Source organism: Bombina bombina, chromosome 2 (assembly GCF_027579735.1).
Source record: "Bombina bombina isolate aBomBom1 chromosome 2, aBomBom1.pri, whole genome shotgun sequence".
NCBI classification, from domain to species: Eukaryota; Metazoa; Chordata; class Amphibia; order Anura; family Bombinatoridae; genus Bombina; species Bombina bombina.
This window is the reverse complement of record NC_069500.1, coordinates 1,312,045,976-1,312,118,064: the sequence shown is the minus strand read 5'-3', so window position 1 is coordinate 1,312,118,064 and position 72,089 is coordinate 1,312,045,976. Positions and strand designations below refer to the sequence as shown.

Below are 72,089 nucleotides of genomic sequence, written 5' to 3'. Positions count from 1 at the left end.
TAGCTTTAAATAGGAATAATTTATTTAATAAGAGATAATTAATTTCGTTAGATGTAAATTATATTTAAGTTAGGGGGGTGTTAGTGTTAGGGTTAGACTTAGCTTTAGGGGTTAATCCATTTATTATAGTAGCGGTGAGCTCCGGTCGGCAGATTAGGGGTTAATAATTGAAGTTAGGTGTCGGCGATGTTAGGGAGGGCAGATTAGGGGTTAATACTATTTATTATAGGGTTAGTGAGGCGCATTAGGGGTTAATAACTTTATTATAGTAGCGCTCACGTCCGCTCGGCAGATTAGGGGTTAATAAGTGTAGGCAGGTGTCGGCGACGTTGAGGGGGGCAGATTAGGGGTTAATAAATATAATATAGGGGTCGGCGGTGTTAGGGGCAGCAGATTGGGGTACATAGGGATAATGTAAGTTGCGGCGGTTTACGGAGCGGCAGATTAGGGGTTAATAATATAATGCAGGGGTCAGCGATAGCGGGGGCGGCAGATTAGGGGTTAATAAGTGTAAGGTTAGGGGTGTTTAGACTCGGGGTACATGTTAGGGTGTTAGGTGCAGACGTAGGAAGTGTGCCCCCATAGGAAACAATGGGGCTGCGTTAGGAGCTGAACGCTGCTTTTTTGCAGGTGTTAGGTTTTTTTTCAGCTCAAACAGCCCCATTGTTTCCTATGGGGGAATCGTGCACAAGCACGTTTTTGAGGCTGGCCGCGTCCGTAAGCAACTCTGGTATCGAGAGTTGCATTTGCGGTAAAAATGCTCTACGCTCCTTTTTTGGAGCCTAACGCAGCATTTTTTTGAACTCTCAATACCAGAGTTATTTTTATAGTGCGGCCAGAAAAAAGCCCGCGTAGCTAACGTACCCCCTTGGCCGCCAAACTCCAAATCTAGCTGATAGTGAAGACAATGCAAGATGCAAGGAGACAAAATGATTTATAGAAGACTAAGCACTAGGGGCGCAATCCTATAAAGGGAGTGCAGAATTATTAGGCAAGTTGTATTTTTGAGGGTTAATTTTATTATTGAACAACAACCATGTTCTCAATGAACCCAAAAAACTCATTAATATCAAAGCTGAATATTTTTGGAAGTAGTTTTTAGTTTGTTTTTAGTTTTAGCTATTTTAGGGGGATATCTGTGTGTGCAGGTGACTATTACTGTGCATAATTATTAGGCAACTTAACAAAAAGCAAATATATACCCATTTCAATTATTTATTTTTACCAGTGAAACCAATATAACATCTCAACATTCACAAATATACATTTCTGACATTCAAAAACAAAACAAAAACAAATCAGTGACCAATATAGCCACCTTTCTATGCAAGGACACTCAAAAGCCTGCCATCCATGGATTCTGTCAGTGTTTTGATCTGTTCACCATCAACATTGCGTGCAGCAGCAACCACAGCCTCCCAGACACTGTTCAGAGAGGTGTACTGTTTTCCCTCCTTGTAAATCTCACATTTGATGATGGACCACAGGTTCTCAATGGGGTTCAGATCAGATGAACAAGGAGGCCATGTCATTAGATTTTCTTCTTTTATACCCTTTCTTGCCAGCCACACTGTGGAGTACTTGGACGCGTGTGATGGAGCATTGTCCTGCATGAAAATCATGTTTTTCTTGAAGGATGCAGACTTCTTCCTGTACCACTGCTTGAAGAAGGTGTCTTCCAGAAACTGGCAGTAGGACTGGGAGTTGAGCTTGACTCCATCCTCAACCCGAAAAGGCCCCACAAGCTCATCTTTGATGATACCAGCCCAAACCAGTACTCCACCTCCACCTTGCTGGCGTCTGAGTCGGACTGGAGCTCTCTGCCCTTTACCAATCCAGCCACGGGCCCATCCATCTGGCCCATCAAGACTCACTCTCATTTCATCAGTCCATAAAACCTTAGAAAAATCAGTCTTGAGCTATTTCTTGGCCCAGTCTTGACGTTTCAGCTTGTGTGTCTTGTTCAGTGGTGGTCATCTTTCAGCCTTTCTTACCTTGGCCATGTCTCTGAGTATTGCACACCTTGTGCTTTTGGGCACTCCAGTGATGTTGCAGCTCTGAAATATGGCCAAACTGGTGGCAAGTGGCATCTTGGCAGCTGCACGCTTGACTTTTCTCAGTTCATGGGCAGTTATTTTGCGCCTTGGTTTTTCCACAAGCTTCTTGCGACCCTGTTGACTATTTTGAATGAAACGCTTGATTGTTCTATGATCACGCTTCAGAAGCTTTGCAATTTTAAGAGTGCTGCATCCCTCTGCAAGATATCTAACTATTTTTGACTTTTCTGAGCCTGTCAAGTCCTTCTTTTGACCCATTTTGCCAAAGGAAAGGAAGTTGCCTAATAATTATGCACACCTGATATAGGGTGTTGATGTCATTAGACCACACCCCTTCTCATTACAGAGATGCACATCACCTAATATGCTTAATTGGTAGTAGGCTTTCGAGCCTATACAGCTTGGAGTAAGACAACATGCATAAAGAGGATGATGTGGTCAAAATACTAATTTGCCTAATAATTCTGCACTCCCTGTATATACGGCACATCGGGGTATCCAATATACCCCGCCGGCAGTTGCTAAAGTGCCGTAAGTCGGGAAAACTTGCGATGTCCAGAAATAAGCGTAAGTACAAATTTCTGGAGTCGCCAGTGACTTACGGCACTTTAGAAACTGCCGTCGCCTACAAAAACTAACTAAAGTATTAAAGTCGCCTACAAAAACTAACTAAAGTATTAAATCTCCCGTAACTGTCTAACACGCCTCCCAAACATCATCCCGACACGTATACCCCTATATCCGCAATCCCCCCCTCTCACTCCTAATAATAAATGTATTAACCCCTAAACCGCCGCTCTTGGACCCTGCCGCCACCTACATTATATGTATTAACCCCTAAACTGCCGCTCCCTGACCCTGCCGCCACCTACATTAAATGTATTACCCCCTAATCTGACCCCCCTACACCACCGCCACCTACATTAAATGTATTACCCCCTAATCTGACCCCCCTACACCGCCGCCACCTACATTAAATGTATTACCCTCAAATCTGACCCCCCTACACCGCCGCCACCTACATTAAATATATTAACCCCTAATCTGATCCCCCTACACCTCTGCCACCTACATTAAATATATTAACCCCTAATCTGATCCCCCTACACCGCCACCACCTACATTAAATATATTAACCCCTAATCTGATCCCCCTACACCGCCGCCACCTACATTAAATATATTACCCCCTAAACCTAAGTCTAACCCTAACACCCCCTAAGTGTAATTTACATAGACCGTAGGTTATTCAGCTTTACAATTTACTTCCTTCATCAACTTTGCTTTGTTTACTTGAAGAGTTTATTTGTTCTTAGCATTCTATGGCAGCAAACATTTTTGCAAACAGTGCTGCCCTAGAGGGGTTAACACACGTGCACACTCCCGAGCCTATGCAGGTTTACTCTTTAACAAAGGATACCAAGAGGAAGATGCACATTTGATAACAGAACTAAAAGAGTTGTTTAAAAATGTAGGCGCTATCTCAAACATGAACATTTCCTTTTTTACTCTACTGTCCCTTTAAGAAAAAATGTGTGTAATGTGTGTAAAATGTTTTTGGTTTAATTTTAAATGGTGTGTAACCAGAGATTTTATATCCAGTTTTAAGGAATTTAAATAGATGTTAAACTCAGCATTATATTCCCAATAAAAGATATAGGGCTAGATTACAAGTGGTGCGCTAATTAATGCTCACACTTGAGCATTAATTGCACTAGAAGTAAGATTTTCACGCTCGTCGGGTTGAGCTAATATTACAAGCTGAAAGTAAACTGTAAAGGAAAATTCCAAAGTTAGAATATTGCATGCACGTTCGCGTATTCCCCCATAGAAGTCAGATGAGAAAACAAAGAGGAAAAAAAACTAACACCCCACTCTCGCGCAAACCAAATCACAGATTCTCATTTGCACTAAAACAACATGAAAATATGAATATTTCATATTCCAATGTTCTGCACATAGCAGAATATGTTCTATGTATTCATAAATACATATTTAAATATATATATATATGATAGTTTCTTGTTACAATATATATATATACCTATATCTCTATCTATCTATCTATCTATCTATCTATATACATTATTATATATGGGTATAGATATATACAGACATATGTAGAAATATTTATTTATAAATATAGAGAACATATTCTGATATGTGCAGAACATTGGAATGACAAATATTTACTTTAAATACACAGTTAAAACCTTTATTAAAAATGAATATTGCAGAAATATGCTTTTACATGTTTTCATCTACTTAACTTCAAAGGGCTCCAATGCATATATATATATATATATATATATATATAGTATATATATATATATATATATATATATATATATATATAGAGAGAGAGAGAGAGAGAGAGAGAGAGAGAGAGAGAGAGAGAGAGAGACAAAAAATAGCAAGTGTCCCAGTACTCCAACCTTGGTTATGTGTCAAACACCTGGGTGCAATCCTTAGGATTGATATTCAATTTGTAGTAGAAAGTGAAGGGCACTCTTAGGATTTGTGTCAAAACAAAAGGTTTTATTAAGAATCACATCAAAGACAGAGTCAACGTTTCGGCCCTATTAAGAGCCTTCTTCAAGACATTGGAAATCTCATATCTGCACTTAGCCATGCTCCACAAACAGGATAATGTGTTAAATATATATATATATATATATATATATATATATATATATATACACAGTACTGTGCAAAAGTCTTAGGCCACCATTTGATCTGTTGTTTTAGCAATGGTTTAATGACCATATATAATTATTTCTCAGTCTCGTCTCCTTATTAGAATACAACTATAAAATACATAATATTTGTATGCAGTATTAAAAACAGAAAAAAAACAGAAAAACAGCTTCTATAGGCTAAAGTGGCAAGTGTGTAGTGTGACCTCCCCTTACACTTGAGCAATAGCAGGAACCTTAATGGAATGGAACTCTAATTAATATATGTATTTGTCCTACTATTTCATGTCAAAATGACTGCTGTGAAAAAGGTATATTACACTAGGTTTGTGCAAGACATGCTTGAGCATTACATACACGTGTGGTATGAGTTTAATTAGTTGTAATCTTGCTATTTTGGTAATAAGAAAATAAATGCCAAAGATCATAATATTTGACAGACATCAAATCATACTTTTGCATCAGCAAGGTAACTCTCAAAGGGAAATCAGCAAACAAACTGGATACTCAAGATGTGGTATTCAAGCTGTTATAAAGAAATTTGAAGAATCAGAAGAGGTCAAGGACAAAAAAGAAGGACTGGAAGCCAAGAGAACTTTCAAAATCTGATGAGAAGTTTCTCAAATTTCTTCTTTGAGAGAACGGAAGACGTCCAGCAAGGACATGGCTCAGCATCTGGCAGATTCCTCGGGAAGCCAAATTGACCCTTCTACAGTCCAAAGAAGCTTGATCAGGAATGGTCTTCGTGGAAGGGTAGCAGCCAAGAAATCTCTTTTTCAGAAGAAGAACAGGGTGAAAAGGCTAAAATATGCTAAAGCTCATGAAAGATTGGAATAAAGATCAGTGGGAATGAGAATTATGGAGTGACAAATCTAAATTTGAAAATTTTGGGTCCAATCGCCGACAATATGTGAGAAGAAGAGTTGAAGAGAGATGGAATAATGAGTGCTTGTGGCCTTCAGTGAAACATGGTGGAGGGTCTGTCCTGGTTTTGGGCTGCATTTCTGCCAGTGGTATTGGTGATATTGTCCGAATTGATGGGATCATGAATGCTGAAAAGTACAGGACAGGTTTTAATTCATCATGCCATACTATACGGAAAGTGCCTTATTGGGAATAGCTTTACTTTTCAACATGATAGCGATCCCAAGCACATTGCTAATGCAGTGAAATCATATTTGGAGATAAAAACAGCTGATAAAACACTGACAGTCATGGACTGGCCTCCACAGAATCCAGACCTGAAAATTATAGAGGCAGTATGGGATCACCTGGACAGAGAAAAAAAATAAAAGACAAAGTACATCTAAAGAAGAACTCTGGGAAGTGCTGAAAGAAGTCTGGTATAAAATTTCAGAAGATTACGTCAGAAAACTTCAGGACAGTCACCCCTAAAGAGTTCATGATGTGCTTAGTGCCAAGGGAGGTCACACTAAATACTGACTTTTGCCTTTGTTCTGAATTTTTTTTTCATACTTTATTTACATACTTCCTATATTTTCTGTTTGTATCTTAATAAAGAGGCTGAAAAATAAATATGGATGGTCATTAAAACTGTACTAAAACAACAAATCTAATGGTGGCCTAAGACTTGTGCACAGTACTGTATGTCTATATATGTATTTATATTTATGTATGTGTTTATCAGTGGAGGCTCCTCCATTGGGGTAGCGTGGGCAGTGCCCCCCCATTTAAAAAAAACAAAAAAAAACATATATATATATATATATTACATTGCAAAATTGGTGGCTGGTGGCATAGTTGAGTAACAACATTTTTTTTTGGGGGGTGGTTAAAAAAATATCCCCATTTTAAGATAATAATACAAAATAAGAGGCTTATAGTATTAATAACTAAAGGTGGGGCGATTTTGAAATGTGCCCTGTTTTATAGCACTTTTACACATGTGCAGTGTACCCCCTTGATATGTAAATTAGTTAATCAATTTTATTTCTATACGGACGTTTAAACATAGATGTCCATTTAAAAAAAAAAAAAAAAAAGGAATCATAAACTCCCATTGGCTAATACTGCATGGGGGGCGGGTTTACACCAGAGGACGTCACTCATGTTTAAAAGGCAAAGAGAAGCACGGGATTGTGAAGTGAGGAAGAAGAGACTGCAGATTCCTGCTATCAAGTGGGCAAGGACAGCACAGTGGAGATCGGTAAGTACGGGACTCCTCATTCAGTGCTGGATCCCTGTTATGCTCAGTTCTATGTTATATATTTTTTTATGTCCCAGGCAGAGACCCCTGCACATTCCAGAGCACTTCTAGCTCTCAGTTCTCCTGCACACAACTAGTTAGCAATGACTTCAAGTTCACAGTCTGGACTGCAGTTGAAAAAGCTCTAGCACCAGCCCTAGGCCCTGCAAATAATTGCCTAGATTTAGAGTTCTGCGTTAGCCGTCAAAAGCAGCGTTAAGGGGTCCTAACGCTGCTTTTGGCCGCCCGCTGGTATTTAGAGTCGACCAGGTAAAGGTGTACCGCTCACTTTCAAGCCGTGACTTTTCCATACCGCAGATCCCCTTACGCCAATTGCGTATCCTATCTTTTCAATGGGATCTTCCTAACGCCGGTATTTAGAGTCTTGGCTGAAGTGAGCGTTACACCTCTACCGACAAGACTCCTAACGCCCATGGAAAGGCTGTAGTTAAGAGCTTTATGGGCTAACGCCGGTATATAATGCTCTTAACTACAGTGCTCTAAAGTACACTAACACCCATAAATTACCTATGTACCCCTAAACCGAGGTTCCCCCACATTGCCGCCACTATAATAAATATTTTTAACCCCTAATCTGCCGACCGCACATCGCCGCCACCTACATTATCCCTATGAACCCCTAATCTGCTGCCCCTAACATCGCCGACACCTACATAATATTTATTAACCCCTAATCTGCCCCCCCCCAACGTCGCCGCCACCTAACTTCAAGTATTAACCCCTAATCTGCCGACCGGACCTCGCCGCTACTATAATAAATGTATTAACCCCTAAAGATAAGTCTAACCCTAACACCCCCCTAAATTAAATATAATTTTAATCTAACAAAATAAATTAACTCTTATTAACTAAAGTATTCCTATTTAAAACTAAATACTTACCTGTAAAATAAACCCTAATATAGCTACAATATAACGAATAATTATATTGTAGCTATTTTAGGATTTATATTTATTTTACAGGCAACTTTGTATTTATTTTAACTAGGTACAATAGCTATTAAATAGTTATTAACTATTTAATAGCTACCTAGTTAAAATAATTACAAAATTACCTGTAAAATAAATCCTAACCTAAGTTGCAATTAAACCTAACACTACATTATCATTAAATAAATTAAATAAATTAGCTACCAATACCTACAATTAAATACAATTAAATAAACTAAACTAAATTACAAAAAAAAAACCCACTAAATTACAGAAAATAAAAAAATATTGCAAGAATTTTAAACTAATTACACCTAATCTAAGCCCCCTAATAAAAAAAACCCAAAATAATAAAAGTCCCTACCCTATTCTACATTACAAAGTAATCAGCTCTTTTACCAGCCCTTAAAAGGGCTTTTTGCGGGGCATGCCCCAAAGTAATCAGCTCTTTTGCCTGTAAAAAAAAATACAACCCCCCCAACAGTAAAACCCACCACCCACATACCCCTACTCTAACCCACCCAAACCCCCCTTAAATAAACCTAACACTACCCCCCTGAAGATCTCCATACCTTGAGTTGTCTTCAACCAGCCGGGCCGAAGTCTTCATCCGATGGGGCAGAAAAGGACATCCAGACCGGCAGAAGTCTTCATCCTATCCGGGCAGAAGAGGACATCTAGACCGGCAGACATCTTCATCCAAGCGGCATCTTCTATCTTCATCCATGCGGAGCAGAGCCATCTTCTTCCCAGCCGATGAGGATCCATCCTCTTCAACCGACGCCTACTCGCCGAATGAAGGTTCCTTTAAATGACGTCATTCAAGATGGCGTCCCTTGAATTCCGATTGGCTGATAGGATTCTATCAGCCAATCGGAATTAAGGTAGGAAAAATCTGATTGGCTGATTCAATCAGCCAATCAGATTCAAGTTCAATCCGATTGGCTGATCCAATCAGCCAATCAGATTGAGCTTGCATTCTATTGGCTGATCGGAACAGCCAATAGAATGCCCGGATAGGATGAAGACTTCTGCCGGTCTGGATGTCCTCTTCTGCCCCATCGGATGAAGACTTCGGCCCGGCTGGGTGAAGATGACTCAAGGTAAGGAGATCTTCAGGGGGGTAGTGTTAGGTTTATTTAAGGGGGGTTTGGGTGTGTTAGAGTAGGGGTATGTGGGTGGTGGGTTTTAATGTTGGGGGGGTTGAATTTTTTTTTACAGGCAAAAGAGCTGAATACTTTGGGGCATGCCCTGCAAAAAGCCCTTTTAAGGGCTGGTAAAAGAGCTGATTACTTTGTAATGTAGAATAGGGTAGGGACTTTTATTATTTTTTATTTTTATTTTTTTTATTAGGGGGCTTTAGATTAGGTGTAATTAGTTTAAAATTCTTGTAATATTTTTTTATTTTCTGTAATTTAGTGTTTGTTTGTTTTTGTAATTTAGTTTAGTTTATTTAATTGTATTTAATTGTAGGTATTGGTAGCTAATTTATTTAATTTATTTAATGATAGTGTAGTATTAGGTTTAATTGCAACTTAGGTTAGGATTTATTTTACAGGTAATTTTGTAATTATTTTAACTAGGTAGCTATTAAATAGTTAATAACTATTTAATAGCTATTGTACCTGGTTAAAATAAATACAAAGTTGCCTGTAAAATAAATATAAATCCTAAAATAGCTACAATATAATTATTTGTTATATTGTAGCTATATTAGGGTTTATTTTACAGGTAAGTATTTAGTTTTAAATAGGAATACTTTAGTTAATAAGAGTTAATTTATTTAGTTAGATTAAAATTATATTTAATTTAGGGTGGTGTTAGGGTTAGGGTTAGACTTAGCTTTAGGGGTTAATACATTTATTATAGTAGCGGCGAGGTCCGGTCGGCAGATTAGGGGTTAATACTTGAAGTTAGGTGGCGGCGACGTTGGGGGGGCAGATTAGGGGTTAATAAATATTATGTAGGTGTCGGCGATGTTGGGGGCAGCAGATTAGGGGTTCATAGGGATAATGTAGGTGGCGGCGGTGTCCGGAGCGGCAGATTAGGGGCTAATTGTGTAATGCAGGTGTCAGCGATAGCGGGGTCGGCAGATTAGGGGTTAATAAGTTTAAGATTAGGGGTGTTTAGACTCGGGGTTCATGTTAGGGTGTTAGGTGCAGACTTAGAAAGTGTTTCCCCATAGGAAACAATGGGGCTGCGTTAGGAGCTGAACGCTGCTTTTTTGCAGGTGTTAGTTTTTTTTTCAGCCCAAATTGCACCATTGTTTCCTATGGGGGAATCATGCACGAGCACGTTTTGCCAGCTTACCGCTACCGTAAGCAACGCTGGTATTGAGGGTTGAAGTGGTGGTAAATTCGGCTCAACGCTCCCTTTTTGGAGCCTAACGCAGCCCTTCAGACAACTCTAAATACCATGGTTGTTTGGAAGCAGCGGTAGGAAAAAAAGCTGCGTTAGCTACGCGAGTCTTTACCGACAAAACTCTAAATCTAGCCGATTGTGTGCACTGCACACACATTAGTTTGTCTAATTGCAGACACTCACTTGCCTTAGACAGACTACCAATGGTGTGTGGACTGTGTGTGCAGTGCGCATATTATCTTCAGGGCCTAGGGCTGGTGCTAGTGGCACAAGCAGTGCCTGTACTCAGTCTGTCTCCCCTAACCCCCTCTGTCTAACCCGCTGCTTCCCACCACCATCACAGGCTATCCACTGTGTTTTAACACCAGCGCCTCATTATTATTATCAGGTATTTGTAGAGTGCCAAAACAGATTCCGCAGCGCTGACCAGACTGTAACTCTTGTAATGATGACATGCAGAGGGGTCACGGTAGATCTGCAGAGATCTCTCTTTTTTAACCTCAAATGGCGATTTTATTTATTTAATTTTTGCAATGGTGCTGCACTGCCTGGTGGTCTAGAGGAGAGAGTGCTAACTAGCACGCACTAGTTATATTTGGAGTGGGAGTAAGGAAGGCATGTCAGGCTACTTTTGCACAGGTGCCACTGCCTCAGTTGATAACAATTAGTGAGTCATGGATGCGGTCTACCGTCTGAGACCTCACTGCACAGTGCAATGGCAACCACAATTGGGTGTATTTCAAGTTCCTGTTCTTTGATGTATAACCTTAATCTATGTGCTGGGCTGACGCTGCTAAATGCTGCATAGTCAATTTTAAAAAAGCATTACATTACATAATGCAAATCATAAGAGTCTTGAGCACCCTCTTGATTGGCAGATGTCCGTGTTTAGCAAGGTCCCTGTAGTACATTACTGCGTTATTAGAGCTCACTTTATTACAGGGTTAAAACAGTTATTTGTTTTGTAAACTATATGTCATACTAAAAACTCTCCCCCTTCTTCATAGCCTGCAGAGTAACGGTGTGGGAGAGAGCTGCAGCAGGAGCCATTACGGCTGGGTTATCAGGACCTTTCCCAGGGGTTAAAATTTGCAAATGCTCATTATGACAGGCAGTGTTTAGCATACTCAGAACAGTGGACGGAGCTTCTGTTGTTGTTGGGAATACCAATCCAACTTTTACTGGTATTCCTGGTATGCAAGCAAGCAAAATAAACGCTCTGTTCACTGTGAGATTGCTGAATAATACTGCCTGTCATAATGATCTGCAGCATTTAGCACAACCGACTGTGGCTGCAGTCAGACTATAATGCAGGAGGTATCTGCAGATAAACTGTAAGTAGCATTTGTAATCAGGAGTCAGGACTATGCTAGTAATCATGTATGAGAGGCTCCTGTTGTGTTTGTTTTTTTTTATACACAAAAATGTGTATAAAGATTAGTGGATTGGGAGTTGATTTTGTGTTCAAGATCACTATGTGCAAAGATAGTGTTTGCACATGATAATAATATATATATATATATATATATACATATATATATCTTTGTATGTATGCGTGTATATATATAACAAATATAGCAGACAGTCCAGCACTTTTTCCTTTTTCTCTCTCAAGGAGTATCACTTTTTGCAATTTTGCCTTTAAAGTGCACGTTTGCCTTGGAGGCCGGCCATCCTCCCATATATAATTCCAAAAAATAAATAATGGCAACAATATAGGCAGAGCCATCTGGTGGGTGTAGCTTTATTTAAAGGGGTGGGGTCTAGTGCCCCACCATCTTCAAAATTCACCAGCCGCCACTGGTGTTTATATGCGTATATATGACTGTAAATACATATATACACACATATAAAAACATAAATACATATGTACACACACACACACACATATATATATATATATATATATATATATATATATACGTATATATATATGTACAGTATGTATGTCTATGTTAAATCCCTTTGCCTGAGACCTCATATGTTTAAGCCCTTCTTAAATTTTGTGCAATATTTTTTTAGAATTTTTATTAGATGGTGTTACTATAAGTTTATTTGTAATTTGTAATGTAATTTTGATGTGTTTTGTACAACTTTTTAGTTTCACAAAGCAGTTAACCAGAGCTCTGAGGTCGCGGTAATAATTCTAGTATAAATCACAATTTCGCTCACGCAATCACATTTACTTTTTTTTTTATAAGTCTTTTATTGATGTTGTAATAGGATATAACATCAAAAACATAGGTTACAGAAATAGTTTAGTTTATAACATATTAGCCATTATATTATACCGACACTAAAGTATGTGAATATATTCATATCTAAATAGTGTCTGCATACAGTTATATTTCCACTTGACTTAACCTTGGAAGTTGGAACCTCTTTTTAACTTTAAGTATTCCTCTTACTCGTGAGAGGGCCACTCTTGTACCCAGGAAAAACTGAGAACATGCAAAGAGGAAGTCCAATGATACAGACGGTATTACAAATTAGTGAATAAAATAGTATCATGTGAATACATCCGTTTGCGAAATTTAATATCTCACGTCAAAAACTTTACATTAGCGGGTTAATGGATTTGATATAGGTGGTGTGAACCAAGCAAATAAGTCCTGCATGGGTATATCTAATAGCCCTTGAAAAAAGAGAGTATGATGGCACCACTTAATATAAATAATGAGAGTCTCTTCACCATCCAAAACTAAGTCAAGTTGGCCTTAAGGTACAACATATAATTGTGGTGTGGTGCTAAGTATCATAAGCTACATTTAACTTATATTCAATAAAGGACATTGAACAAAAAGGATACTAAAAAAGCACTCATAAAGACTCTGGAGTAAATTTATGTTGAGGAACTAAAGAACAAACAAGTTAAAACTATATCTTTATTAGAACGTATTTTTAAAAAATGGGTGTGATTAAAACTAAAATGTCAGCAGGTAATTGATACAGTTGGATAACTGATTTAATATGGGTGGGTGCTCCTAGTCTGGCTAATAGGTTCCCAATAGTGGACACTATTATTGTCTTAATTCCAAATGGTATTAATATAGATATTACTATGTCAACAACATTAATGTGTTCACCTGTTTATAAACTATTGCATATTATTTAAAGTTCAAAATAAATATTTGCACAGTGAGTATTAGTGCTTATTAGGTTATAAGATTATTCTAGAACTGTAGTACCATCAGTTCCCATACTTATAAGTTATAGTAGCACCACTGATGCAAATTGTTCTTATAATAACAATTGTTGAAAGACTTTCATATGGTTTTTATTAAAGCTTGGAATATCTATAAATATCGGTCTCCTCAATTGTGCTTAATAAATGCTACAAATGTAGTTCTAGTAATAAGATACACTGAATTGTTATAATAATATTTTGCGCAACTGTTACACAAATTATAACATTATATATAAAAGATAATCAGTGATCTGTTATATAACTCGTTACCACCAGTTAACAGCCCAATTGCCAGTATTGGATGTTAGAGCTATGTGTCCGCTATAGTTAGGAATACACCAGCAGGGGTTAATAATTACACAATCTCAGAATTATTTTTGTGTTCAGAGTATCTAGAAGAGTCTCAAGATATTGTTTTGTTTCTCTCTTGATTTATTGTTTAATATCTGCATAGAGGATAAAAGTATCAACTATCGCTCTCACACTGAAAATATATTATGTTACTGTTACTGGTTCACTTGCACAGCCTGAAATATGAGACCAACAATTACCCAAAGGTAGCTGGTTTTTCTCAAGTGCTCTCTCAGGTCTTGGGGAGGTGACCTTTACAGTCACATTGAAAGTCTCGTGGACCTGGTTGCATTGTTCAGCTTCCCGCAATGTCATGGGTATGTGCTCTTGTGCTGTTATGGTGCTCTGATTACTCTCTGTTGTATGGGAGATGGGCTGTGAGTAGCTGTATTGTTCAGCGTGTTCTGCCGCATCCACCATCTTAGATTCTATGTCGATAGTGATGCCGGCGAATAGTTCCCGGTGAACATAGCTTGTTCGCGTTCGCCGCGGCGGGCAAACATATGCGATGTTCTATCCGCCCCCTATTCATCATCATTGAGTAAACTTTGACCCTGTACCTCACAGTCAGCAGACACATTCCTGCCAATCAGCGGCAGACCCTCCCTCCCAGACCCTCCCACCTCCTGGACAGCATCCATTTTAGATTCATTCGGAAGCTGCATCCTTGAGAGAGTGAGAGGAGGGACAGTGTAGCTGCTGCTGATTTAATAGGGAAATCGATAGCTAGGCTAGTGTATTCAGTGTCCACTACAGTCCTGAAGGACTCATCTGATCTCTGCTGTAAGGACAGCACCCCAAAAAGCTTTTTTTAGGGCTAGAACATCAGTCGGCTTTTTTTTTTTTTCTGTGTATTCTAATTGCAGTTGCCTGCCTGCCAGCGTGTGTGTCAGGTTCTCAGCGTATACTGTGCCCACTTGCCCAGTGCCACCACTCATATCTGGTGTAACAGTAGTGTACATTTAAAAAAAAGAACACTTTTTTGACTGTGAAATAATAGCAGACAGCTGCCAGTACCCAAGATGGCCGCCTATAAGGCAGATGGGGAGGGTTAGAGAGCTGTTTTGGGGGGGATCAGGGAGGTTGGGGGCTAAGGGGGGATGCTACACCACAGCATATGTAAATATGCTAAAAAAAATAAAAAAAAATTAAAAACCTTTTATTTTAGTACTGGCAGACTTTCTGCGAGTACTTAAGATGGCGGGGTCAATTGTGGGGTGGGGGAGGGAAGGGAGCTGGGGGTCTGATGTGTCAGGTGGGAGGCTGATCTCTACACTAAATCTAAAATTAACCCTGCAAGCTCCCTACAAACTACCTAATTAACCCCTTCACTGCTAGCCATAATACACGTGTGATGCGCAGCAGCATTTAGTGGCCTTCTAATTACCAGAAAGCAACGCCAAAGTCATATATGTCTGCTATTTCTGAACAAAGGGGATCCCAGAGAAGCATTTACAACCATTTGTGCCATAATTGCACAAGCTGTTTGTAAATAATTTCAGTGAGAAACCTAAAATTGCGAGAAAAAAAATATTTTTTTTAAAATTTGATCGCATTTGGCAGTGAAATGGTGGCATTAAATAACAAAGGGGATCCCAGAGAAGCATTTACAAGCATATATGCCATAATTGCATAAGTTGTTTGTAAATAATTTCTGTGAGAAACCTAAAGTTTGTGAAAAGTGAACAATTTTTTTTATTTGATCGCATTTGGCGGTGAAATGGTGGCATGAAATATACCAAAATGGGCCTAGATCAATACTTTGGGTTGTCTACTACACTACACTTAAGCTAAAATTAACTCTACAAGCTCCCTACATGCTCCCTAATTAACCCCTTCACTGCTGGGCATAAAACACGTGTGGTGCGCAGTGGCATTTAGCAGCTATCTAATTACCAAAAAGCAACGCCAAAGCCATATAAGTCTGCTATTTCTGAACAAAGGGGATCCCAGAGAAGCATTTACAACCATTTATGCCATAATTGCATAAGTTGTTTGTAAATAATTTCTGTGAGAAACCTACGGCTAGATTTAGAGTTTTGTCGGTAATGACCCGCGTAGCTAACGCTGGCTTTTTTCTGGCCGCACCTCTAAAATAAACAATGGGGCTGTTTGAGCTGAAAAAAAACCTAACACCTGCAAAAAAGCCGCGTTCAGCTCCTAACGCAGCCCCATTGTTTGCTATGGGGAAACACTTCCTACGTCTGCACCTAACACCCTAACATGTACCCTGAGTCTAAACACCCCTAACCTTACACTTATTAACCTCTAATCTGCCACCCCCGCTATCGCTGACCCCTGCATATTATTATTAACCCCTAATCTGCCGCTCTGTAAACCGCCGCAACCTACATTATAGCTATGTACCCCTAATCTGCTGTCCCTAACACCGCCGACCCCTATATTATATTTATTAACCCCTAATCTGCCGCCCACAACGTCGCCCCCACCTGCCTACACTTATTAACCCCTAATCTGCCGAGCGGACCGCACCGCTACTATAATAAAGTTATTAACCCCTAATCCGCCTCACTAACCCTATAATAAATAGTATTAACCCCTAATCTGCCCTCCCTAACATCGCCGACACCTAACTTCAATTATTAACCCCTAATCTGCCGACCGGAGCTCACCGCTATTCTAATAAATGTATTAACCCCTAAAGGTAAGTCTAACCCTAACACTAACACCCCCCTAAGTTAAATATAATTTTAATCTAACGAAATTAATTAACTCTTATTAAATAAATTATTCCTATTTAAAGCTAAATACTTACCTGTAAAATAAATCCTAATATAGCTACAATCCAATCAGCCAATCAGATTGAGCTTGCATTCTATTGGCTGTTCCGATCAGCCAATAGAATGCGAGCTCAATCTGATTGGCTGATTGGATCAGCCAATCGGATTGAACTTGATTCTGATTGGCTGATTCCATCAGCCAATCAGAATATTCCTACCTTAATTCCGATTGGCTGATAGAATCCTATCAGCCAATCGGAATTCGAGGGACGCCATCTTGGATGACGTCATTTAAAGGAACCGTCATTCGTCGTTCAGTCGTCGGCCAGGATGGATGTTCCGCGTCGGAGGTCTTCAGGATGCTGCCGCTCCGCTCCTGATGGATGACGATAGAAGATGCCGCTTGGATGAAGACTTCAATCGGATGGAAGACCTCTTCTGCCCCACTTGGATGAAGACTTCTACCGGATCATGGACATCTTCAGCCCCCCGCTTGGGCTTGGATCAGGACATCGGAGGAGCTCTTCTGGACCGATCGGTGAACCTGGTATGGTGAAGATAAGGTAGGAACATCTTCAGGGGCTTAGTGTTAGGTTTATTTAAGGGGGGTTTGGGTTAGATTAGGGGTATGTGGGTGGTCGGTTGTAATGTTGGGGGGGGGTATTGTATGTTTTTTTTTACAGGCAAAAGAGCTGAACTTCTTGGGGCATGCCCCGCAAAGGGCCCTGTTCAGGGCTGGTAAGGTAAAAGAGCTTTGAACTTTAGTTATTTAGAATAGGGTAGGGCATTTTTTTATTTTGGGGGGCTTTGTTATTTTATTAGGGGGCTTAGAGTAGGTGTAATTAGTTTAAAATTGTTGTAAGATTTTTCTTATGTTTGTAAATATTTTTTTATTTTTGTAACAGTTCTTTTTTATTTTTTGTACTTTAGTTAGTTTATTTCATTGTAGTTATTTGTAGATATTGTATTTAATTAATGTATTGATAGTGTAGTGTTAGGTTTAATTGTAGATAATTGTAGATATTGTATTTAATTAATTTAATGATAGTGTAGTGTTAGGTTTAATTATAACTTAGGTTAGGATTTATTTTACAGGTAATTTTGTTATTATTTTTACTAGGTAACTATTAAATAGTTCTTAACTATTTAATAGCTATTGTACCTGGTTAAAATAATTACAAAGTTGCCTGTAAAATAAATATTAATCCTAAAATAGCTACAATGTAATTATAATTTATATTGTAGCTATATTAGGATTTATTTTACAGGTAAGTATTTAGCTTTAAATAGGAATAATTTATTTAATGAGTTAATTAATTTCGTTAGATTAAAATTATATTTAATTTAGGGGGGTGTTAGTGTTAGGGTTAGACTTAGCTTTAGGGGTTAATACATTTATTAGAATAGCTGTGAGCTCCGGTCGGCAGATTAGGGGTTAATAATTGAAGTTAGGTGTCGGCGATGTTAGGGAGGGCAGATTAGGGGTTAATACTATTTATTATAGGGTTAGTGAGGCGGATTAGGGGTTAATAACTTTAGTATAGTAGCGGTGCGGTCCGCTTGGCAGATTAGGGGTTAATAAGTGTAGGCAGGTGGAGGCGACGTTGAGGGGGGCAGATTAGGGGTTAATAAATATAATATAGGGGTCGGCGGTGTTAGGGGCAGCAGATTAGGGGTACATAAGGATAATTTAAGTAGCGGCGCTTTGTGGTCGGCAGATTAGGGGTTAATTATTGTAGGTAGTTGGCGGCGACGTTGTGGGGGGCAGATTAGGGGTTAATAAATATAATACAGGGGTCGGCGGTGTTAGGGGCAGCAGATTAGGGGTACATAAGTATAACGTAGGTGGCGGTCGGCAAATTAGGGGTTAAAAAAATGTAATCGAGTGGCGGCGATGTGGGGGGACCTCGGTTTAGGGGTACATAAGTAGTTTATGGGTGTTAGTGTACTTTAGAGTACAGTAGTTAAGAGCTTTATGAACCGGCGTTAGCCCAAAAAGCTCTTAACTCCTGACTTTTTTCTGCGGCTGGAGTTTTGTCGTTAGATTTCTAACGCTCACTTCAGCCACGACTCTAAATACCAGAGTTAGAAAGATCCCATTGAAAAGATAGGATACGCAATTTACGTAAGGGGATCTGCGGTATGGAAAAGTCGCGGCTGAAAAGTGAGCGTTAGACCCTTTTTTGAATGACTCCAAATACCGGCGGTAGCCTAAAACCAGCGTTAGGAGCCTCTAACGCTGGTTTTCAAGGCTACCGCCAAACTCTAAATCTAGGCCCTAGTTTGTAAAAAAGTGAACAATTTTTTTTTTTATTTGATCGCATTTGGCGGTGAAATGGTGACATGAAATATACCAAAATGGGCCTAGATCAATACTTTGGGATGTTTTCTAAAAAAAAATATATACATGTCAAGGGATATTCAGGTACTCCTGACAGATATCAGGGTTACTTCCAATGTAACTAGTGCTCATTTTGAAAAAAAGTGGTTTTGAAATAGCAAAGTGCTTCTTGTATTTATTTCCCTATAAATTCCCAAAAAAAGCAAAGAACATGTTAACATTGGGTATTTCTAAACTCAGGACAAAATTTTGAAACTATTTAGCATGGTTGTTTTTTGGTGGTTGTAGATGTGTAACAGATTTTGGGGGTCAAAGTTAGAAAAAGTGTGTTTTTTTTTCCATTTTTTCCTCATATTTTATAATGTTAGGTGATTTATGCCCTTTATGGATTAAAACCAGACTCTGCATCAACTATGTAATTTTCCATGGGAGTTTTGCCATGGATTCCCCTCCGGCATGCCACAGTCCAGGTGTTAGTCCCCTTGAAACAACTTTTCCATCACTATTGTGGCCAGAAAGAGTCCCTGTGGGTTTTAAAATTTGCCTGCCTATTGAAGTCTATGGCGGTTTGCCCGGTTCTCCCGTTCGCGAACATTTGCGGAAGTTCGCGTTCGCAAACCCAAATTTTTATGTTTGCTACATCACTATATGTCGACTCTCTCTGTAGGGCTGGTTGTTGCTAGGAATATAAGTTGTGCAAAGCTGTTGTCTATTTGTTGGACTAGAGCAGTCAGGAGAACTTGAATTATTCCTTGCGATGTCTCATCCATGTTTAAGTAGATCTCACCACCTAGAAGCAGCAGTTAGATGGACCTGCTTTACCCGGCGCACCGAGGGGGGGATAGGAAGATGGTCTCAGGCCGCCACCTTACCTAACTGATTCACTGGATTAGGGCTCCAAAAAGTGTGATCATCATAAAATTGGTATTAGATATCATCAGAGTTTCTTGGTGAAGCTACTGTGTAAAAGAGTTCTGCATTTATAGCTGATTCTTGGATAAGGAGAAAAGACAACAACACTTCAGGAAGTTTTCAAAGGGTGTAATCTGGAACGAAAAATCATTTACTGGAAAAAAAAATGTCAGGTTCAGTTTTTTAAAAAAATATTTAGTATACATATATTTTACAGTAAATTGATTCATTTCTGATGCCTATAAAAATACTTTAATGTCCCTTATGTCCCTAATGTCCTGTGTGCAAACAATAAATTATATTTATCTATGCACAAAAGCACTTGGTAATCCCAAAGGAGCAATTAGTTTGCCAGTTATTACATACACAAATTGAATGTGAGCTAGACTTATTTCCTATAATAGATATAGGAGGCATTGAACTCACCAGTGCCAGCGAAGGGGGTAAGTCGCGCAGCAATGGCAGCAAATATAAATATATATGTATATAAGCATATTCATATATATTTACTGGGAACACATAGTTCCCATAGGCCCACAATGTAAAGCCACAGTTCAGTGCCTTTTTATTCTAACACCCCACTCCCGACAACTTTAACCCCAAAATATTGCCTAGTGCTGCCATCTTTTTTTAATTAACTACACTAGACTATATTTTGGGGCCATTTGGAGCAGATCTCTGGTTAATTTTATAAGCTGGCGGTAGCAATGACCAGCCACTTGTAATGGCTGGTTAAATATCTTGCTCCCGGAAACAATCAAATTTGCCCGTTTGCGGGAGCACGATAATTTAGTGCTCCACTTGTAATCTACCCCTAAATATTTTAAGGATATGTTTTATATTTTTTATATTTTAACCAAACGAAGCTAATAATACATTGCATAATAACTGCAGTTAATATAGGCTGAGCTATTGTGTGGAACATTGTTTAGACTGACAAATAAGATGAGCATATATGTGCTTTTAAGACCAGACATGGAGCAGTACCATTATCTATAACTACAGTATTATCTGAAATGTATCAGATGGCAGCACCATGTCAACTAATACCATGTGGCATATTTATAAAGCTCCGTATGGAGCTTGAGGCCCCTTGTTTCTAAAGACCGCTGCTCCATAACTTGTCCGCCTGCTCTGAGGCTGTGGACAGAAATCAACCCAATCAAATACGATCGGGTTGATTGACACCCCCTGCTAGCAGCAGAGTGGCCGCGAATCTGCGGGGGGCGGTATTGCACAAGAACTGCTGGCGCAATGATAAATGCCGACAGTGTATGCTGTCAGCATTTATTGATGTGCAGCTATGTGCAGCGGACATGATACGCTACTTCGGATCATGTCCGCTCGCACATTGATAAATATGCCCCCATGAGTGTTTTTATTGCTGTTATGTCCATATTCTCTTAAGAAACCTACATCTTTTCCATTTGTAAAGAGTGTTGAATAAAGATTGTTTTTAACCTACCTACTGGTGCTGGACTGGATTATCACATTCAACATATTGGGGTCCTTTAAACAATCTCCAGGCGGACAAGGACAGACATATCCGCCCCTGTTTGCCCAGCATTGTGACTAGCAGGCAGCAATACACTGCTTGTGCAATGCTGCCCCTTGGGTGGTCAATCTCCCTAGTTGGAGAAGTCCGGGGAGATCGAGAAACACTACTTATATTTGGCATAGCAGTCTGATGACCGCTGCTTCTTAACTCTCAGCTGCAGGCATTCACAACTTCTAAAATGGAGCCCATTGTGTTTAACACATCAGAAATATATAACAGCCTTGTCCATACTCAATAGTTTGTGAACTCTGGCAGATGTCTAAACAAACATTACTATTGAGCTTTAAATGTCAATATTTGCAGAATGTTTAATAAGCTTAAAAGCAAAAGGTGTATTTGTTTTTTAGCTGTGCCATATTTTCTGTAAGTATCAGAGCCAAGTTTTAGTGTTTGTTTATTGGCCGTGATGCAAGATGCAGAGAATATATAAACGAGACAAGGAGTCTACCCTTTATCTACAGCCTGAAGTCTGCAGTCTTATTGCTAGGGTGGTAAAAAAAAACTTCAGAGATGACTGAGTTAGAGAAGGCAATAGTAATGGTTATAGATGTCTTTGACAAGTATGCATCCAAAGAGGGTAGCAACGCATCCCTTTCAAAGGGAGAAATGAAGTCTCTTTTGGAGAAAGAACTTCCCGGTATGCTTAAGGTAAGAACCTCATCTTGTTACAAATGTTTGTATAATCTGTAAAAAGACACCTTCCTTGTAGCCCTCTATAATTATCATTTATTAATATGTTAAATAGACAGTGGAGTCAAAATGAAAATATAATGGTTTTGATAGTGTGTGTAATTTAAAAAACAACAACAACAAATGTACTTGTTTTATTAAATTTGCTATGTTGAAGAGTAACCTTTAGTAGGCTCAGAAGAGTGTCTGTGTGTTTAGCATTCTGTGACGACAGTGTTTGCAACAATACATGTAGTATTGCTAAACTGCTGCTGGTATACCATGGAAAGGGTGTACACTCCTGAGCCAACCAAAGTTTACTCTTCAAAAAAAAAAAAGATACAAAGATAACAAAGCAAATTTGATCATGTAAATTGAAACTTTTACATAGTCATTCTAAACCATGGTTGTTTAATTTTGCCTTTGCTGTCCCTTTAAAAACAAAACAAAAATTACTACAATTTTAAATAACTTTTCATTTTACTTCTATTATCAAATTAGTTTCCTTCTCTTGATATCCTTTGTTGAAGGAGCAAAAATGCACTACTGGGTGCTAGCTGAACACATCAAGTGAGCCAATCACAAGAGGCATTTATGCACAGTCACCAATCAGTAGCTACCTCCAGGTAGTCTATTGCAGCTCCTGAGCATACTTCAGTGTTCTTTATAACAAAGGATACCAAGAGAACAAAGCATATTAGATAATAGAAGTAAATTGGAAAATTGCTTAAAAGTAAACACACTGGGTCTGAATTATTAAGCAATCAAGCTGCTTATTCCACGCAAGACTTCAAGCTTGTCGGAATCAGGAGTTAAAGGGACAGTAAAGTAAAAAAAAAATCTTTCATGATTTAAATAGGGCATGTAATTTTAAACAACTTTCCAATTTTCTTTTATTACCAATTTTGCTTTGTTCTCTTGGTACTCTTAGTTGAAAGCTAAATTTAGGAGGTTCATGTGCTAATTTCTTAGACCTTGAAGACTGCCTCTAATTTGAAAGCTTTTTGACAGTTTTTCACCACTAGAGGGTGTTAGTTCATGTGTTTCATATAGATAACATTGAGCTCAGGCATGTGAAGCTCCTAGGAGCCAGTACTGATTGGCTAAAAATGCAAGTCTGTCAAAAGAACTGAAATAAGGGGGCAGTTTGCAGAGGCATAGATACAAGGTAATCACAGAAGTAAAAAGTGTATTTATATAACTGTGTTGGTTATGCAAAATTGGGGAATGGATAATAAAGGGATTATCAACCTTTTTAAAAAACAAAAATTCTGGTGTTTACTGTCCCTTTAAGAAGCAGCGGTCTTAAGACTTAACTCAACTTAACCTCTGAGGTGGCGGACAGCAATCATCCCAATCAGATGCGATCGGGAGGATTGACACCCCTAGCTAGTTGGCGATTGTCCGCGAATCTGCAGGGGGGGGGGGGGCATTGCACAAGCATTTCACTAGAAATGCTTGTGCAATGTTAAATGCCGACAGCATATGCTGTCGGCATTTAGCGATGTCGGGCGGACATGATCCGCTACAGTGGATCATGTCTGCCCGAATCTTAATAAATCGGCCCCTCTGTCTGAATCATGAAAAAAAACATTTGGGTTTCATGTCCCTTAAAGTCTCTCCATTAATTTTAAGACATTTAACCATTTCCTACATAAAGTACAATTAGAAAACAGAGAATCTACAGGTTAATCATTACACTAGCCTATATTCACTATAATGGAAAGGCAGGTAATATGGGATTGGGAAAATATTCCAGTGTCAAAGATCAACTTTCTCTCTATATTTACTCGTGCCGCAGATTAAATGAATATAAAATGCCGTAAATTTAAAGTAATTACCTTTACATATTGCATTTATATGTTATTTATATTTAGCTATTTGGGAGATTAGAAAGAGATATTTGCTCTTTAATAAATTATTATTAATTAATTATGCTGCTAAGCCACATTAAAAGAAAAGACCAGGGCAGGGTGTACTTCAATTTCTTTTTTGCTTCCTATATATAAATATATATATTAGTTTGTTATTAGTTTTCAGATATGAAGGTGGCCTATTATCATGCTGGTTACAATTTGTGTATTAGGTTTTCAAAATCAAAATAAACAGCTTGAACTTAAAGGGACAGTAAACACCTTGACAAGGCTAGACAGGGACAGGTCAGGGCTTCTGAAAGCACAACAGCCGACTCCTTCCCACTTTTGTTATTTAACCATGCACCAAATCTTATTATGAACTAGTTTACAAAAACATTTAAAGTTTGTAGCACCCTTCTCAAAACCCTTTTGTCACAGCATATTGTAAATTGGCTGCCATTTAAAGGGACAGTCTACTTGAAATGTTTTATTGATTAAAAAAAATAGATAATCCCTTTATTATTCATTCTCCAGTTTTGCATAACCAACACTGTTATATTAGTACACTTTTTACCTCTGTAATTTCCTTGTATTCAAGCCTCGGCAAACCGCCCCCTTATCTTAGTTCTTTTGACAGGCTTGCATTTTAGCCAATCAGTGCTGAATCATAAATAACTCCATGGGAGTGAACACAATGTTATCTATATGGCACACATGAACTAGTGCAGTCTAAACCGGTAAAAAGTGTTACAATGCACAGAGATAAGAGGTGGCCTTCAAGGGCTTAGCATATGAGCCTACCTAGGATTAACTTTCAAAAAAAGAATACAAAGAGAACAAAGCAAATATGATGATAAAAGTAAATTGGAAAGTTGTTTAAAATTGCATGCCCTATATAAATCATGAAAGTTTAATTTTGACTAGATTGCCCCTTATAATAGTAAAAAAACTGAAATGTAACAAAAAGAAGAATCTAATTAAGTTTACATTTAAATAAAGAATAATCACTTGTTGTTCATCAGCCTATGTAGCCACAGTCCCTTAAAATAACAGACACCTGAGCACAAGCTGCAATTTTAGTGAGAAATAACACACACCAACATTTGCAGGCACCTATATGTGCATACAAATGCACCCAGACATCCATTATCACAAAAAACAGGCCCCCACACAGACATCAACAGGCACCATCAAGAGGAGCTGCTTTTCTGTAACTGTCATCCTTTCCCCTTGGTTGGTCCACACCAGAGAATATGCACCTTCCTGTACAAATTTGCTGTAAGACATTTTAAAACCCTGTAAACACTTGGCAGCCATCTTAGAAACCCTGCCTCTTCCTCTTCTGCTGTAAGGGGGGGGGGGGGGATTCCAGGCACCACCTGGATCCCCTTTATGAATCCCATTACTGACTGAAGGGCCAGAAGGGGCATCCTTGATGTGTCAGCCCAATCTTAATTGAAACCTCTGACACACCTATAGTAATGTCCTTACCCAAGAGGTAGTACACAAGTAAAACCAAAATGACAATTTACAGGAAGACTCAAGGTGTTATGGCAAAATGAGCTGTATTCATGTATATACTAGAGGGCCGACAACAGGCAGCAGACACTAAATGACATGACACATGCAGACCCTGAGAACAGTGCTATTTCAATATGAATTAATCCATGCACACTCCCTACCTACATAGGTGTGAGGCTGTCTGACACTGTTACAGACCAGTCCTGTACTGTATGTAAATCCATCAGAAGAGACCGCTCTACAGGTAGTCATTTCATAGCCTACAGAACCAGCCTTTGTGAGGAGGATCATTTTGATGTAATGCTGGGGAAGGAGGACCCTGCCCTGAGCCAGTTCACAGAAACAGGGCAGGTCAGGTCAGGACAGGCCCTGAAAGGGCTCACAAACACAGCAAAACAGTGAGAGGCAGGGCAGAGCCACCTGGCACTGCATCAAAAACAAATAAAAATGCTAGCTACTTTGCGTGGCTAAGGCACAAGGCCCTGGCCCACTGCCCAAATGCTCTGTATACCTATGCTCAGTCCAGGCTTGTGCCTTAATTACAAGACAGTTCTGTTGTGTTGCTATACAAATAACAATTGAGACAAACCTAGACAATTGTTTAAAACAAATTACCACTTTTTTGCTGCAACTATTTTCCAATAGCCAAACTCCATCCACCTCTTGCCTTATTTGGAGGAGTCAGTCTAGACTTAAGACTGCAACTAGGCTAGCCACGGTCATAGGGGCCGATTTATCAATGTCTGGCGGAAAAGATACGCTGTAGCGTATCATGTCCGCCAGACATCACTGAATGCCAACAGCATACACTGTCGGCATTTAACATTGCACAAGCAGTTCTGGTGAACTGCTTGTGCAATGCCACCCACTGCAGATTCACAGCCAATCAGCTGCTAGCAGGGGGTATCAATCAACCTGATCGTATGAGATCGGGTGGATTGATGTCCGCAGCCTCAGAGGCAATGGATAAGTTAAGGAACAGCGGTCTTAAGACCGCTGATTCTTAACTCCTGTTTCTGTTTTCAAGGCTCACGCAGAAACAGGGGCATCAGGGGCCATTCGTCCCTTGATAAATCGGCCCCTTAGTGTAAGTATACAGTGCATTGTTTTGTAGTTCTTGTATGTCAAAGTCAATTAGGAACAGCTAGGTAGCAGGGTTAGTCTTGATAAGTCAGCAGAGTACATTTCCAGCTCTAAGAAGTAGAACATTTTCAGAGCTTAATTACCTGGAATGGTGCAAAATAAATAATAAGTATATAGCAATATTAAAAGCAAAAATATTTGTAACTTTTAACTAGTGCTCTGTCATATACATTACATTCAGCTGTCTGACTCTTTCACAAGTACAATTTATTCTAAGCACCTTATATTTATTTGGATTAGTATGGAATACACAAATAATTATCTTATCCCCTACTCTTGATCCCACCATGTATATTGTTTACAACTGAGCAGTCATTTTACCCCTTGGCTGCCAGTAACATACAAATAAATAGTTTTAAATGCTGCTCTTCCATATGGATGACAGAAAATTTCAGCCCTATTGACTGTTCCAATCAGCCAATAGAATGAGAGCTCCAATCCTATTGGCTGATTGGAACAGCCAATAGAATGAGAGCTGCTCAAATCCTATTGGCTGATAGGAACAGCCAATAGGATTTTAGCAACTCTAATCCTATTGGCTGATTGAAATCTTAAAGTCAATAGGAATGCAAGGGATGCCATCTTGGATGGCGTCACTTGCATTGAAGTTCCAGTTTACGGCGGCGACCGTATGAAGAGGATGCTCTGTGCCGGATGTCTTCAGGATGGACACACCGGATGAATGAAGATAGAAGATGACGTCTGGACGAAGACTTCTCCGGCTGGATGAAGATGGAAGAGGCCAACCAGATGAAGACTTCTTGCCGTCTGGATGAGGACTTCTCCGGCTGGATGGATGCTTCAAGCGGGACTTCAAGAACTGTAAGTGGATCGTCGGGGGTTAGTGTTTTTTTTTTTTTTTTTGGGTGGGTTTTATTTTTAGATTAGGGTCTCGGCATGTAAAAGAGCTAAATGCCCATACAAATGCCATTTTCAGGCCAATGGGGAGCTTAAGTTATTTTAGATAGGTTTTTTATTTGGGGGGGTTGGTTGGGCGGGTGGTGGGTTTTACTGTTGAGGGAGTTGTTTGTATTTTTTTACAGGTAAAAGAGCTGTTATCTTTGGGGCAATGCCCCACAAAAGGCCCTTTTAAGGGCCATTGGTAGTTTATTGTAGGCTAGGGGTTTTTATTTTGGGGGGCTTTTTATTTTGATAGGGCTATTAGATTAGGTGTAATTCTTTTTTATTTTTGATAATTTGTTTTTTTTATTTTTCGTAATTTAGTGTTTGTTTTTGTAACTTAATGTTTGTTTTTTTTCTTTAATTTTGTACTTTTAATAATGTTTAATTGTATATTTAAATAATTTTTGTAAGGTTATGTTTCTTTAATATGTAATTTAGTTCATTTAATTGGTATTTTTATTTAATTGTAGTATAATAGTTAGGGTAGGTAAATTAATAGTTTAACCCCTTAGTGACCAGAGCACTTTTCCATTTGTTGACCGTTTGGGACCAAGGCTATTTTTACATTTCTGCTGTGTTTGTGTTTAGCTGTAATTTTCCTCTTACTCATTTACTGTACCCATACATATTATATACCGTTTTTCTCGCCATTAAATGGACTTTCTAAAGATACCATTATTTTCATCATATCTTATAATTTACTATTAAAAAAATTATAAAATAAGAGGAAAAAATGGAAAAAAAAAACATTTTTTCAAACTTTGACCCCCAAAATCTGTTGCACATCTACAACCACCAAAAAACACCCATGCTAAATAGTTTCTAAATTTTGTCCTGAGTTTAGAAATACCCAATGTTTACATGTTCTTTGCTTTTTTTGCAAGTTATAGGGCACTAAATAAAAGTAGCACTTTGCTATTTCCAAACCACTTTTTTTCAAAATTAGCGCTAGTTACATTGGGACACTGATATCTTTCAGGAATCCCTGAATATCCCTTGACATGTAGATATATATTTTTAGAAGACATCCCAAAGTATTGATCTAGGCCCATTTTGGTATATTTCATGCCACAATTTCACCGCCAAATGCGATCAAATAAAAAAAAATGTTCACTTTTTCACAAATTTTTTCACAAACTTTAGGTTTCTCACTGAAATTATTTACAAACAGCTTGTGCAATTATTGCACAAATGGTTTTAAATGCTTCTCTGGGATCCCCTTTGTTCAGAAATAGCAGACATATATGGCTTTTACGTTGCTTTTTGGTAATTCGAAGGCCGCTAAATGCCACTGCGCACCACACGTGTATTATGCGCAGCAGTGAAGGGGTTAATTAGGGAGCATGTAGGGAGCTTGTAGGGTTAATTTTAGCTTTAGTGTAGTGTAGTAAACAACCCCAAGTATTGATCTAGGCCCATTTTGGTATATTTCATGCCACCATTTCACCGCCAAATGCGATCAAATTAAAAAAAACTTTCATATTTCACAATTTTAGGTTTCTCACTGAAATTATTTATAAACAGCTTGTGTAATTATGGCATAAATGGTTGTAAATGCTTCTCTGGGATCCCCTTTGTTCAGAAATAGCAGACATATATGGCTTTGGCGTTGCTTTTTGGTAGTTAGAAGGTCGCTAAATGCCGCTGCGCATCACACGTATATTATGTCTAGCAGTGAAGGAGTTAATTAGGTAGCTTGTAGGGAGCTTGCAGGGTTAATTTTAGCTTTAGTGTAGAGATCAGCCTCCCACTAGACACATCCCACCCCCTGATCCCTCCCAAACAGCTCCCTTCCCTCCCCCACCCGACAATTGTCCCCGCCATCTTAAGTACTGGCAGAAAGTCTGCCAGTACTAAAATAAAAGTTTTTTGGGGGGTTTTAGGTTTTTAAAAAAAAATAAAAAATCTTCTGCTGTGTAGGACCCCCCTTAGCCCCCAACCTCCCTGATCCCCCCCCCAAACAGCTCTTTAACCCCCCCCCCTCTGCCTTTATTGTGCAGCATATTGGGTACTGGCAGCTGTCTGCCAGTACCCAGTTTGAAAAATAATAATGCATTTTAATTTTTTTATTTTATTAAATATGTTCTTTATTTCTGTAGTGTAGCTGCCCCCCCCCTCAACATCCAACCCCCCACCCTCTCCCAGATGCTTTGATGTTAAAATCCCACCCTCCCCAGTCCTCTCTCCCACCCTCCAGATCTACAGCATATTGATGCTGAAACAGATCCCACGTGCACGCGCGCGCCCGTGCACGTGCATGCACGGTTCTCGTGCACGCGCGCCTGTGCACACGCGCGCACCCGCACAAGATCCCTCCCCCCTCCTCCACCAATGACTGCCCACCCGCCTCCCTGAATGAGCTCCCACCCACCAACGATAACGGCCATCGATAGCCGATGCAGAGAGGGCCACAGAGTGGCTCTCTCTGCATCGGATGGCTAAAAACAGTTATTGCAGGATGCCTCAATATTGAAGCATCACTGCAATAACATGAAAGCAGCTGGAAGCTATCAGGATCGCTTCCACTGCTTTCAAAGACCAACGACGTATGGGGTACGTCCTTGGTCATTAACTGCATTTTTTTGCAGGATGTACCCCATACGTCGTTGGTCGTTAAGGGGTTAAAATATTTTATTTTAATTCTACAGGTAAGTTTTAATTTATATTAAGATAGGGATGTTGTAATTTAAATTTACAGTTAGTGGGTTGTTAGGTTTAGGGGTTAATAGCTTAAATTAGTTTTTGGCGATGTGGGGGCTGACGGTTTAGGGGTTAATAGGTTTAGTTAGTGGTAGTGATGTGGGAGGCCAGAGGTTTAGGGGTTAATACGTGTTTTTAGTGGCGGCGGTGGCAGGGAGCAGCGGAATAGGGGTTAATACATTTTATTTAGGTTGCGGCAATATCAGCAGATAACGTTACTTGTTTTCTACCATAGAAATCAATGGGTTATATGTCTTTGTCTTGCAGCCTCGAACATAAGCTTTCACTGCTTTCAGACTCCCATTGATTTCTATGACATCCGCAGGCCTCCAGGGTGGCGGATTGAAAACCAGGTACGCTGGGTCAGAAAAGACGCGAGCCTACCTGTTAAAAGTTTGATAACTGGGAAAAAGTGTCAGATAGAGCCGAATATGTATTCCGAACATCTGTAATGACGTAAGCATCGATCTGCGTCGGATTGAGACCGGCGGATCGTATGTTACGTCACAAGTTTCACCATTGCCGGTCTTGAAGCTTTGATAATTAGGTTGAATCAATCTCACAACAATTTACGATGCGGAATTCCTGCATATTTGCGGTTGACACGTTGATAGATATGCCCCATAGTCTTATGATAACATCTACAGTATAAAGATGTGGATAAATATGTTTTAACGGTCTGTGGGTTTGCATGAGAAATTCTACACACAATGATGAAAAATTTCCTAATAATATTTAAAGTTGTTAAATTGTTCAATAAATATGAAATATGAAGATTAGAAAAAGAGCAAAACAAGCAGAAGCATCTACATAATTGTTATCTAATAGCTACTCAATCTTTAAGGAGATTACTCAATATTAAAGAGACTCTAAACATTAAATCCATCCATGCACCTTCCTCTAATCATGAAAACAGCTATTATGAAACCTAAGTTACACTGCAAGTATCTGAAGGAGAGTTACTGCACATGTGCAAACGCATCAGTGCTAAAAGGTAGATTTCAACATGGCTGCACCCATGACAAGAGGGAGCAATAAAATAATCTCAATACTTTGGTTATATAATGTATTTAGTGCTCAATGTCCCTTTAAGTGGACAAATAAATGCACAAATTACATTCTATAAACGGGTGTTTGGTTCACTGGCCAAGTTCTGCTGAGGAAATGCAATCTTGTGGCTCTCAAGCAGGACTTAACCTATGTGTTTAATCCCTTTGCAGGAGTTAAACACACATGGCCATATTACAAAGCGAGTGTACACATTACCCCTTACATTTTATGGTGGTGTTACAAATTAATGGTTAATAATTATTGTGCCAGCTTTAGTATGGTGTGAGGTAGACTGATCATGTTAGATAGTGCAGATATGTAAAGCCATTTTAGCTTGTTCATTTCCCTCTGGTAATAGATTCCTATTAGGGTCCATACTAATATAATATATGTCAGATAATGCAAATACGCAAAGCTGCTCTAGTGCAATTCTTGTGCTCATGTAGTGAAAATTTTCATTTATTAGTTTGCTATTCACTTTTCATGTTAATTGTATATAGAAATGTAACACTTAAATAATACACATACACAAATAAATACATACATATATAGATACATATACACACATCTATAATACAAATACACACATAAATACAAATACACACATAAATACAAATACTCATATATATGTATATACAGTATATACTGTATATATATATCTATATATATATATATATATATATATATATATATATATATATATATATATATATATATACACACACACATTTATAATACACATCCACATTATATACAAATACATAACTACATATACACACATACACACATAGTCATTCACATACAAACATATACAGTATAATAATACACACACATTTATACACACACACAGAGCTAGATACATACATATACATATATTATACGCATGCACACATATACATACATATACTCACATATATACATACACGCATATATGCCTACACATACCTACAAGTATGTATACATATACACACACATATATATACATACACACATATATGCATAGATATAAACGCACATAAATACATACACACATATAGTCATTCACATACAAACATATATAATAATACACACACATAAATATATATATACACAGAGACACAGATACAGTATATACATGCATATATAATACACATGCACACATATATACATACATATATGCATAGATATGCACTCATATATGCAGCACACATATAAACACATATATATACATACATACATACATATAGTCATTCACATACAAAAATATATAATAATACACACACACACATATATACTGTACACAAACACACAGATATATACATACATATATAATACACATGCATACATATATACATACATACATGCATACACACACACACAAATATCCATACATATACACACATATACATACGCAAAGAACATCCTAGCCTTTTGGCTGTACTAAAGCCAAATTCGCTTCCTGAATAGGATCGCGGGCTGGAGGGCGTGCCTAGCGTCATAGGCACTCCCCCAGACACAATCCCATCCTAGAAATCACGCGATCGCATGAACAATCGCATGATTTAAATTGTTAACTTATTTGTTTACATCGGAACTTTGTTCAGATGTAGACATATAAGTCCGGCCGTTAAATTGTGCCAAACTTAAAAAGACACTAAATATATCAACATCATCATCATTTAAACATAAAAACATATCTACAATATATCAACAGTTGCAAAATTTATACAGCTATCAATACCAATGTATAACTTTGTAAATTACACCACTGTACCCTATTGCTATACGCACACTTATTTGTTTTCTGTGATTGACAGTCATCCTCAGCCAATAACAGTGTGGTGATAAAATGGAGATTGATAAAAATAAATAAATAACAGCCAATCCCTTTTTTCTTTATATTGAATGAGAATTTAGGAAAGATTCGAATTGATCCACGACCCCCATTGTCTTATAATATATATGTATATATATATATATATATATATATATATATATATATATATACAGGCAGTCCTCAGTTTACGCCGGGGTTAGGTTCCAGAAGGAATGGTTGTAAATCGAAACCGTTGTAAATTGAAACCCAGTTTATAATGTAAGTCAATGGGAAGTGAGGGAGATGGGTTCCAGGCCCCTCTCAAAATTGTCATAAGTAACACCAAATACATAATTTTTAAAGCTTTGAAATGAAGACTTTAAATGCTAAACAGCATTATAAACCTAATAAAATAATCACACAACACAGAATATATAATTAAACTAAGTTAAATGAACAAAAACATTTGCTAAACAGCATTATAAACCTAATAAAATAATCACACAACACAGAATATATCATTAAACTAAGTTAAATGAACAAAAACATTTGCTAAACAGCATTATAAACCTAATAAAATAATCACACAACACAGAATATATCATTAAACTAAGTTAAATGAACAAAAACATTTGCTAAACAGCATTATAAACCTAATAAAATAATCACATAACAGACTTCACTTGGATTTTTCTGCAAACAGTTCTTTCTATGCATTCCAATCTGGACTGATTTATAGACAGGAAGATCTTGTTCCTTTGAAATCTGCTCGATAGCTCAGATCTGGTTAAACTGATTAATTTCAACTTGCTTGGCTTTGCTGCAACACAAGCGGACAGCTCCACCTACTGGATATTTTAATAAATGCACTGCTTCTCAATGCTTTTCAATAGCAGTCACATGACTGGAAAAAAAGGTTGTTATTCTGAAACGGTGTAAATTGAACCATTGTAAACCGAGGGCCACCTGTATATTTATCATTTTTTTATTATTATTTTTTTAATAGTGTTAATTTTTTTTTCTTTTTGGAGCTTTATTTCAATATACAAGTGACACAAGACCACATATGTATAAGAACACAGACACATTGGATTACTGCAAATAAAGATATTCTTTGTTGAATAGTCTTTTTTTTGTCTAATAAATCATGTGTGTATGATAAGTATAAGTGTACTTTAAAAAAACAAAATGATACTTGGTATTAATACCTCTGTTATTGTGATTGCAGAGCTCAAAGGATAAAGATGCTTCAGACAAACTCCTAAAAGAGCTGGATGAGGATGGAGACTCTGAAGTGGACTTTAAGGAATACGTGATCTTTGTGGCTACTTTGGCTACCATGGCTCACAAGTGTATTAAGGGATGTGCACCCAAAAAATAATTTTAAGAAATATTACACTGCGTTTGCCAACAACCAAAAACATCTGAAATTGTCAGTTTATTCTTAAGACCCAAATGGTTTATTGTCAATTTCAAATTATTTTGTAATAAAGACCTGTATCACACTGTATAAATATTTGTATTTGCTTTCATGTTTGTTTTTTTATAAATTCTGAAATTTTAATGTGATTCATAAATATTATTGATTACGTTTTTGATGTAATTTAACATTAATTTAATAATAATTTATTATTTACTAAAAATGGCTACACAAGTAAGATAATTTATTTTAAGTATTGTCTCTGTAACATTACTGAACCCAACCTTTATAAGATTGGCACCTTTATTACATAAGTGTCTCTGTTATAGTGCATTAACCCTAACTGGAGCTGACATGATTTCTCCACCCCAGTTAATGGTAACCTTGAACTCCCACCTCTGCATATTAATGGGCCAGATGCTATCTCAAAGCTGTTAAAAATAACCACAAACTCTCCCCAACACAAATAATCCTTAATGGCTAACCATCCCAACCCCTCCACTGCTATCCTAACCATGCCTTCCCCCATCACAACCCTCTGATGAATGATCTTCCAATAGTTAAAAGGACAGTAAAGTCAAAATTCAACTTTTGTGGTTCAGCAATGCACTTCTAGTAGCTAGCTGCTGATTGGTGGCTTCACATATATGCTTTTTGTCATTGACATACCCTTTATATTAAGCTAGCTCCAAGTGGTGCATTGCAGCTCCCTAAACAAAGAATACCAAAAGAATGAATTCATTTGGATAATAGAAGCAAAATGGAAAGATGCTTAAAATTGTATCCTCTATCTAAATGCGCTGTCGGTATTTATCATTGCACCAGCAGTTCTTGTGAATTGCTGGTGCAATGCCGCCCCCTGCAGATTCGTGGCCAATTGGCTGCTAGCAGGGGGTGTCAATCAACCGATTGTATAGGATCGGGTTGATTTCTGTCCGCGGCCTCAGAGCCCGCTGCTTTATAATTTCTGTTTCCGGCGAGCCTGAAGTCTCGTGCGGAAACAGGGGCATCAAGCTCCATACGGAGCTTGATAAATTGGCCCCCATGAATATCGCATAAATATGATTTTACATGTTTTCAGCTACTTAACTGCAAAGGGCTCCAATGCACTTATGTATTTCTATATCTGTATCATATCTCTTTTAAACCCTTTTATATATTTACTTCAGTAATTACTTTATATATGTGTAATGCTCTGTTTTAATATGATTTACATGTGTTTTGTTATACTTTTCTTCTGGTCTTAAGTTGCGCAACACATACTTTAATATGAGCAATTTTAAGAGTAGCTGCGATATTCATTAAAAGTATAGGGGGATGTGCTAAAGGGATGTCGGCCCCACTAAACATTCTCTGATTATTCTGTTTTACCATGCACTTGTAATACCAGATTGTATGCTAAGCCTAGCTCGGTCCAGTGATACTGAAAGCGCCCCCTGCACTATCTATAGCGCTCTACTTCTAATCTAGGCCGTCATCATAAGAACACATCCTTTTGGGTTTGTTGTTGAGATGATCTACATTTAAAAAGGTATAGTAAACAAAATTACTTAAAGGGACCATTCCTGTCAAAATTTAAATGCACATAGAGGAATTACAACTTTGAATAGAAACACATTTGCATTATACATTTATTAGCAAAAATGCACCTAATAAAAGTTATCATTGCTTTAGAGTTTACATTTTTTCTGCACGTGCATATGAACCATAACTAGATATTCTCAGTGCACCAGCATTTTTAAAACTGCAGCTGATAAGAGCACCAGTGGGGCTTGTATCATGTCAGCAATTAACAAATTGAGTCATTACCAGATCGTACAAGCACCTTAGGATCTCTGAGCAAGTTCTGTGTTTAAAATGCTGGTGCACAGTGCATACTTAAATACATTTTTGAAACAGTTTTAGCTTTTAATAGAAGCATTTTTGCTAATAGATGTATATTACAAAAATGTTTTTTATTAAAAACTGAAATGCATCCATGTGGATTTCAGTTTGGGCTGGAATATCCCTTTAAATACATTGAAAATAAGCATTGCCGCATGTACAATTAAAAAGACCCTATTCAAAAAATGAAGACAATGTGTAGTTTAGTACCCCATAAGGATCCTTTTTAACTGCATTGTGGGTCATCCTTATCCACAGACTATTTATTAGTTTGTGTGTGAGTTGGTGGTACAGCCAATCAATGTTTAAGACTATAATATAGAGTGTGCTCCAGTATAGAAATAAACAGAGAATTGTGAGACTTCAGGGAAAGGACACAAGTAATTCTGATAAGAAGGCACATAACAGGGTGCTAAACTACACTTTCTCTTTACTGTTCCATACAAGGAAAGGAACTTTTTCATGCACATGCTGCAAAGCTTTTTTCTTTCCAATGGCATGGAGAATCCACAAATCCATTCAATTACTAGTGGGAATTCAACTCCTGGCCAACAGGTGGAGGCAAAGAAAACCCTAGCAAAGCTTCAAGTATCCTCCCACTACCCTCAATCCCCAGTCATTCTTTGCCTGTGTAACATTGTAGGTGATGTGTGAAGAAGGTGTCTGAAGAAATCAAGTTGTTAATCCTTGAATGGGTACTTTTCCCTGCAAGCAAGGATTTGGGTTATGCTGTGTCCATGTAATTCTCTGTATTAAGAGTAATGGTGACTTTTAGCAGTTGGAAGACGGAGAGGTGGTCTCTGCTTACCTTTCAACATTTTTTCTACCCCTATATAGGAAACCAGGGTGGGTTACTCTGTTTTTTCTTTATCTACAGGTCTATGCCAGTGAGGATTCTGTGAGAAGGATGCAGCACTTAGGAGTTCCTTGTTTAAAAAAAAAAGGATACTTTGAGAACAAGGTGGATCATTATGGGACTGGATTTGTTGGGCAGCAGTTCAGGGCACTGTTCTGTAATGTGAAGGCTTTTTTATTTTGGCTATGGGGATTTGTTTGCACAAGTTTACCTTTTATTTAGTTTGGGTAATATCTCTTTAAGAAAGTTGTTGGACCGCACCTTACTTTTGAATTTGTGATCATGTGACCCCTCAGTTACTTCCTGAGTGCTGTACAGTTTGTTTCTAGCCAGCTGTTTGGAAGCCAGACAGTAAACACAAAAATAGTTGTAACATATATCTATAAAGTTGCCCTAGATAATTTTTTCCAAATATATGCCAGTTTTTAAAGATAATCTGTTTTCAAGTTAAATCACTTACTTTTCCCCCTGCTGCCATTTTAAAATGTCCATTTAACTGCGCCCCTTTTTCGTCATCTGTGACATCATTAAAATCCTGTGTCCCTGTAATTGTTCTAAGTTACTCGTAACCCGTTTTTTGCGCATGCGCAATCTGCCCATTGTACTCTGGGCATTTTTTCACTTATATCAAGGACAACTCTGCTCATTGGCTATTAATATATTTTTTCATAATACATAGCCTAGTGCTGGACAGGAGTTTTCTATTTTTCTCTATACACACACATTGACCAGAATCCTGCTTGGAATTGGTCCCCAGCTGCTGTGCGCCTATTTTAAACAAATAAGAAATACATTTCCCTTTAATTGGTTGTATCAAAATGCCTAAACATGACAAGCTGGGTTATTTTCAAATATATTGCTCATTCCAAACTGCTAAATTATATTAACATTTATTTTGGGCTAAATATGTATTAATATGCAATGCCAGTTGATAAGAAAGAGCAATGACGATATTTGACACTGATAGTAGAACCAAAAAGAAATGTGCTCATGTATCTAACAGCAGCGTTTCTGTGGTGTAATTTGTCTCCCAATCACAATATTTCAGTCATATACTTCATCTATCTTTTTTAATGATAAAAAAGTAGACCTATCTGGCTAACATTTTATTTATGAGAATTTTTGTACTACTCAGTACTGCCAACGTGAAGCATGAAGTATATGACTGAAATACTGTGATTGGGAGACACATTACACTACAGAAATGCTGCTGTTAGATAGATGAGCACCAGGGCCGCCATCAGGGGGTGACAGGGGTGACTCCTGTCAGGGGCCCAATGGGCTAGGGGGGCCCCATGAGGCAAAAACTAAAAAAAAAAAAAAAAAAAAAAAGAATTTTTTTTTTAATTTTGGCAGCCACCAGTGGGTACTACAGCAGAGTGCTAATTGAGCATAGGAAATGTTATTACAAAGAGTAAAGTATTAGCATTTGAGAGGATTTCTGAGTGCGCACTAAACCACTATGCACAGTGTGAGACAGACTTGGCACTTTGTTTGTACAGTGTGCCTGAGTCAGTTGGCTGATCACTTTCATTTGCAGAGGAGGTAGGAATTACTTAGCAAATGTTTTTTTATTTCTTTGTGCAATTTAAGATTGTAACTTCAGTGTGGTAGTAGTTGTATGGTGGGGCCAGGGGTCCATAAAAACACATTTTTTTAGCAGCAGTGTATTTATGATTATTTGACAATGCTGTAGAAATTCTATATTTAAAACCGTAAAGAAATGTTTCCTCCTAAATACACAAATGATATATATTACATTCCAGTTTACTGCCCCTTTATTCAAGGACTTTCCAGATACAAGGAGGCATTTTATCTAAGATTTTTACATCTGCATAACATGTTATACTCTCAGACTAAGATTGTTCAGTGTTTGAAATGAGACAGGTTAACTTAAAACTGTTCAGTTTACACTACAGCTGACTTAATTTTGAAATGCATACCAACAAGCTTAAATCCTGCATTTAACCAGATCTAATGGTATGAGTACCACAGCTTATGGTTCCACCAAGACCATATAGAGTACAGCATTTTCAAAATCCACAAGTACAGCTGACAGATGGGAACATTTGTACACTATATTTGAAGTGGTGCTCTTGGTTGGGGAAATGGGGAAAATATCACACAAACATATGTCAACCTTCTAAAAGTACTTTTCTTCATCTAGCCATCTACCCAGCTCATTAATGTACAATTTTGAACTCACCGAATTATTTTTGTTTGCACATTTACAAATATGATTCTTTAAAAAGTGATCTCTTAATTTCTGCATTTTTTTTTATCATGCATGTCACACACTGTGGATTTAGGGGATGCAAGGTACATAAATGTTTCCTCCTGTGAGTGTTTCTGTGGGTGTCTGTGTTTATGTCTTTGTGCTTTGGTTTGTGTCTCTATGAGTGTGTATGTATTTTTTTTCCTGTGGGTCTCTCTGTGAGGGTGGGTGTGTATGTCTTTGAGCTTTTTCTATGGGTGTCTCTGTGAGGGTGGGCATGTGTTTGTCTTTGTGTATTTTCTCTGGATGCCTCTGTGAGGGTGGTTGTGTATGTCTGTGTTTTCTGTGGATGTCTCTGTGAGGGTGTGTGTGTGTGTATGTATGTCTGTGTTTTCTGTGGATATCTCTGTGAGGGTGTGTATTGTCTGTGGGTGTCTCTGTGAGGGTGTGTGTATGTCTTTGTGTGTTTTCTGTGGATGTCTCAGTCAGGGTGTGTGTATGAATGTCTTTCTGTGTTTTATGTGGTTGTCTCTCTGTGTGTGTATGTCTTTGTGTGTTTTCTGTGGGTGTCTCTGTGAGGGTGTGTGTATGTCTTTGTGTGTTTTCTGTGAATGTCTCAGTCAGGGTGTGTGTATGTATGTCTTTCTGTGTTTTATGTGGTTGTCTCTCTGTGTGTGTGTATGTCTTTGTGTGTTTTCTGAGGCTGTCTCTGTTGGTGTTTCCTTGGGTGTATGTGCAAGTTTGAGTTTGTGTGTGTGTGTCCATTGTCTGTTCCTTTTTAGGGCATTCACCTTACTACTGATTATTCACATCTTTCTACAGACTTTGAGACTAATGAGACCTTTCCGGAAGTCACTAATCTACCATTTAACCTTTAAATTATTGTTTAGGCAGTTCAGGGCCCTTCCTTTCAGCCACTGCATGCTGTTGTCATCATTTATTTGGCATCTTCCTTTGCAAAAAGATAATCAGAACTCCATATTTTGTTTTCTAAATCTCCTTTTTTTACAAAACTGTAGTTTGCCTCATTACTTGTCAGGTCAATGTAAACAAGTGCTGAGTGTCTGTTTAGTTGTCTGTGTCTGAGTTTCTTTGCGTGTCTGCATGTGAATCCTTATGTGTGAGTGTGTGTTTCAGTGTATGTTACTACCTTTACAACATTTCCAAGTTTAAATAGACACTTAAGATTAAAGTGCATATACATTTTAGTCACTTGGTCAAAAATTGTACATGTCAAAGGAGGGGGGGGGGGGCCTGATCAATGGCTAAGTCAGGGGCCCCAAAATTTCTTGTGGCGGCCCTGATGAGCACATTTCTTCATAACTGCTGTTTACTGCAGTATTATACATAAAAATGCATATCACTTAAACATTGTATAGAAATGTATCAACATAGCTCCTATAGTTATAATAGGGAGATGGGTTTTTTTGTCTTTATTAGTCAGGTATAGCGAAGACATGACATAGATGTAGGCGTGGGAGTTAGCCGGGAGTTCCAGGGTAGTAACCTATATTTTGATTCAGATTCATTGCCAGTAGTGCGATATATTCCAATCTCTGAAGTGCATGTTACGTGTAGAGTTTCAGCTATGTTTGTTTTGCCACCTTTTTAGTGGCGAGACTTTACAGTGTGAGGCAGGTAGTGTAGGTGTAGTTACAGTAAGGTTACTCAGGCAATATCTGAAGTGTTCCTTCACTGTTTTTGGTTTCAGTGAATGCACTGTCTTTGTTGTGTAAGACCAGTTCAAATATGGCAATCCATCCACCTGCTGAAAGTGCCGACAAGTGGTGCTATTGTCAGACTTTTGCTGAAGCTGTTATTCCTATTATATCCTATCGCCACTCATCGGCACTTTGTGGGTCAGCCTCTTTAATTCGAATATATATCGTCAGACCCGGACCCTTGTGAACCCAATTAGGCAGCTTCTCGTCGGTCTATGTTTTGAATATCGGGGCCTGTATGTGATAGAGAGACAAGCCCAGTGCAATATAGTACTGCATAATATGAGAGTTTTGTTACACTTACACTTTGTGCTTTGTATAATATATAATTTTACATTTCAGATTGAGTCCTTTCAATATTAATGCATTTAAGATTTCCACTTTCTCATTTACTGTATATTTTAATACATTTAGATTTAGCTCTAGCAGTGATTTTAAAAATTCTGATGGTTATGAAAGTTTCTGTGTCACTTTAACAAATTAGTATCGTACTTTGTATATTTCTGTTTATGTTTTACATATTAAACTGTACCTTGTATTTGCTACATTGCAAACTAAAACTGACAGTTTGAGAACGTGGGAGGAATCTGGCAGTTCCCTTGGCTGAACAGGGGATTTTGAAAGGTTTATCTGAAGCTCTCTGATTAGTCTTGTGAAATTGTATAAGCAGTTTACACAAGCTGGTCTCACTGATTTTTATTGCCAGCTGTATGCAGTTGAAGTCTGATCAAAATTCATAATATACTTAACTAACAGAAGAGTAATATATACTAAAATATAGACACATGTTAAATTGTAGTGAAAGCATTTCAGTATTATTTGTAATTCATGTAAAGTACGCCCCTAAATGGGCAAATTTGCCTGTTTACGGGCGATCTTAAATAACCAGCAATTATAAGTGGCTGGTAAATGCTATCACAAGATTGCGGTAGCACTTTGTGCTCAAATTCATTAATCAGAGATCAGATCTCTGGTTCATGAAAAAAATGTCCCCCAATTTCCCCCCAAATAAAGTGTACAATTCATTTCTTAAATCATTTTTTTATTAAAATAACTGCACACAGCAGTTATAAGGGGTTAAACTGGTGGGGTGTTTGAAAAAATCGGCACTGGAAAGTGCCTTTACATTGCTGACTATGGGGACTGTGATTTTACTGTAAATAAATATATATATATATATATATATATATATATATATATATATATATATATACCTGTATATGCTTATATACATATATATTTGTGTTAATATGGGTATATACACATAAATATATATGTATATATTCATATAATATATAGTTGTAATTTGCCCAATGCTTAGGCTGACCATATTGCTGCTTTAAAAAGGGACACATATGAAAAATACATATGTCAGGGTTCTTATAACGGAACATTATTCAAAGCATTTCTTTAAACAGCCCTGACATATGTATTTTTCATATCCCTTTTTAAAGCGGCAATATGGTCAGCCAGTGTGCTTCTTACCCCCAGCACTGCGCTAGGTTCTTTGCCGTTTCTATCGGCATCAGAATGACGATCCTGTAGATCCTATGGAATCTCCCTCTCATGAGGTTGCGAGGTCGTGTTCGCATTGCGCTTTACTTCTAATACAGCACAATTTTGCGCTCCACTTGTAATCTAGCCATTAATTGATTACAGCTTCTGTGCCTTTAAAAGTAGACTCAGTAAAACATGAATATCAGCAGTAGCTGCCAATTGCAGAGCAGCCACCTGTATGATGGATACAAAGTAACATTAGGGTTACTGGAATATGACTTTAAGTACAAATGCCAGTGCGTGAGGGAGAAAGGAGAATCTGACACAGCACAAGGTCAGAAAAAAGCTATTTCAGGAAAGACAACTGATGATGCCGTCATAGTACATTTTGCTATTTGCACCCACCTATGCAATGTTGTGTCACTTAGCTGGAAACTGTGGGTTGACTCTCAAGAGTTCACATTGACAGCTCATGCAGAGGCACTGTGCTGTTGTCACTGCTATACATTTGTGCCCATACATTCTGGTCTTATAACATGGACTGATACACGTGTGCGTAGGTTCTGCACTACTTCTATTTTTATTCTTAAAGGGACAGTGTACACCAATTTTCTACATGTAAAAAACACTGCTATAAAGAAGAATATGCGCATATACTGATCTAAAAATCAAGTATAAAACCTTTTAAAAATGTATTTAGAAGCTCCCAGTTTAGCACTGTTGATGAGGTTATGCTGGGACACCCAGTGAATTGGGCTGGAAAAGCAGGAAGAGCAGACGCTGCCCCCTTCCCCTTCCCTGCATATGAAAATACATTGCAGCAGGGATCTGTAGACATCAGCACAATGTTATAAAAAAAAAAGGCGAAGCTATACATTGTTACAAAAACATTCCCAGATCGGCTATATAAATGTATCTTCTACAAAACATATCTAGTGTACAATGTCCCTTTAAGTTTTGTGTTTCTTACTAAGGGCTAGACTACAAATTGCGTGCTATTTAGCGCTAACTCTCAAAAGCATTAACTTTGCTATAAGTTAACTTTTTTGCATGCATCTGGTTGCACTTGTATTGCAAGTTGAAAGTAAAATGTTTGTGAGCAAGCGACAACCCGATGCGCGTAAAGAGTTGGGCTTCAGATAGCACGACTGAGTTAACTATTCTCTCCCTAGGGGCTCGATCCGATAAAAATCGTCGCCCGCAAAAGCTGGCGACGCCAATATTTGCGCTGGTTTGGTATCACATATACGGCGTAACCTAGAAGTTACGCGCGTATATTTCTGCTGTCGCCCGTAGTTTTTTGGGCCATAGGCAGGTATACCAAACCCGCGCAGTTTGGTATCCAATATACAGCGTAAGGACTTACGTGGCGAAAATGGAGAAATCTTACTCCATTTTCACCTCACCACAAAAAGCAGCTGTAAGAAGCCTTACGCTGACTATTGGAGCCCCGTAACTCCCTAAACTAGCTGCTAAATAAACCTAACACCTAACACATGCGCAATGTCTATCTACCTGTCAACCGCGATCTGCTAAATAAAACCTAACACCTAACGCATGCGCAATGTCTATCTACCTGTCAACCGCGATCCCCGGCCGCAATCCCTAATAAAGTATTTAACCCCTAAACCGCCGCCATCTACATAAACTAACCCCCTACTGTGAGCCCCTAAAACCGCCACCATCTAACTGATCTATCCCCTACTGTGAGCCCCTAAAACCGCCACCATCTAACTGATCTATCCCCTAATGTGAGGCCCTAAAACTGCCACCATCTAACTGATCTATCCCCTAATGTGAGCCCCTAAAACCGCCACCATCTAACTGATCTATCCCCTAATGTGAACCCCTAAAACCGCCGCCATCTACCTGATCTATCCCCTAATCTGACCCCTTACACCGCCGCCAGCTATATTAATATTATTAACCCCTAATCTAATATCCATAAAGTAATAAGCTCTATTACCAGCCCTTAAAAGTGCCTTTTGCGGGGCTTTGCCCCAAAGTTAACAGCTCTTTTGCCCTATAACCTGCCCTCCCTACACCGCCGCCACCTATATTAATGGTATTAACCCCTAATGTAAGCCCCTTACACCGCCGCCATCTATATTAAAATTATTAACCCCTAATTTAATCTACCTACCCCGCCGCCAGCTATATTATCTATTTTAACCCTAAGTATATTATAGTTAATATAGTTATTACATTATATATATTAACTATATTAACCCTAATTATATTAGGGTTAATATAGTTAATATAGTTACTATAGTATTTATATTAACTATATTAACTCTATCTAACCCTAACACCCCTAACTAAATTCTTATTAAATAAATCTAATTTATATTATAAACTAAAATATTTCTATTTAAATCTAAATACTTACCTATAAAATAAACCCTAAGATAGCTACAATATAATTAATAATTACATTGTAGCTATGTTAGGGTTTATATTTATTTTACAGGTAAATTGTTAATTATTTTAACTAGGTATAATAGCTATTAAATGGTTATTAACTATTTAATAGCTACCTAGTTAAAATAATTACCCAATTACCTGTAAAATAAATCCTAACCTAAGTTACAAATACACCTACACTATCAATAAATTAAATAAACTACAAATATCTATCTAAAAATACAATTAAATAAACTAAACTAAATCAGCCAATCAGATTGAACTTGAATCTGATTGGCTGATTCAATCAGCCAATCAGATTTTTCTACCTTAATTACGATTGGCTGATAGAATCCTATCAGCCAATCGGAATTCGACGGACGCCATCTTGGATAACGTCATTTAAAGGAACCTCATTCGTCGTTCAGTCGTCGGCCGGGATGGATGCTCCGCGTCGGAGGAGCGACGAATGAAGATTGAAGATGCCGTTTGATGGAAGATGCTGCCGGATGGAAGAAGACTTTGCTGCCGCTTGGATAAAGACATCGCCCGGATCGGATGAGGAGTTCGGCCCGGTGTGGTGAAGACAAGGTAGGGAGATCTTCAGGGGGGTAGTGTTAGGTTTATTTAAGGGGGGTTTGGGTTAGATTAGGGGTATGTGGGTGGTGGGTTGTAATGTTGGGGGGTGGTATTGTGGGTTTTTTTTCAGGCAAAAGAGTAGTTTTCTTTGGGGCATGCCCCCACAAAAGGCCATTTTAAGGGCTGGTAAGGTAAAAGAGCTTTGAACTTTTTTTCATTTAGAATAGGGTAGGGAATTTTTTTTATTTGGGGGGGCTTTATTATTTTATTAGGGGGCTTAGAATAGGTATAATTAGCTTAAAAATCTTGTAATCTTTTTTTTATTTTTTGTAATTTAGTTTAGTTTATTTAATTGTATTTTTAGATAGATATTTGTAGTTTATTTAATTTATTGATAGTGTAGGTGTATTTGTAACTTAGGTTAGGATTTATTTTACAGGTAATTGGGTAATTATTTTAACTAGGTATCTATTAAATAGTTAATAACTATTTAATAGCTATTATACCTAGTTAAAATAATTAACAATTTACCTGTAAAATAAATATAAACCCTAATATAGCTACAATGTAATTATTAATTATATTGTAGCTATCTTAGGGTTTATTTTATAGGTAAGCATTTAGATTTAAATAGGAATATTTTAATTAATAATATTAATATTAGATTTATTTTAATAAGAGTTTAGTTAGGGATGTTAGAGTTAGATAGGGCTATTATACTTAATATATATATAATATAATAACGATATTAACTATATTAACCCTAATACAATTAGGGTTAATATAGTTAATATATATAATATTATAATTATATTAACTATATTAACCCTAATATAATTAGGGTTAAAATAGTTAATATAGCTGGCGGCGGTGTAGGGGGATTAGATTAGGGGTTAATGTATTTAATATAGCTGGCGGCAGTGTAGGGGGATTAGATTAGGGGTTAATACATTTATTATAGCTGGCGGCGGTGTAGGGGGATTTAGATTAGATGCAAAAGAGCTGATTACTTTGTGACAAAGCCCCGCCAAAAGTAAAAGAGGTGTTTTCTTTGGGGCATGCCCCGCAAAAAGCCCTTTTAAGGGCTGGCAAAAGAGTTGTTTACTTTGGGGTAATGCCAAGCAAAAAGCCCTTTTCAGGGCTATTTGTAGGGTTAGACTTAGGTTTAGTGGTAGGGATAGTTTAGTATTTTAGGGGTTAAATAATTTAATATAGATGCCGGCAGGGTAGGGGGATTTGATTAGGGGTTAATAATTTTAAAATAGATGGCGGCGGGGTAGGGGCTCACTTTAGGGGGTTATAGATTTAATATAGCTGGCGGGGGGTCCGGGAGCGGCGGTTTAGGGGTTAATAACTTTATTAGGTTGCGGCGGGGTTTGGGAGCGGCGGTTTAGGGGTTAATACATATTTTATTGTTAGGCTAGTGAGGGGGGATAGCGGATAGAGGGTTAGACGTGTCAGGCTATGTTAGGGAGGCATGTTAGATGTGTCGGGCTATGTTAGGGAGGCGTGTTAGACAGTGCGGGTGATTTCATACTTTAGTCAGGTTTTGTAGGCGCCGGCAGTTTCTAACGTGGCGCAAGTCACTGGACGCCAGAAATTTGTACTTGCGCAGATTGATGGACATCGCTGGTTTATCCGACTTATGGCACGTTAGCAACTGATGGCGCCATATATTGGATAGCTCAAGTTGCGAGCTGAAACTGTGGGCGACGTGGGTTCCCTCGCTTGCGCCGCAAACTACGCCATATATCGGATCGCGCCCTAGATTTTAATGGAGCATGCAAACTGAAAAAAAAAACTTACACCTATACATGCATGCTAAACCGAACTGAGCTATTAATATTGTGTTCTTCACATTGAAATATATGCAATATATATACATCTGTATATATTCCTATTACTTTTTATATCTATATAGATATATAGGTATAGATATATGTAAAAATATATATATATATATATATATATATATATATACAGAAATATATATAGAAATAGTAATATTACATTTATTTTTATGTGAAGAACATTGGAATGTTCAATATGTGAACTGCAATTCGGGTTTAGTGCTGTAGGTGACATATTTACATTATATACACAGTTAAACACATTATTAAATATTAAAGATGAATAATTTTTAATGTTTTGAGGTATTTGACTGGCTTTAATATGTGTATATATATATATATATATATATATATATATATGTGTGTGTGTATGTAAATACAGTGGCAAGAAAAAGTATGTGAACCCTTTGGAATTAGTTGGTTTTCTGCATAACTTGGTCATTAAAATGTCATCTCATCTTCATCAAAGTCACAAGTATAGACAAACACAATTGGGTCGATTTATTAAGCTCTGTATGGCTCGCCGGAAACAGAATTTTTGAAGCAGCGGTCTAAAGACCGCTGTTCCATAACTTGTCTACCTACTCTGAGGCCGCGGACAGAAATCAACCCGATCGAATATGATCAGGTTGATTGACACCCCTGCTAGCGGCCAATTGGCTGCAAATCTGCAGGGGGCGGCATTGCACCAGCAGTTCACAAGAACTGCTGGTGCAATGATAAATGCCGAAAGCGTATGCTGTCTGCATTTATCGATGTGCAGTGGACATGATACGCTACATCGTATTATGCCCGCTCGCACTATGTTAAATATACCCCAATGTGCTTAAGTTAACAACACACAAACAATTATAATCTTTCATGTCTATATTGAACACATCCCACTAAACGTTCAAAGTGCTTTTTGAAAAGTAAGTGAACACTTAGATTTAGTAGCTAGTTAATCCTCCTTTGGCAGCAATAACCTCAACCAAGCGTTTCTGGTAGCTGTGGATTAGACCTGCACAATGTTCAGGAGAAATTTTGCACCACTCATCTTTAAGAACTGCTTCAGCTCAGCCAAATTCTTAGGATGTCTAATGTGAACAGCTCTCTTGAAGTCATTCCTCAACATCTCTATGGGGTTAAGGTCTGGGCTCTGACTTGGCCATTCCAAAAGGCGGATTTTCTTATTTTTTTAAACCATCCTCTAGTGGATTTACTTTGATGTTTAGGATGATTGTCCTGCTGCATCATTCAACTTCTACTGAGCTTCAGCTAGCACACAGCCACCATGATATTATCCTGTAGGATATCTTGATAAACTTGGGAATTAACTTTTCCCTCAATGATGGCAAGTGGTTCAGGCCCCAAAGCAGCAAAACAGCCACAAATCATGATGCTCCCTCCACCATACTTAACCCTTGAAGTTAAGTTTTATGTTAGTATGCGGTGCCCTTTTTAAGCCATACATAGTGCTGTGTGTTCTTTCCAAACAACTCAACCTAGTTTCATTAGTCCACAACATTTTCCCAGTAGCGTTTTGGAGTGTCAAGGTGGTCTTTGGCAAACTTCAGACATGCAGCAATGTTTATTTGGGAAAGCAGCAGCTTTCTTCGTGGTGTCATGCATTGTACACCATACCTGTTCAATGTTTTCCGTATAGTAGACTCATAACAGAGATGTTAACCAGTTCCAATGATTTCTTCACATTTTTAGCTGTCACTCTAGGGTGTGCCCTTTGTGTTATCTTTGTTAGACGGCCACTTCTAGGGAGAGTAGCCACAGTTCTAAATCGTCAATTATAGAAAATGTGTCTAACAGTAGACTAAATGAATATGTAAGCTCTTTGATATAACTTTGCAACCCTTTCCAGCTTTATGTAACAGAACAATTCTTGATTGCAGGTCTTCTGAGAGTTCTTTTTTTGTGTATCATGATTCACATAAACAAATGCATTTTTTTAATAGCTAACTTAAAATGTTTGAGTGCTTTTTATCAGTCAAAGTAACTCTAACCCAAACCTCCAATCTCATTTTATTAATTGAACACAAAATCTGACAATTTCCAAATCGAATTAGATTTGTTGAAGTCATTAGCCTAGGGTTTCAGATACTTTTCCCAACGTGTACTGTGAATAATTGAATGATATATTTAATATGTACAAGAATAATACAATACTCTGTGTGTTATTAGTTAAAATAGATTGTTTTTGGTTGATTACTGTAAAGAAGAGGCACATCAAAACAGATTTCAAGATAAATTTATACATAAATGCAATCATTTCTAAAGCGTTCACATACTCTTTCTTGCCACTGTATACAGTATGTATGCATATGTATATATGTGTTTTTATGTGTGTGTGTGTGTATATATATATATATATATATATATATATATATATATATATACTGTATATGTAAATACATATATACACATATAAACATATAAATACATAAGTACATCTATACACACACACACACACATATATATATGAAGAATAATCCAAAAATGGAGACGTCAGCAACAATAATTCACCAAAGTGTTGTCTATATATAAAGTGACATGAAGACAGAAAGCAGCAATGCTTTGGGTCCACCTGACGCTTAATCATGCTATGGAATACTGACATTCACCTTCTTATATAGCACCTGTGTAACAATTCATTAACCTATTAAATTCTGGAGAAGTTCAAGTTTCTTGCACAACAATGCCATCTAGTGGAAATGTAATGTAATTATTAATTTCAAACTAACTTTTTTCATTTTCACTTTTTACTTTTCACTTTCTATTATATCTAATAGGTGGATGACAGTCAGATTACAAAATCAATTAAACTATATATCAAAAATGAATCTCGAGGGGGCGTGGCCAAGCAGCAACTGCAGCAAGACGCATATTCAGCAGCTCGTAAAGAATGGACTAATAAATCATTAAATCCTGTTATCTGAGGATTTAATCTACAGCAAGAACTCTTACTAAAAGGTATATGAGCTCAGGGCGAGCTGAAGAAATCTATTTTAAGCCATATTAAAGCCGCAATATTTATATTTGGAGGGCTGCGGCCTACTTTCAAGCATGGGGCGCTCCCCCCCCTGGCTGCCTGGGTTATGGAGCCGCATACAGAGCATTAAGGGAAAGTGCCTGCTGCATACTTCAATAACATCCTATCGCAGATCATTCCCCAACACTACTAAGCAAGAATGGACCTGGTCCCCAGAGTGACGTGGAGGACCCTAGAGAAATTATTTCAGGAGCATTATGGCAGGCTAGAGGAACGCATAGAGACAATCATCCAGAGAAACAGCCTCTCAGTAGCCATAAAAGACAAGGGCTTCGACACTTTCAAACCAACCCTATGTGCTGCAGAAACAACCTTAACGGACACCGTAGGTGTCGCTGAGAGACGGGTCGCTCTGGCTAAGGTGCGCAGCAGACGGATGTGAGCGAAGATGACTCCCCTGCAGCGTAGAGACATTGAAGCAACAGCAAGAAACGGGCTCACCAAGCAGCTGGACTACCCCAGAATTTTGCGACGAGCAGGCAGGGGGAAGCCCCGGTCACCTCTGAGCCAGAGAGGGTTTGGGGGACAGTCTGCCTTTGTGCCTTCAAAGCGGTTGGACTCCCCGTGTAGACAGCAACTTGAAGAGCTGGTTATTACACGGATCAGCATACAGGCTCTAGCTGCAAAAAGAGGTTTGACTGTCAAACAGGTTGTGCAGATGGAGAAAGTTGGAGTGGGCTAGAAATGGTGATCTTGTGAGGGCCTGTGAGATACACCCCATGGTGTACCGAGCAGCAGCTCTTTTAGCCATGTAGTTCTCAACACATGTGAAATTATAAGCGATACATTGAACTTTCTCTCTCCCCTTGTTTCATGAAGACTTAACTGTCTGATGCCATATCTTACATGTGACTGACTTTCTATAATGCAAACTGATGTTATATAATTCAGTAAAACTTTAGTTTATAACGTTGTGTATGTGACTGTTACCATGCCAGGTATATGTAGGAGAGGGGTTGGTTCATGAGACATCCACTCAACCTATATCAAATAGTATATCCCTGCCTTTTTGCGTCTACATGGGACAGTCTAAGAAGACCACTTACATTTGAACACTAGCCTAATGTTGTTTCTGGGGGTCTTATGTCTGTAAATTCAGCCTTGGGGCTTGTTGAGCTCCTCTGGCGATTTAGAAATCTATCTACAATACTAATGTGTGAGATGTGAACTTCCTGGGGGCTGCGATAGGTAGATCAGCACACTCCTATGTTTGACAAGTGAAGATGTAGCCTGTGAGTTATTAGTACTGAAATTGCCCTGGCTCATAATAGATCTCCTGTGCTCATGAAAACCTAGTGATTTAACCCCTTAATGACCGCAGCACTTTTCCATTTTCTGTCCGTTTGGGACCAAGGCTATTTTTACATTTTTGCGGTGTTTGTGTTTAGCTGTAATTTTCCTCTTACTCATTTACTGTACCCACACATATTATATACCGTTTTTCTCGCCATTAAATGGACTTTCAAAAGATACTATTATTTTCATCATATCTTATAATTTACTATAAAAACATTATAAAATATGAAGGAAAAATGGAAAAAAACACACTTTTTCTAACTTTGACCCCCAAAATCTGTTACACATCTACAACCACCAATAAACACCCATGCTAAATAGTTTCTAAATTTTGTCCTGAGTTTAGAAATACCCAATGTTTACATCTTCTTTGCTCTTTTTGCAAGTTATAGGGCCATAAATACAAGTAGCACTTTGCTATTTCCAAACCACTTTTTTTCAAAATTAGCGCTAGTTACATTGGGACACTAATATCTTTCAGGAATCCCTGAATATCTATTGACATGTATATATTTTTTTTTAGAAGACATCCCAAAGTATTGATCTAGGCCCATTTTGGTATATTTCATGCCACTATTTCACCGCCAAATGCGATCAAATAAAAACAATTGTTCACTTTTTCACAAATTTTTTCACAAACTTTAGGTTTCTCACTGAAATTATTTACAAACAACTTATGCAATTATAGAATAAATGGTTGTAAATGCTTCTCTGGGATCCCCTTTGTTCAGAAATAGCAGACATATATGGCTTTGGCTTTGCTTTTTGGTAATTAGAAGGCTGCTAAATGCCACTGCGCACAATACGTGTATTATGCCCAGCATTGAAGGGGTTAATTAGGGAGCATGTAGGGAGCTTCTAGGGTTAATTTTAGCTTTAGTGTAGTGTAGTAGACAACCCCAAGTATTGATCTAGGCCCATTTTGGTATATTTCATGCCACCATTTCACCGCCAAATGCGATCAAAGTAAAAAAAAACGTTAATTTTTTCACAATTTTAGGTTTCTCACTGAAATTATTTACAAACAGCTTGTGCAATTATGGCACAAATGGTTGTAAATGCTTCTCTGGGATGCCCTTTGTTCAGAAATAGCAGACATATATGACTTTGGCGTTGCTTTATGGTAATTAGAAAGTCGCTAAATGCTGCTGCGCATCACACGTGTATTATGGCTAGCAGTGAAGGGGTTAATTAGGTAGTTTGTAGGGAGCTTGCAGGGTTAATTTTAGCTTTAGTGTAGAGATCAGCCTCCCACCTGACACATACCACCCCCTGATCCCTCCCAAACAGCTCCCTTCTCTCCCCCACCCCACAATTGTCTCCGCCATCTTAAGTACTGGCAGAAAGTCTGCCAGTACTAAAATAAAAGTTTTTTTGTTTTTTTTAAGAAAAAAAAGAAGAAGCATGTTTACATATGCTGTGTTTAGGATCCCCCCCTTAACCCCCAACCTCCCTGATCCCCCCCAAAACAGCTCTCTAAGCCTCCCTCTCAGCCTTATTGGGGGCCATCTTGGGTACTGGCAGCTGTCTGCCAGTACCCATTTTGAACAATCAAATGTTTATTTTTTTTTTAATAAAATTCTGTAGTGTAGCTCAATCGCCCACCCCCCCCCCCACCCCCACGGACCAACCCCCACCACCTAAATCACACCTAAGGGCTTTTTTATTTATTTAAATTTTGTCCCACTTTTATTGTTTTGGGACACATTTTTTCCGTAGTGTAGCGGTTCCCACCCGCTCCCTCCCCGTGCACGCGCCCGCCCCCCCCCCCGGGCTTACCCGCCCACGATCCCGCCCCCCTCCACATGACCAGGGCCATCGATGGCCGCCACCCACCTCCCACATCAGCTCACACCCACCAACGATACCGGCCATCGATGTCCGGTGCATAGAGGGCCACAGAGTGGCTCTCTCTGCATCGGATGGCCGTGAAAGCTTATTGCAGGATGCCTCCATATCGAGGCATCACTGCAATAACCGGAAAGCAGCTGGAAGCGAGCAGGATCGCTTCCAGCTGCTTTCCACACCGAGGACGTGCAGGGTACGTTCTCAGGCGTTAACTGCCTTTTTTCTGAGGACGTACCCTGCACGTCCTCGGTCGTTAAGGGGTTAACCTGTAATAGAATGTACCTGTATACCCATAGGGTTTTATGCTCCCTTTCCCTTTCCTGACCTCTGTACTGTCTGGCAGAGTTAAGCAGTCTCTGCCCTGCTCGGAGTACTACGGTTGTTCTCCGAGTTTTGCTACAGTGATCTCTCATTCCTTGCACCCATATGCCCCCCCTTAGTGTATTATTACTCTGGACCCACCCGAGGTCCTTGCGACATTGGAGGGCGAGCGTATAATGTTTAATGCCCCTAGCTTAGAAGGTTCCACAGATGCCCGCATGTGGCCGCAGCTATCTTGATTGTCGAGTGGGGCAAAAAAAGAGGGAAGTATGGGTTTGCTCCTTGAATATTATATCCTGCAGACTGTACTTAGCAATTTACTGTTATATTTATGTTTGATTGCTCTGCGAGCAAAAATGTGTGTTTGTTTCTTTCTCCCTCAATAAAAATAAAAATATTAAAAAATAAAAAAAAAATAAAAAAATGAATCTCGAATCTAGTTAAAATTACATATATTTTGCATATGCTTAAAAAAACTATAAAAACAAATGTAGATCATAATCTTTGTTTAATCCTACAGGGTGTAAAGTTTTCAAATTCTGATCCACCATACTTATTTCCTTTTCAGTAGCAATTCCCTATTCCCACCCCTTCTTAATTTAGGGATGTGATCTATTATTTGTAACCTAAGATGGATTACTGTATGTCCTGCTTCGATGAAATGGGCAGAGACAGGGAGAGACATATCTTCACACAACTGATAGAGGACTTGTGGGCACTAATTCTATTCTTAATTAGTGATGTCGCGAACCTTAAAATTTCAGTTCGCGAACGGCGGACTCGAACTTCCGCTACTGTTCACGAACTGGCGAACCGCGCGAACCGCCATTGACGTCAATAGGCAGGCGAACTTTAAAGCCCACAAGGACTCTTTCTGGCCACAATAGTGATGGAAAAGTTGTTTCAAGGGACTAACACCTGGACTGTGGCATGCCGGAGGGGGATCCATGGCAAAACTCCCAAGGAAAATTACATAGTTAATGCAGAGTCTGGTTTTAACCCATAAAGGGCCTTAATCACCTAACATTCCTAAAAATGTTTTGAATAACGTGCTTTAAAACATCAGGTATGATGTTGTATCGAACAGGTAGTGTAAGGGTTACGCCCGCTTCACAGTGACAGACCAAACTCCCCGTGTAACGCACCGCAAACAACCACAAACAGTCCATTTGCACACCACGAGATAGATAGATTTGATAGATAGATAGATACATAGAATACATAGATCAATAGATGCAATATACATATGATAGATACAAATTACATAGATCAATAGATGCAATATACATTTGATAGATACGAATTACATAGATCAATCGATGCAATATACATTTGATAGATACGAATTACATAGATCAAAAGATGCAATATACATTTGATAGATACGAATTACATAGATCAATAGATGCAATATATATTTGATAGATACGATTGATAGTTAGATAGATTCGATAGATAAATAGATAGATTTGATAGATATATAATAAGACATGCGGTCTGCGACCCGTGGTGTGTTAAGTAGTACTATTCTTAGCACTTTAATACCTGTTACTCCCCCTATCGGGGGATTTCTATATGGCCTTGATTTTCAGAACAGGGAGATGGAAGAAGATGCTTGGTCTGTCCTCCTACTTCAAATTTGGCCGAAACACAAGTGGCTGTCACAAAACAGTCCGGCCATGAGATAGATAGATTTGATAGATAGATATACATAGATTGATAGTTAGATAGAATCGATAGAAGATAAATAGAAAGATTTGATAGATATATAATTACCCTGACAAAGTAAAACAACAAGACATGCGGTCTGGGACCCATGGTAACTAGGTTGTGTTAAGTAGTACTGTTCTTAGCAGTTTAATCCCTGTTACTCCCCCTATCGGGGGAGGTCTATATGGCCTGCATGATTACCCTGACAAAGTATAACAACAAGACATGCGGTCTGGGACCCATGGTAACTAGGTTGTGTTAAGTAGTACTGTTCTTAGCAGTTTAATCCCTGTTACTCCCCCTATCGGGGGAGGTCTATATGGCCTGCATGATTACCCTGACAAAGTATAACAACAAAACATGCGGTCTGGGACCCATGGTAACTAGGTTGTGTTAAGTAGTACTATTCTTTGCACTTTAATCCCTGTAACTCCCCCTATCGGGGGAGGTCTATATGGCCTGCATGATTACCCTGACAAAGTATAACAACAAAACATACGGTCTGGGACCCATGGTAACTAGGTTGTGTTTATATTAGTACTATTCTTAGCACTTTAATCCATGTTACTCCCCCTATCGGGGGAGGTCTATATGGCCTGCATGATTACCCTGACAAATTATATCAACAAGACATGCGGTCTGGTATGATGTTGTATTGATCAGGTAGTGTAAGGGTTACGCCCGCTTCACAGTGACAGACCAAACTCCCCGTGTAACGCACCGCAAACAACCGCAAACAGTCTATTTGCACAACCACGAGATAGATAGATTTGATAGATAGATACATAGATTTCATAGATCAATAGATGCAATATACATATGATAGATACAAATTACATAGATCAATAGATGCAATATACATTTGATAGATACGAATTACATAGATCAATCGATGCAATATACATTTGATAGATACGAATTACATAGATCAAAAGATGCAATATACATTTGATAGATACGAATTACATAGATCAATAGATGCAATATATATTTGATAGATACGAATTACATAGATCAATAGATGCAATATATATTTGATAGATACGATTGATAGTTAGATAGATTCGATAGATAAATAGATAGATTTGATAGATATATAATTTCCCTGACAGAGTATAACAATAAGACATGCGGTCTGGGACCCGTGGTGTGTTACGTAGTACTATTCTTATCAGTTTACTACCTGTTACTCCCCCTATCGGGGGAGGTCTATATGGCCTGCATTTTTGGAACAGGGAGATGGAAGAAGATGATTGGTCTGTCCTCCTACTTCAAATTTGGCCTAAACACAAGTGGCTGTCTCAAATCAGTCCGGCCACGAGATAGATAGATTTGATAGATAGATATACATAGATTGATAGTTAGATAGAACCGAGAGAAGATAAATAGATCGATTTGATAGATATATAATTACCCTGACAAAGTGTAATAATAAAACATGCGGACTGGGACCCATGGTAACTAGGTTGTGTTAAGTAGTACTATTCTTAGCACTTTAATACCTGTTACTCCCCCTATCGGGGGATTTCTATATGGCCTTGATTTTCGGAACAGGGAGATGGAAGAAGATGCTTGGTCTGTCCTCCTACTTCAAATTTGGCCGAAACACAAGTGGCTGTCACAAAACAGTTCCGGCCATGAGATAGATAGATTTGATAGATAGATATACATAGATGATAGTTAGATAGAATCGATAGAAGATAAATAGAAAAGATTTGATAGATATATAATTACCCTGACAAAGTATAACAATTAAAACATGCGGTCTGAGACCCATGGTAACTAGGTTGTGTTAAGTAGTACTATTCTTAGCACTTTAATCCCTGTTACTCCCCCTATCGGGGGAGGTCTATATGGCCTGCATGATTACACTGACAAAGTATAACAACAAGACATGCGGTCCTGGGACCCATGGTAACTAGGTTGTGTTAAGTAGTACTGTTCTTAGCAGTTTAATCCCTGTTACTCCCCCTATCGGGGGAGGTCTATATGGCCTGCATGATTACCACTGACAAAGTATACACAACAAGACATGCGGTCTGGGACCCATGGTAACTAGGTTGTGTTAAGTAGTACTGTTCTTAGCAGTTTAATACCTGTTACTCCCCATATCGGGGGAGGTCTATATGGCTTGCATGATTACCCTGACAAAATATAACAACAAAACATGCGGTCTGGGACCCATGGTAACTAGGTTGTGTTAAGTAGTACTTTTCTTAGCAGTTTAATCCCTGTTACTCCCCCTATCAGGGGAGGTCTATATGGCCTGCCTGATTACCCTGACAAAGTATAATAATAAAACATGCGGTCTGGGACCCATGATAACTAGATTGTGCTAAGTAGTACTATTCTTAGCAGTTTAATCCCTGTAACTCCCCCTATCGGGGGAGGTCTATATGGCCTGCATGATTACCCTGACAAAGTATAACAACAAAACATGCGGTTTGGGACCCATGGTAACTAGGTTGTGTTTATATTAGTACTATAATAAGCACTTTAATCCATGTTACTCCCCCTATCGGGGGAGGTCTATATGGCCTGCATGATTACCCTGACCAAGTATATCAACAAGACATGCGGTCTGGGACCCATGGTAACTAGGTTGTGTTAAGTAGTACTATTCTTTGCACTTTAATCCCTGTAACTCCCCCTATCGGGGGAAGTCTATATGGCCTGCATGATTACCCTGACAAAGTATAACAACAAAACATGCGGTCTGGGACCCATGGTAACTAGGTTGTGTTTATATTAGTACTATAATTAGCAACTTTAATCCATGTTACTCCCCCTATCGGGGGAGGTCTATATGGCCTGCATGATTACCCTGACCAAGTATATCAACAAGACATGCGGTCTGGGACCCATGGTAACTAGGTTTTTGTTAAGTAGTACTGTTCTTAGCAGTTTAATCCCTGTTACTCCCCCTATCGGGGGAGGTCTATATGGCCTGCATGATTACCCTGACAAAGTATAACAACAAGACATGCGGTCTGGGACCCATGGTAACTAGGTTGTGTTAAGTAGTACTGTTCTTAGCAGTTTAATACCTGTTACTCCCCATATCGGGGGAGGTCTATATGGCTTGCATGATTACCCTGACAAAATATAACAACAAAACATGCGGTCTGGGACCCATGGTAACTAGGTTGTGTTAAGTAGTACTTTTCTTAGCAGTTTAATCCCTGTTACTCCCCCTATCAGGGGAGGTCTATATGGCCTGCCTGATATACCCTGACAAAGTATAATAATAAAACATGCGGTCTGGGACCCATGATAACTAGATTGTGCTAAGTAGTACTATTCTTAGCAGTTTAATCCCTGTAACTCCCCCTATCGGGGGAGGTCTATATGGCCTGCATGATTACCCTGACAAAGTATAACAACAAAACATGCGGTTTGGGACCCATGGTAACTAGGTTGTGTTTATATTAGTACTATAATTAGCACTTTAATCCATGTTACTCCCCCTATCGGGGGAGGTCTATATGGCCTGCATGATTACCCTGACCAAGTATATCAACAAGACATGCGGTCTGGGACCCATGGTAACTAGGTTGTGTTAAGTAGTACTATTCTTTGCACTTTAATCCCTGTAACTCCCCCTATCGGGGGAAGTCTATATGGCCTGCATGATTACCCTGACAAAGTATAACAACAAAACATGCGGTCTGTGACCCATGGTAACTAGGTTGTGTTTATATTAGTACTATAATTAGCACTTTAATCCCTGTTACTCCCCCTATCGGGGGAGGTCTATATGGCCTGCATGATTACACTGACAAAGTATAACAACAAGACATGCGGTCTGGGACCCATGGTAACTAGGTTGTGTTAAGTAGTACTGTTCTTAGCAGTTTAATCCCTGTTACTCCCCCTATCGGGGGAGGTCTATATGGCCTGCATGATTACCCTGACAAAGTATAACAACAAAACATGCGGTCTGGGACCCATGGTAACTAGGTTGTGTTAAGCAGTACTATTCTTTTCACTTTAATCCCTGTAACTCCCCCTATCGGGGGAAGTCTATATGGCCTGCATGATTACCCTGACAAAGTATAACAACAAAACATGCGGGCTGGGACCCATAGTAACTAGGTTGTGTTTATATTAGTACTATAATTAGCACTTTAATCCATGTTACTCCCCCTATCGGGGAGGTCTATATGGCCTGCATGATTACCCTGACCAAGTATATCAACAAGACATGCGGTCTGGGACCCATGGTAACTAGGTTGTGTTAAGTAGTACTGTTCTTAGCAGTTTAATCCCTGTTACTCCCCCTATCGGGGGAGGTCTATATGGCCTGCATGATTACCCTGACAAAGTATAACAACAAGACATGCGGTCTGGGACCCATGGTAACTAGGTTGTGTTAAGTAGTACTGTTCTTAGCAGTTTAATACCTGTTACTCCCCCTATCGGGGGAGGTCTATATGGCTTGCATGATTACCCTGACAAAATATAACAACAAAACATGCGGTCTGGGACCCATGGTAACTAGGTTGTGTTAAGTAGTACTTTTCTTAGCAGTTTAATCCCTGTTACTCCCCCTATCAGGGGAGGTCTATATGGCCTGCCTGATTACCCTGACAAAGTATAATAATAAAACATGCGGTCTGGGACCCATGATAACTAGATTGTGCTAAGTAGTACTATTCTTAGCAGTTTAATCCCTGTAACTCCCCCTATCGGGGGAGGTCTATATGGCCTGCATGATTACCCTGACAAAGTATAACAACAAAACATGCGGTCTGGGACCCATGGTAACTAGGTTGTGTTTATATTAGTACTATAATTAGCACTTTAATCCATGTTACTCCCCCTATCGGGGGAGGTCTATATGGCCTGCATGATTACCCTGACCAAGTATATCAACAAGACATGCGGTCTGGGACCCATGGTAACTAGGTTGTGTTAAGTAGTACTATTCTTTGCACTTTAATCCCTGTAACTCCCCCTATCGGGGGAAGTCTATATGGCCTGCATGATTACCCTGACAAAGTATAACAACAAAACATGCGGTCTGGGACCCATGGTAACTAGGTTGTGTTAAGTAGTACTATTCTTAGCACTTTAATCCCTGTAACTCCCCCTATCAGGGGGAGGTCTATATGGCCTGCATGATTACCCTGACAAAGTATAACAACAAAACATGCGGTCTGGGACCCATGGTAACTAGGTTGTGTTTATATTAGTACTATTCTTAGCACTTTAATCCATGTTACTCCCCCTATCGGGGGAGGTCTATATGGCCTGCATGATTACCCTGACAAATTATATCAACAAGACATGCGGTCTGGTATGATGTTGTATTGATCAGGTAGTGTAAGGGTTACGCCCGCTTCACAGTGACAGACCAAACTCCCCGTGTAACGCACCGCAAACAACCGCAAACAGTCTATTTGCACAACCACGAGATAGATAGATTTGATAGATAGATACATAGATTTCATAGATCAATAGATGCAATATACATATGATAGATACAAATTACATAGATCAATAGATGCAATATACATTTGATAGATACGAATTACATAGATCAATCGATGCAATATACATTTGATAGATACGAATTACATAGATCAAAAGATGCAATATACATTTGATAGATACGAATTACATAGATCAATAGATGCAATATATATTTGATAGATACGAATTACATAGATCAATAGATGCAATATATATTTGATAGATACGATTGATAGTTAGATAGATTCGATAGATAAATAGATAGATTTGATAGATATATAATTTCCCTGACAGAGTATAACAATAAGACATGCGGTCTGGGACCCGTGGTGTGTTACGTAGTACTATTCTTATCAGTTTACTACCTGTTACTCCCCCTATCGGGGGAGGTCTATATGGCCTGCATTTTTGGAACAGGGAGATGGAAGAAGATGATTGGTCTGTCCTCCTACTTCAAATTTGGCCTAAACACAAGTGGCTGTCTCAAATCAGTCCGGCCACGAGATAGATAGATTTGATAGATAGATATACATAGATTGATAGTTAGATAGAACCGAGAGAAGATAAATAGATCGATTTGATAGATATATAATTACCCTGACAAAGTGTAATAATAAAACATGCGGACTGGGACCCATGGTAACTAGGTTGTGTTAAGTAGTACTATTCTTAGCACTTTAATACCTGTTACTCCCCTATCGGGGGATTTCTATATGGCCTTGATTTTCGGAACAGGGAGATGGAAGAAGATGCTTGGTCTGTCCTCCTACTTCAAATTTGGCCGAAACACAAGTGGCTGTCACAAAACAGTCCGGCCATGAGATAGATAGATTTGATAGATAGATATACATAGATTGATAGTTAGATAGAATCGATAGAAGATAAATAGAAAGATTTGATAGATATATAATTACCCTGACAAAGTATAACAATTAAACATGCGGTCTGAGACCCATGGTAACTAGGTTGTGTTAAGTAGTACTATTCTTAGCACTTTAATCCCTGTTACTCCCCCTATCGGGGGAGGTCTATATGGCCTGCATGATTACACTGACAAAGTATAACAACAAGACATGCGGTCTGGGACCCATGGTAACTAGGTTGTGTTAAGTAGTACTGTTCTTAGCAGTTTAATCCCTGTTACTCCCCCTATCGGGGGAGGTCTATATGGCCTGCATGATTACCCTGACAAAGTATAACAACAAAACATGCGGGCTGGGACCCATAGTAACTAGGTTGTGTTTATATTAGTACTATAATTAGCACTTTAATCCATGTTACTCCCCCTATCGGGGGAGGTCTATATGGCCTGCATGATTACCCTGACCAAGTATATCAACAAGACATGCGGTCTGGGACCCATGGTAACTAGGTTGTGTTAAGTATTACTGTTCTTAGCAGTTTAATCCCTGTTACTCCCCCTATCGGGGGAGGTCTATATGGCCTGCATGATTACCCTGACAAAGTATAACAACAAGACATGCGGTCTGGGACCATGGTAACTAGGTTGTGTTAAGTAGTACTGTTCTTAGCAGTTTAATACCTGTTACTCCCCCTATCGGGGAGGTCTATATGGCTTGCATGATTACCCTGACAAAATATAACAACAAAACATGCGGTCTGGGACCCATGGTAACTAGGTTGTGTTAAGTAGTACTTTTCTTAGCAGTTTAATCCCTGTTATTCCCCCTATCAGGGGAGGTCTGTATGGCCTGCCTGATTACCCTGACAAAGTATAATAATAAAACATGCGGTCTGGGACCCATGATAACTAGATTGTGCTAAGTAGTACTATTCTTAGCAGTTTAATCCCTGTAACTCCCCCTATCGGGGGAGGTCTATATGGCCTGCATGATTACCCTGACAAAGTATAACAACAAAACATGCGGTTTGGGACCCATGGTAACTAGGTTGTGTTTATATTAGTACTATAATTAGCACTTTAATCCCTGTTACTCCCCCTATCGGGGGAGGTCTATATGGCCTGCATGATTACCCTGACAAAGTATAACAACAAAACATGCGGTCTGGGACCCATGGTAACTAGGTTGTGTTAAGTAGTACTATTCTTTTCACTTTAATCCCTGTAACTCCCCCTATCGGGGGAAGTCTATATGGCCTGCATGATTACCCTGACAAAGTATAACAACAAAACATGCGGGCTGGGACCCATAGTAACTAGGTTGTGTTTATATTAGTACTATAATTAGCAGCTTTAATCCCTGTAACTCCCCCTATCGGGGGAGGTCTATATGGCCTGCATGATTACCCTGACCAAGTATATCAACAAGACATGCGGTCTGGGACCCATGGTAACTAGGTTGTGTTAAGTAGTACTGTTCTTAGCAGTTTAATCCCTGTTACTCCCCCTATCGGGGGAGATCTATATGGCCTGCATGATTACCCTGACAAAGTATAACAACAAGACATGCGGTCTGGGACCCATGGTAACTAGGTTGTGTTAAGTAGTACTGTTCTTAGCAGTTTAATACCTGTTACTTCCCCCCTATCGGGGGAGGTCTATATGGCTTGCATGATTACCCTGACAAAATATAACAACAAAACATGCGGTCTGGGACCCATGGTAACTAGGTTGTGTTAAGTAGTACTTTTCTTAGCAGTTTAATCCCTGTTACTCCCCCTATCAGGGGAGGTCTATATGGCCTGCCTGATTACCCTGACAAAGTATAACAACAAAACATGCGGTCTGGGACCCATGATAACTAGATTGTGCTTATATTAGTACTATTCTTAGCACTTTAATCCTGTTACTCCCCCTATCGGGGGAGGTCTATATGGCCTGCATGATTACCCTGACAAAGTATATCAACAAGACATGCGGTCTGGGACCCATGGTAACTAGGTTGTGTTAAGTAGTACTGTTCTTAGCACTTTAATCCCTGTTACTCCCCCTATCGGGGGAGGTCTATATGGCCTGCATGATTACCCTGACAAAGTATAACAACAAAACATGCGGTCTGGGACCCATAGGTAACTAGGTTGTGTTTACATTAGTACTATAATTAGCACTTTAATCCATGTTACTCCCCCTATCGGGGGAGGGTCTATATGGCCTGCATGATTACCCTGACCAAGTATATCAACAAGACATGCGGTCTGGGACCCATGGTAAGTAGGTTGTGTTAAGTATTACTGTTCTTAGCAGTTTAATCCCTGTTACTCCCCCTATCGGGGAGGTCTATATGGCCTGCATGATTACCCTGACAAAGTATAACAACAAGACATGCGGTCTGGGACCCATGGTAACTAGGTTGTGTTAAGTAGTACTGTTCTTCTCAGTTAATCCTGTAACTCCCCCTATCGGGGGAAGGTCTATATGGCTTGCATGATTACCCTGACAAAAGTATAACAACAAAACATGCGGTCTGGGACCCATGGTAACTAGGTTGTGTTAAGTAGTACTTTTCTTAGCAGTTTAATCCCTGTTACTCCCCCTATCAGGGGAGGTCTATATGGCCTGCCTGATTACCCTGACAAAGTATAATAAAAAAACATGCGGTCTGGGACCCATGATAACTAGATTGTGCTAAGTAGTACTATTCTTAGCAGTTTAATCCCTGTAACTCCCCCTATCGGGGGAGGTCTATATGGCCTGCATGATTACCCTGACAAAGTATAACAACAAAGACTTGCGGTTGGGACCCATGGTAACTAGGTTGTGTTTATATTAGTACTATACTTAGCACTTTAATCCCTGTTACTCCCCCTATCGGGGGAGGTCTATATGGCCTGCATGATTACACTGACAAAGTATAACAACAAGACATGCGGTCTGGGACCCATGGTAACTAGGTTGTGTTAAGTAGTACTGTTCTTAGCAGTTTAATCCCTGTTACTCCCCCTATCGGGGGAGGTCTATATGGCCTGCATGATTACCCTGACAAAGTATAACAACAAAACATGCGGTCTGGGACCCATGGTAACTAGGTTGTGTTAAGTAGTACTATTCTTTTCACTTTAATCCCTGTAACTCCCCCTATCGGGGGAGGTCTATATGGCCTGCATGATTACCCTGACAAAGTATAACAACAAGACATGCGGGCTGGGACCCATAGGTAACTAGGTTGTGTTTATATTAGTACTATAATTAGCACTTTAATCCCTGTAACTCCCCCTATCGGGGGAGGTCTATATGGCCTGCATGATTACCCTGACCAAGTATATCAACAAGACATGCGGTCTGGGACCCATGGTAACTAGGTTGTGTTAAGTAGTACTGTTCTTAGCAGTTTAATCCCTGTTACTCCCCCTATCGGGGGAGGTCTATATGGCCTGCATGATTACCCTGACAAAGTATAACAACAAGACATGCGGTCTGGGACCCATGGTAACTAGGTTGTGTTAAGTAGTACTGTTCTTAGCAGTTTAATACCTGTTACTCCCCCTATCGGGGGAGGTCTATATGGCTTGCATGATTACCCTGACAAAATATAACAACAAAACATGCGGTCTGGGACCCATGGTAACTAGGTTGTGTTAAGTAGTACTGTTCTTAGCAGTTTAATCCCTGTTACTCCCCCTATCGGGGGAGGTCTATATGGCCTGCATGATTACCCTGACAAAGTATAACAACAAGACATGCGGTCTGGGACCCATGGTAACTAGGTTGTGTTAAGTAGTACTGTTCTTAGCAGTTTAATACCTGTTACTCCCCCTATCGGGGGAGGTCTATATGGCTTGCATGATTACCCTGACAAAATATAACAACAAAACATGCGGTCTTGGACCCATGGTAACTAGGTTGTGTTAAGTAGTACTTTTCTTAGCAGTTTAATCCCTGTTACTCCCCCTATCAGGGGAGGTCTATATGGCCTGCCTGATTACCCTGACAAAGTATAATAATAAAACATGCGGTCTGGGACCCATGATAACTAGATTGTGCTAAGTAGTACTATTCTTAGCAGTTTAATCCCTGTAACTCCCCCTATCGGGGGAGGTCTATATGGCCTGCATGATTACCCTGATAAAGTATAACAACAAAACATGCGGTCTGGGACCCATGGTAACTAGGTTGTGTTTATATTAGTACTATAATTAGCACTTTAATCCATGTTACTCCCCCTATCGGGGGAGGTCTATATGGCCTGCATGATTACCCTGACCAAGTATATCAACAAGACATGCGGTCTGGGACCCATGGTAACTAGGTTGTGTTAAGTAGTACTATTCTTTGCACTTTAATCCCTGTAACTCCCCCTATCGGGGGAAGTCTATATGGCCTGCATGATTACCCTGACAAAGTATAACAACAAAACATGCGGTCTGGGACCCATGGTAACTAGGTTGTGTTAAGTAGTACTATTCTTTGCACTTTAATCCCTGTAACTCCCCCTATCAGGGGAGGTCTATATGGCCTGCATGATTACCCTGACAAAGTATAACAACAAAACATACGGTCTGGGACCCATGGTAACTAGGTTGTGTTTATATTAGTACTATTCTTAGCACTTTAATCCATGTTACTCCCCCTATCGGGGGAGGTCTATATGGCCTGCATGATTACCCTGACAAATTATATCAACAAGACATGCGGTCTGGTATGATGTTGTATTGATCAGGTAGTGTAAGGGTTACGCCCGCTTCACAGTGACAGACCAAACTCCCCATGTAACGCACCGCAAACAACCGCAAACAGTCTATTTGCACAACCACGAGATAGATAGATTTGATAGATAGATACATAGATTTCATAGATCAATAGATGCAATATACATATGATAGATACAAATTACATAGATCAATAGATGCAATATACATTTGATAGATACGAATTACATAGATCAATCGATGCAATATACATTTGATAGATACGAATTACATAGATCAAAAGATGCAATATACATTTGATAGATACGAATTACATAGATCAATAGATGCAATATATATTTGATAGATACGAATTACATAGATCAATAGATGCAATATATATTTGATAGATACGATTGATAGTTAGATAGATTCGATAGATAAATAGATAGATTTGATAGATATATAATTTCCCTGACAGAGTATAACAATAAGACATGCGGTCTGGGACCCGTGGTGTGTTACGTAGTACTATTCTTATCAGTTTACTACCTGTTACTCCCCCTATCGGGGGAGGTCTATATGGCCTGCATTTTTGGAACAGGGAGATGGAAGAAGATGATTGGTCTGTCCTCCTACTTCAAATTTGGCCTAAACACAAGTGGCTGTCTCAAATCAGTCCGGCCACGAGATAGATAGATTTGATAGATAGATATACATAGATTGATAGTTAGATAGAACCGAGAGAAGATAAATAGATCGATTTGATAGATATATAATTACCCTGACAAAGTGTAATAATAAAACATGCGGACTGGGACCCATGGTAACTAGGTTGTGTTAAGTAGTACTATTCTTAGCACTTTAATACCTGTTACTCCCCCTATCGGGGGATTTCTATATGGCCTTGATTTTCGGAACAGGGAGATGGAAGAAGATGCTTGGTCTGTCCTCCTACTTCAAATTTGGCCGAAACACAAGTGGCTGTCACAAAACAGTCCGGCCATGAGATAGATAGATTTGATAGATAGATATACATAGATTGATAGTTAGATAGAATCGATAGAAGATAAATAGAAAGATTTGATAGATATATAATTACCCTGACAAAGTATAACAATAAAACATGCGGTCTGAGACCCATGGTAACTAGGTTGTGTTAAGTAGTACTATTCTTAGCACTTTAATCCCTGTTACTCCCCCTATCGGGGGAGGTCTATATGGCCTGCATGATTACACTGACAAAGTATAACAACAAGACATGCGGTCTGGGACCCATGGTAACTAGGTTGTGTTAAGTAGTACTGTTCTTAGCAGTTTAATCCCTGTTACTCCCCCTATCGGGGGAGGTCTATATGGCCTGCATGATTACCCTGACAAAGTATAACAACAAGACATGCGGTCTGGGACCCATGGTAACTAGGTTGTGTTAAGTAGTACTGTTCTTAGCAGTTTAATACCTGTTACTCCCCCTATCGGGGGAGGTCTATATGGCTTGCATGATTACCCTGACAAAATATAACAACAAAACATGCGGTCTGGGACCCATGGTAACTAGGTTGTGTTAAGTAGTACTTTTCTTAGCAGTTTAATCCCTGTTACTCCCCCTATCAGGGGAGGTCTATATGGCCTGCCTGATTACCCTGACAAAGTATAATAATAAAACATGCGGTCTGGGACCCATGATAACTAGATTGTGCTAAGTAGTACTATTCTTAGCAGTTTAATCCCTGTAACTCCCCCTATCGGGGGAGGTCTATATGGCCTGCATGATTACCCTGACAAAGTATAACAACAAAACATGCGGTCTGGGACCCATGGTAACTAGGTTGTGTTTATATTAGTACTATAATTAGCACTTTAATCCATGTTACTCCCCCTATCGGGGGAGGTCTATATGGCTTGCATGATTACCCTGACAAAATATAACAACAAAACATGCGGTCTGGGACCCATGGTAACTAGGTTGTGTTAAGTAGTACTTTTCTTAGCAGTTTAATCCCTGTTACTCCCCCTATCGGGGGAAGTCTATGTGGCCTGCATGATTACCCTGACAAAGTATAACAACAAAACATGCGGTCTGGGACCCATGGTAACTAGGTTGTGTTAAGTAGTACTATTCTTTGCACTTTAATCCCTGTAACTCCCCCTATCAGGGGAGGTCTATATGGCCTGCATGATTACCCTGACAAAGTATAACAACAAAACATACGGTCTGGGACCCATGGTAACTAGGTTGTGTTTATATTAGTACTATTCTTAGCACTTTAATCCATGTTACTCCCCCTATCGGGGGAGGTCTATATGGCCTGCATGATTACCCTGACAAATTATATCAACAAGACATGCGGTCTGGTATGATGTTGTATTGATCAGGTAGTGTAAGGGTTACGCCCGCTTCACAGTGACAGACCAAACTCCCCGTGTAACGCACCGCAAACAACCGCAAACAGTCTATTTGCACAACCACGAGATAGATAGATTTGATAGATAGATACATAGATTTCATAGATCAATAGATGCAATATACATATGATAGATACAAATTACATAGATCAATAGATGCAATATACATTTGATAGATACGAATTACATAGATCAATCGATGCAATATACATTTGATAGATACGAATTACATAGATCAAAAGATGCAATATACATTTGATAGATACGAATTACATAGATCAATAGATGCAATATATATTTGATAGATACGAATTACATAGATCAATAGATGCAATATATATTTGATAGATACGATTGATAGTTAGATAGATTCGATAGATAAATAGATAGATTTGATAGATATATAATTTCCCTGACAGAGTATAACAATAAGACATGCGGTCTGGGACCCGTGGTGTGTTACGTAGTACTATTCTTATCAGTTTACTACCTGTTACTCCCCCTATCGGGGGAGGTCTATATGGCCTGCATTTTTGGAACAGGGAGATGGAAGAAGATGATTGGTCTGTCCTCCTACTTCAAATTTGGCCTAAACACAAGTGGCTGTCTCAAATCAGTCCGGCCACGAGATAGATAGATTTGATAGATAGATATACATAGATTGATAGTTAGATAGAACCGAGAGAAGATAAATAGATCGATTTGATAGATATATAATTACCCTGACAAAGTGTAATAATAAAACATGCGGACTGGGACCCATGGTAACTAGGTTGTGTTAAGTAGTACTATTCTTAGCACTTTAATACCTGTTACTCCCCCTATCGGGGGATTTCTATATGGCCTTGATTTTCGGAACAGGGAGATGGAAGAAGATGCTTGGTCTGTCCTCCTACTTCAAATTTGGCCGAAACACAAGTGGCTGTCACAAAACAGTCCGGCCATGAGATAGATAGATTTGATAGATAGATATACATAGATTGATAGTTAGATAGAATCGATAGAAGATAAATAGAAAGATTTGATAGATATATAATTACCCTGACAAAGTATAACAATAAAACATGCGGTCTGAGACCCATGGTAACTAGGTTGTGTTAAGTAGTACTATTCTTAGCACTTTAATCCCTGTTACTCCCCCTATCGGGGGAGGTCTATATGGCCTGCATGATTACACTGACAAAGTATAACAACAAGACATGCGGTCTGGGACCCATGGTAACTAGGTTGTGTTAAGTAGTACTGTTCTTAGCAGTTTAATCCCTGTTACTCCCCCTATCGGGGGAGGTCTATATGGCCTGCATGATTACCCTGACAAAGTATAACAACAAGACATGCGGTCTGGGACCCATGGTAACTAGGTTGTGTTAAGTAGTACTGTTCTTAGCAGTTTAATACCTGTTACTCCCCCTATCGGGGGAGGTCTATATGGCTTGCATGATTACCCTGACAAAATATAACAACAAAACATGCGGTCTGGGACCCATGGTAACTAGGTTGTGTTAAGTAGTACTTTTCTTAGCAGTTTAATCCCTGTTACTCCCCCTATCAGGGGAGGTCTATATGGCCTGCCTGATTACCCTGACAAAGTATAATAATAAAACATGCGGTCTGGGACCCATGATAACTAGATTGTGCTAAGTAGTACTATTCTTAGCAGTTTAATCCCTGTAACTCCCCCTATCGGGGGAGGTCTATATGGCCTGCATGATTACCCTGACAAAGTATAACAACAAAACATGCGGTCTGGGACCCATGGTAACTAGGTTGTGTTTATATTAGTACTATAATTAGCACTTTAATCCATGTTACTCCCCCTATCGGGGGAGGTCTATATGGCTTGCATGATTACCCTGACAAAATATAACAACAAAACATGCGGTCTGGGACCCATGGTAACTAGGTTGTGTTAAGTAGTACTTTTCTTAGCAGTTTAATCCCTGTTACTCCCCCTATCAGGGGAGGTCTATATGGCCTGCCTGATTACCCTGACAAAGTATAATAATAAAACATGCGGTCTGGGACCCATGATAACTAGATTGTGCTAAGTAGTACTATTCTTAGCAGTTTAATCCCTGTAACTCCCCCTATCGGGGGAGGTCTATATGGCCTGCATGATTACCCTGACAAAGTATAACAACAAAACATGCGGTCTGGGACCCATGGTAACTAGGTTGTGTTTATATTAGTACTATAATTAGCACTTTAATCCATGTTACTCCCCCTATCGGGGGAGGTCTATATGGCCTGCATGATTACCCTGACCAAGTATATCAACAAGACATGCGGTCTGGGACCCATGGTAACTAGGTTGTGTTAAGTAGTACTATTCTTTGCACTTTAATCCCTGTAACTCCCCCTATCGGGGGAAGTCTATATGGCCTGCATGATTACCCTGACAAAGTATAACAACAAAACATGCGGTCTGGGACCCATGGTAACTAGGTTGTGTTAAGTAGTACTATTCTTTGCACTTTAATCCCTGTAACTCCCCCTATCAGGGGAGGTCTATATGGCCTGCATGATTACCCTGACAAAGTATAACAACAAAACATACGGTCTGGGACCCATGGTAACTAGGTTGTGTTTATATTAGTACTATTCTTAGCACTTTAATCCATGTTACTCCCCCTATCGGGGGAGGTCTATATGGCCTGCATGATTACCCTGACAAATTATATCAACAAGACATGCGGTCTGGTATGATGTTGTATTGATCAGGTAGTGTAAGGGTTACGCCCGCTTCACAGTGACAGACCAAACTCCCCGTGTAACGCACCGCAAACAACCGCAAACAGTCTATTTGCACAACCACGAGATAGATAGATTTGATAGATAGATACATAGATTTCATAGATCAATAGATGCAATATACATATGATAGATACAAATTACATAGATCAATAGATGCAATATACATTTGATAGATACGAATTACATAGATCAATCGATGCAATATACATTTGATAGATACGAATTACATAGATCAAAAGATGCAATATAGATTTGATAGATACGAATT

The 72,089-nt window shown here is 38.9% G+C and overlaps 1 protein-coding gene across 1 annotated transcript; it reads left to right on the top strand.

Annotated features, from left to right (window-relative positions):
- The first annotated feature begins 21,869 nt into the window (after positions 1-21,869).
- LOC128648276 (protein S100-P-like) lies at positions 21,870-34,409 on the top strand. Its single transcript, XM_053700904.1, has 2 exons — positions 21,870-22,007; positions 34,225-34,409. The coding sequence occupies exons 1-2, from the start codon at positions 21,870-21,872 to the stop codon at positions 34,375-34,377; spliced, it is 291 nt and encodes a 96-aa protein (XP_053556879.1). The 3' UTR covers positions 34,378-34,409.
- Positions 34,410-72,089: the final 37,680 nt, after the last annotated feature.

Coding starts and splice junctions, on each gene's coding strand:
- LOC128648276 (XM_053700904.1), top strand. CDS start 21,870: ATGACTGAGTTAGAGAAGGCAATAGTAATGGTTATAGATGTCTTTGAC. Junction 22,008..34,224: donor AACTTCCCGGTATGCTTAAG/GTAAGAACCTCA, acceptor TTGTGATTGCAG/AGCTCAAAGGATAAAGATGC.